Source organism: Lonchura striata, chromosome 6 (assembly GCF_046129695.1).
Source record: "Lonchura striata isolate bLonStr1 chromosome 6, bLonStr1.mat, whole genome shotgun sequence".
Classification (NCBI taxonomy): domain Eukaryota; kingdom Metazoa; phylum Chordata; class Aves; order Passeriformes; family Estrildidae; genus Lonchura; species Lonchura striata.
Genome location: NC_134608.1, coordinates 8,930,236 through 9,002,123, shown reverse-complemented (window position 1 = coordinate 9,002,123; position 71,888 = coordinate 8,930,236). Strand labels below are relative to the sequence as shown.

At 43.0% G+C, this 71,888-nt stretch overlaps 2 protein-coding genes across 2 annotated transcripts; one reads left to right on the top strand and one right to left on the bottom strand.

Moving 5' to 3' along the window:
• The first annotated feature begins 27,881 nt into the window (after positions 1 to 27,881).
• On the top strand, positions 27,882 to 35,233 carry C6H14orf180 (chromosome 6 C14orf180 homolog). The gene is made up of 4 exons (XM_077783762.1): positions 27,882 to 27,968; positions 30,249 to 30,375; positions 32,127 to 32,153; positions 34,891 to 35,233. Exons 1-4 carry the CDS (start codon positions 27,882 to 27,884, stop codon positions 35,091 to 35,093), a joined length of 444 nt encoding a protein of 147 aa, XP_077639888.1. The 3' UTR covers positions 35,094 to 35,233.
• A 3,798-nt stretch (positions 35,234 to 39,031) lies between these two features.
• On the bottom strand, positions 39,032 to 54,506 carry TMEM179 (transmembrane protein 179). Its single transcript, XM_021528918.3, has 4 exons — positions 53,976 to 54,506; positions 49,999 to 50,136; positions 48,527 to 48,605; positions 39,032 to 47,587 (listed from the first exon to the last, which is right to left on the bottom strand). Exons 1-4 carry the CDS (start codon positions 54,275 to 54,277, stop codon positions 47,408 to 47,410), a joined length of 699 nt encoding a protein of 232 aa, XP_021384593.1. The 5' UTR covers positions 54,278 to 54,506; the 3' UTR covers positions 39,032 to 47,407.
• Between the last annotated feature and the right edge of the window lie 17,382 nt (positions 54,507 to 71,888).

Genomic DNA, 71,888 nt, shown 5'->3' with positions numbered 1-71,888 from the left:
TGTGGTCACATATAGTGGTTTTCAGTTCCGAGTAATGAGTTCTTTATTTATTTAATAAACAATGGAAATATAAACAATTGTCAATGAGTCTGACTGTGAGGATGGCAGCCCTTATGATAAGCTTTATTTTTAATGAACTTCGTTCCATCTCAAACCCTAAATTTTTTTCTTCAGAATATATTTTAGGAAATACTAGTCCTTTAAAAGCCTGGAAAGACTAGGAAGCCACTGAAATCCGTAATTGAAATGCAAATGGGAAGCCCCTGGCACACCAAATCAATTTTTCTCTTAATAAGAGATGGAAATAGAATGTGACATGGAAAGGTCCTGATGCTCTGCATAAAGACAAAGCTTTCTAAGTGGTCTGGTGCAAAACAGAAATTCCTGTTTGCTGTAGTCACACTTTTAAACCATTCTATTACTGAGCGATGATGTGGCACAATTAAGAGGCTGCTGTTTGGTTACAGGAGCATTTTCTCCAAGGTGCAAATCTTCTTTAAGACCATAAAACAAGCATTTCCAAGTTGACTGCAGGGGCAGTGTCAGCTCTGTGTCTCACTGCCCTGGTTCTGCCCTGGTACTGGGATAGCTGGAGCAGAGATAACCTCCTGTGCCCAGCTCATTTCTGATGCCCAACTCGCAGGATTGTGTTTCAGTGCTTGATCCAAAGATCACAGAAGTTAATGGAAAGATTCACCTTGACTTCTGTCCATAATGAGGGTGGAGGAGAGCAGAGAGGATTGACTTTTTAGGAACTGAATGATTCATGTAATCAATAAATAGATAAAGTTAAACCATAGTCAAGCCAGGTATTGTGCTGAAGAATTTTAAAGGAAACTTAACTATCTCTACAAACCTTCTACAGATGGAGATTTTGGACCAGAAACAGAGTGTTTTTAATGTTTTATTTGCTTTTCAGAAACCATTTTCTCCTGTTTTATTTGAACTAACTTAACTGAAACTAATCAACCATAATTTCATTCAGAGCACAAGCACAAAGTTAGGTAGTGATATAGATTTTCTCGTGCCTCCAATCAGAACAAAGATAATTCAATTCCTAAAAATTAAGAAAACAATCATTACAAAAACAAAGAAATATTTTTTGATTGTGAAAGTGCTTTCTGCTGGATCAATGTAAGAATGAGGAGGATTATGAGGGTGAGAGTTCCAGCAGTAAAGATTATATATGATCAGAGCAGGGTCAGGGGAACCATTGTGATGTTAGAAACCTGTCGTGGGGTCAGCCAGCAAAGGCTTCCCAATTTCTATCCCCTGCCCCTAATTCTGCTCAGGTCAGATGTGGTGCTCATCCCCCATGTGCCCCAATGCCCCCTCTGCCTGAAGTACAAAGCCTCTTCTCTCAGCTCTCCATCAAAACTCACCTTGAGTGGCAGGAAGGAGGCAGAGCTGGGATGCACTTCTCACATCTTTATGTCTGAAATAGAATAAAAGCTCCATACAGGGCCATTTAAGACTGTGAGAGCTGGATGGTGTGTGTGACCTTGATGTACAAAATGCCATCTTCACTTTTCCATTTTCCTCCCTTAGCAGAGAATAATTACATTAGTGGGAGATTTCAATCCTAGAGCAAGCTGCTCCTCTGACACGAACAGGAATATTCTGGTGATTGATTTCAGTGGCTTTCAGATCACACTTGGGAATCCTGACCCTGGAATAATTCCACTGGGGTTACCTCAGGGTAACTTCCCATGAGAACTCTGGGGAGCTCCACAGTCTCAAAATGGGGTTGCAAGGTGTTGCAGAGGAAAATGTGACAGCATCACTGAGAGCCACACAAACACTGACATGGGTTTTCAGATTGCTATCCATACTGCTGGTGTGCTTATTTGATCCTCACCAGGACAAAGGTTAATGACTTTTGAAATGACAGGTTTGCTATTAGGAAGAAATTCTTTACTCAGGGAGTGGTGAGGCAGTAGAACAGGTTGCCCAGAGAGGCTGTGCAATCCTTTCATCCCTGGAAGTGTTCCCAGGTCACACTGGATGGGGTTTTGAACAAGCTGGTGTGGTGAAGTGTCCCTGCCCATGGTCAGAGGGGCTGGAACTGAGTGGCCCCTTCCACCCCAAGCATTCTATGACTCCATAACCAGCATAAGGTGAAATCCTGGCTGTAATCCTGAATCCAGCAAGGTGAGTCTGCTTTTATCCATGAATGATTTTGCCTTTCCTCACCACATAGACATATTTTAACTCTGTCATTTGCTTCATTCCCCATTCAGCACAGGAAAAAAGTATTTATTTATTGGTCTTGCCTCATACTGATTTGTTAATTATAAGGTTTAGCTGCTATATTATGTAAATTCATATAAATTGTGTAAAAAGGTTATGAGGAGAAAAGTAGAAAAGGAATGAAAATGCCATTGTTTCAATCCTGCTGCATTTTCAATATGGGCAGTATTTTACCTGGTAAATGACTATCTATTATGGACTGTGCTACATAAGTTTTTCTCCTCCTAGTACCCATTCAACAAATTAAATACCTTGCTGTGGGTTAAAGGCAGTGTCAGATCATGCTGTCTCTCAAGAGAAATATATAAATGGGTGGTTTTTTCACGGGAAAAAAATTATTCACATTCCCAGGCCATTAGGGAAATACCAGCAAAAGTTATATGGTGTTAAAAATATAGGAGTTGGGTTTGCAAGGCAGTGTTCAATCACTGTAGCCTTGAACAGCAGGTTAAAGTCAGGGAGGGCAGTAAATCCAGCCATGGCTCTTTAACCAGTAGAGCCAGAAGCATGGATCTTGTGCCAAAAAAAAATAATTTAAAGGGGAGGAAAGTAATTTCCAAAGCTTATTCAGAGATAAATAGGAAAAAAAACTGACTAGATGTAGAGGTTCCAGCCCTCATGAGGTTGACAGGTAGATGTAGCTCTGAACAGTCTCTGAGGATGTGAGGCAGGACCTGGCACAGTGCTGAGCACGCTGACCATCAGCCAGCACAGCATCCTGACATGGCTCTGGCCCCACACCTGCAGGACTCTGGGCAGGCAGCCCAGGGGAGGGAGGATTTGTGAAAGAGTAAATGGCTTCCATCCCCAAATCAACCCCCAAATCAATCAAGTATGTGAATTAGCAGCATCAGGAATTCTTCCTCTGTGAGTAAAACCTCTAAACTGAGAAAAAGATCATAAGGAGAAAGAGTAAAGCAAATGGAGCCCATTGGAATAGCTGACCCACACATATTCCTGAGTTCCTTTGCTGTAGGCAAAGCTTTAAGTTAGCACTTTCTCTGGGCTTTTGTGTGAGGATTTGCACCTTCCTGTCATATACACACTCAATGCACACTCAGCACAACCTGCTGAGTTTTATTTAAAAAAGACCATTAATCTTGGCTGATCTTAACTTTCAGAACAAAAGTTCACCCTTGCTCCCATTCACATTTCACTTACTCCTGCAAGAAGATGATGTACAACTTGGGGATAAATACAAGAGAGGAATAAAAGAGTATTTACCCATAAAGAGCATATGTAAAAATAAACACACAAGAAAAAGAGGTGGATATCTGCTTTTCTGTCACTGGATTTTGTATTTAACCACCTTAGAAGATGATCTTGTCCAAGTCCCCTGATCAGAGCCCAGTCAGTGACAGCAGAGTGCTCAGGGCCATCTACAGTCAGGTCTTCAAAACCTCCAAGGATGGAGACTGTGCAGCCTCTCTGTTCCAAAGTCTGACCACCCTCTTAGGAACCCAGTCCTGGAAACTACCTCCAGAATTACCACATCTGGCTCCTGCATCATGTAAGATCCCTCCCTTGTCAGCTGGTAAAAATCCTGTTTGGCTCTGTACAACTCTGGTTTTATTACCAAGCTGTTCCATTTTTCTGATGGCAAGAAATCCTCCTGTTATTTCCAAGTCAAGTGTATTTGTAGACCATTTTCTCCTGAGCCACCACTTCTGCTAGTTCCTCCCAGGTGATGATCATAATTTATCATCATAATCCTTGATCATAAAGGCCTAAAGTTTTTGTTTGTCATTAATTCAACATTTTTTTCAGGTCTCCTTTGATTCAAGTGTTCATTGGTGGTTTTCTTCAGTTTTCTTTTTTTTAATGAAATATTTCCCTTTTCCCCTGGCAGTTACACTCTGCTGGAAGTCTGAAGTATTCTGGAAGTATTCAGACTCTGCAGCAAGTCTTAATACAGGTTATAAGTATAAATGAAGGCCTTTAAAGGAAAAAAAAAAAAAAGCCTATTTATTTAGATAAACCTCATCAAAAGAAGCAAGCTCATTTCTAGTTTCATAAGCAAATACACAGAAAATAGAATTCTTTCTCAGGCAGTACTTGGAAAATCCTGCAAACCTGCAGCTGGAAGCTCACTGAACACAGACACAAAGCCAGGCTGCAGTGGCTGTCAAACACCAGCAAGGGGAGATGAGGCTGCTCCAAAGCACTTTCCTACCGCTTCCCAAGCACTGACAAGGTCAGGGTTTGTTTGCTTGCTTTCCTCTCCAAAAAGAAAGCCTCTGGTTTGCACACAGACTGATTCTTGCACAGGCATTTGACAGCAGTGTAATTGTAGCTAATAAACAGCGAGAGTTAAGTTTTGTTTCCTGTATTTCTGGGTTTCCAATTCTTTCTCTAAATGGAAAGCTCATGCTGGGAGGGTGATTGATAATGGCTCTCCAGATATCCCCAGCCCCCCATGCATGTACAGAGGAGAGCTGCTGGAAATGTTCCTAGTGCACACAGTGGGACAGTGAGTCACATAATTCAAATTTCCCCCCCAGATGATGCAGAGCCTTGGGGCAGGTGTACAGCCACACACAGCAGTGCAGGGCTGTGCCACCCTGTGCCACTGTCCTTCCAAGAAGCAGCTCCACAGGACACCCCTGGGGACAGACAGTGCCAGCCCCAGCCCCACACGTCCACAGCCCGGCCAGAGAAGAGCAGCAGGTCCATGTCCCTTCCCTCACCAGTTCAAATCCCAGTCCCTCATGCACCTGAGCATGTGAAAGAGACAAGCACAGGCCAAGAAATGCCTCGTGAAGCCTTTGTACCTTGTAATGGTTTCCTTGGGTCCAGCACCACCAAAGATGTGACCAAGCTGCGTCACCCTCTGTGCTGGGGCTGCACACTGCTGAGCAAACCAGGTGAAAAAAGACATCATCTGCTACTACTGCATCTTCTCATCATTTCTGACTGGCATGAAGGCACAGAGGTCAGAACCTCTCCCTGGTTCAGCTACTCACAATGCACACTACTCTGTGCATCCAACTCTGATGCCACAGAACAAGCACAACAGGGTTGTGACCCTTCTGTAGAGTTTATTCTGCAATAGATGATGAAGTCCTCCAGTATTTTCACTTTCACTGGTTGAATATAATATCACACAGGCCTGAATGCCTTGAGGACAGCCACACAGGATGCTGGAAACAGCACAAGTTCTTTAACATAGACCCTCAACTTTTATGCACTAATGAAAGGATCCATTTTTTGATCAATCCTTTATATCAGAGTTGCACTGCAAAAATATTGAATTCCTGGTCAGCTTCCACAATCTTCATTGTTTGATCAGCACAGATTGTGTGCATTATTACAAGACAAAAAAAATCAATCAGTCAATGCTGTATCTTTCTTCCCTTTTTCACAATGGTATCACTTCATCTCCCCCCAGTGCTTTCAGATGTCTCATACAACAGCCTGTGAGCACCTCATAATCTTTAACATGTCTTACAACAGACCAGTGAGGTGTGACAAGTTTATTATCCCCATTAGAGGACCAAGCATGAGAAAAAAAAGTTTTTTTATTCACCAAAGCCATTTAAAACCATTAAACCCTGACAGCTAATTCCCAGAGATGGCAAATAAAACACCATCAGCAAAGGGACACCAGTAGGACTTACTTTCTCAAGTGGAAGTCAGGGCTCTGAGCAATGTGTAGTTGTAAATGGACACAACTTCTCCAGGCCTCAGCATGAAGTCTCTGTGGGAGCCAACACTCAGCCCAGTGTCAGGCTCCAGGTCAGTGTCTTGCCCACCAAACCATCTTCAGAAGGCAGGATTGGCAAAATGCTCCAGTGTGGAGGAACAGGATATGGAACCTACTCTGCTTCTGCAGACACCCAGAACTGTAGCAGTACACATATTGCCACTGATCTTAACCAAAGACTGATGATCTATTTTTGTGCAGTTAACATTTTTGCTTGTTTGAAATTTTGGGGAAACTCAGGAAATTTCAGGATTGTCAGCATTTGTCACCATTATTTTAAAGAGTCTCTTCCCATTCTTCCCAGAGCCTTACATTGCCATTCTGCACTTGCCACGTTCCCTTCCCACCTTGCCACTCTTCTGAGACCATCTGGTTTTCAAAGTGGAATAATGCCCAGGCTGAGCACCAGGGGAGGGGTGCACAGGGGACAGGGAGCAGGTTCAGTGGGTCAAACCTGAAACAGGAGTCCAGCTCCTCATTCCTACAAATGAAAGGCAGCAGAGTGCCCATCTAATGGGACACCAGAGCTACCTTAACCCCTAGGCAGGAGCTGCTGTCATGGTTTGCATACAGCGGCGTGGCAGAGTAGCTGGGTGTCCATCTCAATTATTTGTCTGGCATTCATTGTAACAGTAACTGAGAAGCCTCATGATCTTTCATGTATTTGTCCATATATCAGCCAGGTTCAGATGTTTAATTATGCCCTGTTTCATGGGAAGGAGCACCAAGGATAAAAGATATTGACAGCATGTCCCCAGCAACAAATTCAACACTCAAGAAAGTTTGAATTTTCTAAATCAGACACTTACAACTATAATTTCAGGGGTGGAGGATTTTATTTACTGAAAACCTACCCAGTACTCCAGGTGGAAAATACATTAAGATTTATGCTTGGATGTAATGCCAGTAATGCGAGAAGCATGGAAATATCTTCGTTGGATAGATGTTGGAAAAGTCTCCTTTCCAGCAGGCATGTGATTACTACAGCTTGTTCTGCTACAGCCACCAAACCAGATTAAATCTATTTATACATCCTTAATCCACCTCTACCTGAAGGAAAATGGTAGCTTGCCCAGGACAGAAGTAAAATTTTCAATAAATTGGAGAATTTATTTGGGTTCCAAAATACCTGGACACCTCCTGCACCTCAGCAGAACTAGACAAACTCTTATCCATATCCAGTTGGAGATGAGAAGTCCAAAACTCTTGAATTCTTGCTGAATGAAGGCTGATTTTTCATGATTAAGTATTTACTAGATATCCCATCTAGATCACAAATCTGGCCTGAACATTTCCCTTGAAGCTAACCTTGAATGTCACAAAAATACTTAGGTCTCCTTGACCGAGTGATATTGTTTAAGGTGATAAAATGTGAGCAAAAAATTAATGGGCTGGTTGGTTACATGAATATTCCTCCCTGAAGTATTATGGTGACATTTCTTCTCTTAATGCCTCAGTGATTTTGTTGAAGTTGCTGAATATTGTCTTATGTATTAATTAGAGATTTGAGAGGGAAAAAGAAATGTTAAAAAAATAAATCAATTTCCTATCCAGGCCTTTCTGCAGCAACCTTACCTGCTGTCTGAGGACTCTACAATATGCTGAGGAAAAAAAACATTTTGCGGGAGCCTCTGGTAAAAATACAGGCAGCACTCCAGCGGGTTTCTAATAGCTCTGTGAGGAACAAAACCAGTGATAAATAGGTATAGCAAAGTTCTGGATGTATTTTCCAAGACCAGAGCCTAATAAATTCTGCACACTTAAGATACAAGCAGTTCACCAAGTCAGTGCATGTATAGAATCCAACACTAATTAACTGTGTGTGTGAACTTTGAATTGCTGAAAAAACATTTTTTGTTAATTTAATAAATCTTCATTAATGTGGCAAGTAGCAGTGACCATCGCAAGAACAATTACAAATTGACCCTTTTCTAATCCTCATAATCCTGCGCTGGAGAGATGCACCTAATTGGGCTCATTAAAAGTAAACATTGATTGCCAGGACCACTGGGATCCTTAAAGGGGCTGTGAAGTTGTGAAGAATCCCTGCATTCCTGATCTCCGGAGCAGCAAACATTGTTTGTTGCTTTTGGTCCACAAAAACTGCTGGCAGCAAGTAGTGCACAAGGCAGCAAGGAAGGGTGTGGGGCTACATTTACAGGTGAAAGGCCATAAATAGGGAACATTACCATGCTCAGGTCACTTTAACCTCAGGGTGACTGCTGAGGGATGCAGACCACAAAAAAAAAAAAAGTTGAAATAAGGGAATTAAGGACCTCTGAACTGTGATTTATTATTGTTAAGACTTTGGGTCTGTTTCACCAACATTTTATGTTTTGTAAGTCATTAGCAACTGCAAAATGAGTGTAGGAAAACATGGGCAAATCAATAGTGTATTACATAGGCATCAGTAATTACATAGCAGTGGGGAATTGGATCTTGGGACTTTTCAATTATTTTCTGTTGCAAATGATGTACAGGCACCTTTTGGGAAATCATGTTTTGGCCAAACACTACATATTTGCTCAGTGTGAGTCAGTGTTATGGAGGTAATCAAATAATATGAATCTTTCTGGACTTAAAAATTCTATTAATCTCTAAGCCTCCTTTTCTGAGTCAAAAGCAAAAAAATGTCATTGGCTTATTACACAGCCTGAACATCATCTGGCTGGAAAGCCCATGTCATTGTGAGTGCTCAGACATAGCCCTGGACATCCAATTCAATGCACACTTTTCAGTGTGTAGTTTGCCTGCTTTTAAAGTCAGTCTCCAACTCTTTCTTCCATAGAACATGTAAACTTAATTAGTCTTTCTGTATTCCAGAGCTACACAGATATATGTGCACTTTGATGACATCTAAAAAATCTACTGCACATCAGAGGCACACTGGTAATAGTTTAAAATAAGTGTTCCTAATTTGCAAAAAAAAAGGACAATACTGTGACCTAGTGTGGATGTCACAGAGCAGCATCCAATGGGAGAGAGACATTTCACACAGGTAGATAGTGATAGGACTAGGGGAGATAGTTTTAAGCTAAAAGAGGAGAGATTTAGGTTAGATGTTAGAAAGAAGTCTTTACTGTGAGGGTGGTGAGACCATGGCAGAGGTTGCCTAGAGAAGTTTTAGCTGCTCCATGCTTGGAAGTGTTCAAGGGCAAGCTGGGTGGGGCTTTGAGCAAGCTGGTCTGTGTAGAAGGTGTCTCTGCCCATGGCAGGGGTTGGAACCAGAGGGTCTTTAAAGCCCCTTACAACCCAGACTAGTCTTTGATTCTGTGATAAATTGAGTCCCACCCATTTGGCATGATCAGTGTGAGCACACACAAGCTCCAGTGTACTCTGGACCTGCTGATGTGCAGTCACTTGCTCAACAGCCAGAGTTGCATGTCCTCTCTGAGCCCTTTGCATTATCTACTGCCCTTAATTTCCTGCACCAAAAATCTCTTGGTGGCTAGGAGCCACAAGAGGTAGTCCCAGTTTGTCCCACTGCTGTTTATGCTGGTGTCACAGAGGTGCACAAAGCCCAGATGCAGAGAATTCTCTTGCAGGGATGTAGCAGCTCTGCCTCCTCCAGGACACCAGGCAAATGCTTCTGAGTAGGCTGAGGTGGAAACATGGGAGGCACTTCATGTTTCATTGGAGCTTGACTGCAGAAAGGAGTGGAAGTGTCAAAAAGGATTAGCGTGTCAGTGGTTAAAATGGTTGTGGCATGAAGGGACTGAGGGCTGCCAAAACCAAAATAACAAGAAAGTGTCTCTGAAGGCACTCCTGATGCACAGCTTTGACAGATGTGCAGCTCCTCGCTAACAACCAGCGAAGAACAGGCTGCAACAACCTCTCTGGCCTGGGACCAGGAGGAGATTTGGGATGAATCCTGTAGGCATTTTATTTAAAACCAGCTCATTTGGTCAGATCAGAGACATTTCTGCCACTGCACCATTGCAACCATTGCAAGCAAAACGAATGGGGCTGAGCATATGAACACATCTTTTGCAGTTTTAGACTTTGGCAGGACCCAGGTCTAGTGGGTATCAGTGATTCTGTGGCCTTCAGCATGAGAATCCCACATAAGACTATCCCATGGCTGGAGTGTCTGCACTCTCACTGGAATATATCTGGGCAGTCACAGACTGCAGGTTTGGACACTTTTGCTGGGAGCTCACAGAGACTCCCACCACGGGCACTTGCTAGAGGTCAGTATTCTTTGACTCCTCTAGCTGATGTAGGAGAAGAAAGGTTTTATTCAGAAGACACCCTCAATTCAATTCACCCTCTGAATTCAACCCTCACCTTCCATGCTTACATGGGAAGTACCAGAAAAAGAAATTTCCATTCTGAGCATGCAGCAGTGCTCATCTATTCCTGTTCCCTCCAGTTCACCACCCTCACAAGAATTCTACTTCCATCTAGCATCAGCTTTGACCCAGAATTACCTCTTTTCACTCCCTAGTCTAAGAGCTGGGGAGCCATGAGCTGTGTTTGATATGGGCATCTCTGTATCTCTGCTGCATGTCTGCTGCCTGCCATGCATCCTGCTCTTACTTTCCATATTTTTACCTGCCTGGCAGGCAGGCTCTGAACCACTCACCAAGAATGTGATAGCCTTGAATGCCAGCTGGGATAACTTAGACAGCAATGAGACGTGCTTTTGGGGGACTTGGAAGATGAAATAACACAAAAAAAAAAAAAAAACAAACACAAAAAGATAAATGCAGCTTGCTATTATGTAACTTCTGTTTCTGCCTGATTTTTTTTTTGGAGCTGTTTTTCCCAGCAAAAATAGAGTGAAACCACGATGTTAGATGTGCATTCGAGCCTGTGTAGTGCTTGAACTCCCTGCTGCTTCATATTTATTAATTGAGAAATTCTTGGGCAAATTGCCACTCAGGCCTCACTGTTGATAAATTCAGGAGTTGTTGGCACTCCAGCAGCATGCAAAGAAGCTGAACAGGACTGATTACAGTGTGCAGCTCTATCTGCAGAAGGTTGATTATATGGTTTGCTTCCTAATTAAATATCTAAGCATCCGTTTACTGAGGAAAGTGAAATTGAGGAATTGTCATTTATGGCAGCCGTGTGTGGAATAAGAGAGCCAGTGTGAAAATTCCTGGACCAAAAAGACACTGTATTGGCCAAGCCCTCTCCAAAAAGCAGGCTGGAGCACAAATGCGGTTTTGCATAATGAACATATCCTAAACCTTGTCACTCACAAGAGTGAGATGAAATTGGATGTGGAAGAAGCAGTAAAATCAGCTTCTGTCTCAGCTTCTGGTGTGGGCTGGGATGGAGCTGTGCTCGTGAGCAAGAGGTGCCACAGCATCATTTTCTGCTGGCACATCACAGGGATGCAGCAGAGGGACTTTCTGAAATGGTGCCTCAGGGGATAAAAATCTCAGTTCCAGATATTACTCCTGAAGGATGGCGTGCAAGAGGCTCCCTGCTCAGAGGAGGAGAGGCAAGGGGGAGGGAGGGAGGGCAAATGTCTTCAGCAATGTCTTTTCTCTTGTTCTCTCAGTACTTTGTCACTCCCCCTTGATGCTGAATCAGACATTTACAAGCATCCCCAAAAGAAATTACCAGATGGGCTCAGCAGGATATCTGGGAATGATTTCCCCCTTCACAACTACACATTAGGTCTCATCCTGATCTTTAGCATTTAGCAGCATTATTTCTAATGTGAATAATTAAAAATTAAAGTAAAATGGTGCTGTAGTTTTTTGTTGTTTTGTTTTTTTTTTTGTGGAGTAGTTGTGAAAGCTAAAGGATGTTGCCATGAGAATAAATTACTATAAATTAGCCATCAATAACTTTAAATATGATTATTAGAACACAGGAATGCCTGAAAGGGGCTTCTGAAGGATTCTGGGCACTGAGAATTGCTACACTGTGTGAAGTCTACCACATTTAGAAATTGAATTGTATGATATGATTGCCTGTAATAGGGGACTGGATTTAATGCCTACTGCATCTTTTTCTTCCCAGTCAGCATTTAGCAAGTCTCCAAATTAATTTCTTCATTGTTGATTTTAAGGACTGTCATTTTGAGACAATACAATCTCCATTAATAATTCAATATCTTCTCTGGTCAAACAATGCCAGGGAAAAAAAGGTGACTAAAATGTTTGAGGACCAGAACTAAAACAAGCTTTTACTTCTTTTTATTTCACTTGTGTGAACTCCTGTCTTGTTATTGTTGTTGCTATCTTTCAGCTCAGCTCATCCTGATGTAGTTGATGGAAAATGTGTGAGTGAACAATTAGTGGAAAGAAAGGAAAGGCTGAACAGGACCAACATCACCAATGGTGATCCCAAAAATTATTATTCTGCTTTATTATTCTATTCAAGTTCATGCTTGGATAACTTGGGCCAAATCAGCACCTTTCATTGCATTTAACAAAGCTAATTCCATTTGGAGTCAAAGCCAGGTGAGGACCTACAGAGCTTCTCAAAAATCCACATGACCTAACCTCCATTTTCCTTATAGCCCTTTGGTAGAAAAAAGGCCACCAGACAAACATTACAGTGTCTGTGGCACAGCAGATGGTATTTGCAAAAATTAAGAGAATGTTATAAGCATGAAATTATTAGGAAAAGACACAATCAATACATAGGAAATGCACAGAGTTTAGCTGCAAATTTAGAGGTGAGAAGAATATAAAGCATTTCAGAGATTAAAAGAAATCACAAAAATAAACAAATTGCATAGTACTGGACTATTAAATATTATTACTCTACCAAGAACCCAAAGTAAGTAATAGTGGAGGTTGACTATATGTGGCTTTGGAGACCAAGGTCACATAAAGTTGGCAAGTTTATGTAAAGAAAGAAAACAGATGCAATAGAGACTGAAGAGCAAGTTTCTCTAAGAATAAGTAGAGGCACAGAAGCACAAATGGTTCAGTAATTCCCAAGGAGCTGGTTGGAGCTGATTGTGCTATTTAAGCTCTGTGTCTTGTAGGTTACTAATGTGAGCAACAGTCTGCCTGCTGCATTTTAAATTACCAGCCACTGCCAGCCCATTGTTTTATGTGATTCCCCCTCTGAACAGATATATTTATTCATAAATAGCTGGCTGTTTAGTGAGTCTCCCTCTGCTTTTGGAACTCACTAAACCATATATTTCCTCAGTCAATTTGCACCAAACTATCCCTGTATGAGCTGCTGTGAGCTCCATTCAGTGAGCCAACAGTGGGTCACTATTTAGATTAGATTTTAGGAAGGAGTTCTTTACTCAGAGGACGGTGAGGCAGCTGAACAGGTTGCTCAGAGAAGCTGTGAATGCCCAAGCCCTGGAAGTGTGTAAGGCCAGGTTGGATGGGGCTTTGAACAGTCTGGAAGGTTGGTGGATAAACCACTACCTATGATGGGGAGGTAGAAATTATATAGGGTTTAAAGTCTCCTCCAACCCAAGCCTTTCTGTGACTCAATGACCTATGAAGCCTGAAATAAGGCTGTCACTTAAATTCTGTCACTAATTTTTTCTGCTGGTCACCAGACCTCTGTCAAGAGCAGAAGGGCTCCACAGAGGCATTAGAAGAAGCAGAAGGGTTAAAACTCCAGTGTGTTTATTGCATGCTGCAAAATGTTGTTACCTGAGGTTACCACAGGTCTCATTGGCTTCTTGAAAAAAAAAAAAAATTGCTTTTGGCAAAGGAACATTCTGGTGAAGGGTGAATTGCAGAGGTGACCTGGTGGCTCTCCACAGATGCCACCAGAGCTGGGCATATTGAATTAATGTTCAATACAGTATTGGACAGAACTAATGCTCTATCACAGCACAAGGGACCCACATGGTTTTGGTGTTGTAGTCAGCAGTGGTGTCAGTGAAACAGAGACTGGCACAGGGCATCTGACCCTGTCCTCCCTCTGTGCAAGGGCACCGTGCTGAGCCCAAGGACCAGGAGCAATGCCAGGGCCCCAAGAGCAAGAGGCCACCTCTCCATTGCATAACCACCAGGCAAGGGGATAAAAGTAAGAAGGAGAACCCATCCATCTTTTAATAACAAGCATTGTAGCTACTCTGAGGCCTGGAAGGTGACAAAGTCATCCTAGGAGTGATAAGACTCTGCCAGAGGATGTTTGCCATGCCATGACAGTGCATCCAAACCTAAAAACTTCATCACACACCACACTCAGCCAGGAGACAAAGTTCAGATTAAGAACTTCACAGTCTGCATTGAACAAAGCAGAGCTATCATTGGGCTGGTAAGGCTAAGGATTAATTCTTGGTTTTATTCTCTTTCACTTGTGTCCTGCATTTGAACAAGAGTTGAATGCTTGGTATGATGAAGGGCTCAGCACACAGCATACATTTCTGTGCTGAGTTATTACCTCTGGTGCCTGGAGCAAAAGTGCCCCCTGGGATGTTTGACAGGATATAATGTCTGACTTGATGATGGAAACAAAAGAAGTCCTCTCCATGGCAGATTTAGGCTCTTGAATTTACTGATAATGCACTCTCCTCCAATAAATCACAATTCTACTTCACCCACTCAGATGTCAGTTCTGTGCACTGCTGACATATGTGGAAATGCAAACCTCCCATAAAAGTAAAAGAAAATGTAAGTTATATTCTGACAAACAAAGAGAGACTTCAGAATGGGGGGAAAAGCCTTGGTTTACATTTAAAATTAACTCTCTGAGACAGAGTAAGAGAGAGATTGAAACAGAAAGAGGCGCTGGTGCAGGGCACATGCAGCTCACCTGGGTTAGTTCTGCACTGAGGCTTCAGTGTGGGGTCACTTTTCCCTTTGGTAACCCCTCCTTGCCTTTCCCCTTGCAGCCCAGAAAACTCACCACAGAGAATTCACATTCAGGGCAAGGTCACCCCAGAGAGATCTCCCCCTCCCCTGCCCCAAGCAATATGTATTAAAATGTCATTCTGGCCTTCAGGAAAAGCCATTTTCTCTGCCTTAGTGTAGGGTAGGTCTGATCCACCATTCTGGATGGAGACATCTGCATCAGAGCCAGTCCTCCCTGCTATGGAGAGAGGAAAAGGCACCTGCAGGATCAGATTCACCCACAGCTTATTTATTTTAGGATTTTTAATTAATGTGGATGAATTGCCCCTAAAAGCACATGTTTGTCTCCTGCAGTGGGGACTGGGGTGATGTTCTGGGGCACCTGCATGGCAGCAGAAACCTGAGCAGCTGAATCCTGACTTTGCAGGAGAGTGACAGAAAATGTTTCCTGCACTGGGGGAAATCCTACACAGGGTGCAAGTACCCATGCTTTTGCTCCATCCAGATGAGCAAGGATTTGCCAATTGGTTGATATGAAGGGGAGCTGAACTTTCTTTTTGCATCTTTTCCACTTTATGCTGGTAAGCATGGGAAGAGGCAGGAGAGAAAGGAGGGGGGTGCTATGCTTAAGGCATGAGAGATCATTTGGGATAAGAATTTTGGGAAATATGCAGAAGTCCTGGCCATTTCAGACAGAGCACTTGAACCCTCACAGCCTGCAGTTCCCAAGGCAGCTGAACACAGTCTGTGCCCAGCAGTGGAGCCACTGACACTGGCTCCTGCTTTGGCCCATTGCCACTCAGAGTGGAACCCAGTCCATGTGTGTTCTCAGCTACAAAAAACTCAGATATTTGACCTAATGTAGGCATTGTGGCTCCCTGTAGAAAGCTATTAGCTCCCCCCTAGGCCAGGGAAGGGGTTATCAGTTCATCTGTTTTAGAGCTCTTGGAATGGGATGAGCTTGGTGTTCTCTGGGACTGCCTGCACCCCTCCTGGCTGATTATCCCATTTGCTAAGGAGGATAAATGCCTCTAAATGAAACTCAGCAAAATACTTAGAGCACTTTGAATGCCCCCTGTAGAAAGCAAATTGAGGGCAAATCTAGCCTATCCACACACAAGATGGCAATCCTTGCTTGATGGGAAAACACTCTGCTCTTTCTTGTTATCCCACTCCTTGCAGGGAGTCTGGGAGGTGATGGGGGCTTCCCAGCTCTCAGTGAGGGGAGCCTGGAGCTGGAAGCCCAACAAACAGAACAGGCTGAAGAAAACCAGGCTGTGTTAATTTATCCTGGGGTCTCAGCTCTCCTTAAATCAGCAGCCTGTACAGCCAGCCACAGCCTGCTTGCATGTTCCTATATATCAAACAAGAATGAAATGTTGACAGAAGAGCTGAATTTCATGCACTAATTCAAGAAGCAGCCTGGTTGAAGAGATGTCAGATGTCAAACTTAATTCCTCCATCTCCCATATTTCAGTGGCAAACTGGGACACAGTCAGCTTCTCCTAACACAGGGCAGGGTGTGCAGGAGCTGGGGTGATGTGCAGGCTCAGGGTGCTGGCCAGGCACAGCTGAAATGCAAAATCCCTGACCCCTCCATGCACTGGCTTTGTATGGGGAAGGAGTGTTTGTGTGACAGATGAGAGCTGCAAAGCAGGCAGGTCAGCACTGTAGTGAGGGTCAGGGCTATTTCAATGGCTGGAGATGCTCTAATTATAGTGCTGGGAAGGCTGGAAGCTGCCAGGTTCGATATGGGAATAATGCGACAAGGAGATTGCAGAGTGAAGACACTTGTTGTTTTGTTCTTGGTTGCTTAACTCAGGGACAAAGCCTTTGAGGAAGGAAAAGCAAATTTAAGGTTATAACTCAGTCCCAGGAACATTGAACATAGATATATAATTAGACAGGAAAAAAAAAAAATCAAGGCAGCCTTGTGTTTATTGCACTGGCTCCATCTCCTGTGCTTTTGGCACTGTGTGCTTCCAGCTGAGCTCTAGCCAGTTGACTGGGTAGTTAAATATCCTTCAGCAGCATAAACAGCTGAGGAAGCCCTGCTGCTCACTCACACACAGAGCCTTTGGAGGGTGCTCAGGCAAGTACATGGCTTTATATTTATTGCACTACTCCTCTTTGCTACCTGCTCCACACTCTGCTCTGCCTCGCTGCAAAACTTCTGCAGGTCTGCTCTTCAGTGTTACAGGATTTATAGCAGCATTTCCCACAGGTTTTATGATCTGATTATGCTTAGGGTGCTTTCCCTGGATAGTTGTGAGCTGCACAGCCTGCAGAAGCCTTTGCTTGAAGTGTCTCAGAGCAGTCACCTGCCCCTGGTAGCAGGGGAATTTTAGGAGGTGGGATGAGCAGTAAGCTGGCCCCACCACTCAGCTCTGTTGTGTTTATGACAGGGTGAGTCACTTTGCAACCTGGTGCCTCTGTTTCCCATTCAGACAGATGGAAAAATCAGTACAGAGGCATAACATATTCTTGGACACTTTGGCCAATACAGCAATCAGAAATAGATGTCTCAAAATCACTCACAATGTACTTCCTGGGACTGCTGCCTGCCTGTCTGTACCAGCTTTCTGTGCCTCGCTGTTCCAAGTTTCCCATCTCAGAGATCCTCATGCCTCCACAACACACCTCCACCTCTCATGTGCTTCAGCAGCATCTCCTCCAACTATATTTTTTTACTAGCTCAGTGGAGCATATTACCTCCATTTTCTTTCTCCCCTGCTCCTGGGATTCCTCCTGTTAATTACTTCAGCTTCTGCAGCTCCCCAGCCCCTCTCCCGTGCCCACCACAGCAGCCAAGGTGCTGCCTGCTCCCCCATGGCTAGCTCAGTCAATGATTTCCCCCAGCTATTCCTGCTGAGGAGAGAGGTTGTTTATTTCCCATTTTTTCTGTAGTTATGTGAACATTCACATCATGTATGGTGCTGGGGTTTTTTTAGGTTTTTTTTTAAATTTAAAAAGTAGGAAAGAACTGGCAGACAGTATCTGGTGTAATGGCAGAGCATTGGAGCATATAGGACAAGTTTTGATCTGTTTACTCTGGTACTATTCCTCAGGCAGGGATCAATCACTTAAAATCAGAGACACTGTAAATAATTTGCAGTAAATACAGCTAAAATCAAGTACACTGATACCCTTTTATTTTATCCAAGATAAGGTTTAGTCAAATCCAAGTCAAATTTATCCCAGATGTAACTCCAGTAACAGCAGTAAACATTGGACAGAGAGGAACTCAGTTCATTTGCTTTACCTTTCCTTATTTGTGGAAACTGAAATACTGCTAATGCAAGCAAAAGTGCAAGGGAGGGTACAAGCTCACAGCAATCCCCCCTCCATGGTCACCATGGCTATTTGTGATCTGTTTCATTCTATTTAGAAATTATTAAGCATATTGACCACAGCTCCGTGTTTTGAAATCAAGAATGCAAAGAATCCATTTTTATTACTATATTAACCTTTTTTATTTAACTCAGTAATAAAACTACTCAGCTGTATGGTGAAATCTCAATTAAAATTTGCCTCTCCAGAAGCCACAGAGTCAAATGCTCCAGCAGTTATTGAAGTTGGTTTCCCTGTAAAAGCTGTGCTGTTATCAGATTCTGTTATTCAGTACACATATCCCTGCTTTGCAGCAAGCATCGTTTCAGGAGGTGCTCTGAAAGCTTTCGGGCTCTCCCAATGATTGCTTCTCTTTTCTTTCACAGCAATTACAGGCTCTTCATTTAATTTCAATGGAAACTTTAGTGTTTTAGACCTTGCCCATGTAGCTGAATGCTCATCTCTGGATCTTATTTCCAGTGCTCAGGAGGACCGGTTTTGATGACCTAGTCTGATTACAGCATCTTTGACAGCTTTAAAGGAATTTGCCCTGGGGAAGAAGACAGCTGCTGCCCTGATGAGGGATTTTTCTGAGCAGGCCTCCCAAGCCAGACATGTCAGAGTGAGATGCTGCCTACATTTTTCATCATGACCAACAGGTATGTTTGAAAGAGGTTGTGTGTTTTAGGCTGCACAGGCCAGTGTGGAGAGAGCCTCTGTCGTTAAACTGCTTAACCTGTTCCTGTCAAAACACTGCAACTTCTTGGCTTCTTTTCCCCTTTTGTTCTATATTCAGCCTCTCTAAAAACTGTGGGCAAGGTCTCTGTGCTGGTGTAAAGTGGCATTGCTCCTTCTGCTCATGCAGACTGCAAGGTAGGAACAGCCTCGTAGCCAGTGTCTGCAGCCCTTGTACAGCTCTGCTCTTAAACAAGGCTGATGGAATTAAGCACATATTTATGAACAATAGTAGCCCTTATTAGGAGCAGCAACAATATAACTCATCAGACTTTTTAGAATTGAATCAGTATAAAAGCAATATGGTCATCTATTTTCCTAGAGCTCATTTATTCATAAATGTTGAAAAGAAGATTATCAACATTTCAAATCCCAAACAACCCATTTTACCTCCAGAAAGGAGGTCTGATCTGCTTAACATGGTATGGATCAGGAAAGTTCCATGTTCCCTTCCTAATGACATACTAAAACCTGGGAATTAAACTCTGTTTTGCTCGGATAAATGACCTAGAATGAATGGATCATGATTCAGATGAGTAAGTTCTACAATAAAAGTTTTTGACAAGTATCTGAACGTACAAAATTCTTTATCTTCATTCTGGAGCAGCTACTTTATTTTTGGGGAGCAAATAAGTAAAGATTTCAGATAGAAAGGCCAGAACTACCACTGCATGAGCTGGGGTAGTGCCAAGATTTAAGAGAAATCATCCCCAAGGCATCTTCAGCCTTGGTTTTGTAAAAGAGATAAGTAGATAGCTTGGAGTTCTGTGACATGTTTGCTACATGGATCACTAACTTCTCTCCAGTGCCAGCCCAGTTCTACCACATGCTGCCCCAAAATCAAACAATCAGACTCTGAACTGACAAGTAAAGGTGACAGCTACCAATGCCACCTGCTCTAAATTCTCCAAATTCCCTTTTTCCTCCTCTGTATTTTTATTTATATTTCATATTCCCAGGGGAAAACAAACAAACAAATAAACAAACAAAAAAACTAGGAGAAAAAAAAAAAAGGAAGGAGTGCAATTTTACTGCCTTGTCATTTGATTTGTATTTGGTAAAGGCAAAGGAGCAGAGGGTGTCCTTTCTGAAATGACAATGGAGAGAACAAAAGAGAGCAAACACAACAGCTTTGATTAACCTGGCACTAAATCTCTGGCACTGATACTGGCTCACACTGGATCCTCCTGAAAGACATGACAGAGCAGTGGCTCCTGAGCATCCCTTGCTAATAACCTTTTGATTTGGGCTGTCAAATCTGCCATTTAAGAAGTTCACACTATTTCCCAGTTCTGGCATTATCTACATAGCAAGTAACAAACCTTGCCAAAAGCAGGAGTGTCAGGAAAATACGTTTCAGATCTACAGAGTAGATGTCCTGCCCCATCTCAAAGGCAGGAGAGAACTTCTGTGAAGGAGGAGTGGTGGTGTCACTTTTCCATCATCTTCACTTTAGAATTGCAAACTTCACTTTAGAGTATGCTCCAGAAAGAACTTAATATTTTCCCAAATTTCCAAACACAGGAATAAATGCTAACTATAGGAACACTCCAGTCTCAAAACTTCTTCCAGAAACACTTGCTGGAGTGGGTATAATGCACGAAAGAGAGAATGCAAGACACTGCACCAGCTCAGTGTACCCAAAAGTCTTTGTCAGGGAACAGCCATGTAGTCAGAATCACATAATAGACCAAGAGCTCAGCTTCCATGCTTCTCCCTTCAGACACTATTATTTCAGCATCTCCACAGCTGTCCCACGAAGTTTCATTCCTTGCCTTTGCATTTCTCTGCCTTTAAAAGAAAAGGCAAAGTAATTGTTTCATTGAGGAGACTGATTGAAAGGCTCATACATTTAAGATTATGAAAAATATACTAATGCAAATGCTCCACATGAGGAAAAAAAATTATTTTTGAGGCAGAGATGATTCTGACCAACCTGTTAATTTAAGCCGAGAGGTTTTCTGGTCCTGGACCAAATTTCTGATAAGGACAAAGGAGAGAATGGGGGAGAAAGTGAGACAGCTGAGCTGTTAGAAGGCAGCTAATAAGAGGCTGCATGTTAGGGGCATTGCACTTGAAGGTTCTGATTCAAACCTGCCAGGGGTCAAAGCCAGACCCTGTTTTCCCACTCTACTCTCAAAGCACATCCTGCCCTCAGCTCCCCCACTGTAAGACACAAATTGTCTTGGTGTGAGCAGGATCTTAGAATCTCTTGCAGGAATGCCAAAGGATGCTCTGCTTTGGGATGAAAGCACAACTTAAATATTCAGCTTGCCTCTGCAAAACATAACTGGCTTTCAACCTGACTTATCTGTATAGCCTGATGCCAACAAGTGTACTTTGATGTTCTGCCTGAATTTTCCCTTGCTTATTTTCTTTGCCTCAGCTTAAACTGAGATGAAATTGAATATAAACTCCAGAAGCTCTCAGCCAGTTTTGAAAATTGTACCAATTACTTTTTGTTAAACCTATTTGTTTTTCTCTGAAATCACTAGTCTCCAGGGCTTGGAGAGGTGGAGGAGAGAGACTTACATACTAATTAGAAAAACAAATATCATCATTAATAGACTTAACATTAATGTAAAGCAGCTGCCGATGACAGAGGGATTTGCCACTTTATTTTTATAATCTTTATCATCCAATATCATCAACCAATTGCTTTCCAATTCATGGGGTTTTTTTACTCATTTGGACTCTTTTTACACTTCAATCTGCTCTTTTCTCCATTTTTCTGTTCTTGTTTCATGTCATTAATCTAATCTAATCCTCTACCAAGGTGACACCACAAATGGAGCTCAAGTGCATTTTCATCAGTGCCCTCAAATCATGTTATGTGTCTTGGTGCTTTGTGATTCCTTTGGCTCCTTCCCATTCCTGTCAGCCCTGCTTGTTGCCCCTCTCAGGGCCAGTTTGGCATTAATGGCTGCCAGGTTTCTAAAATCCTTTTTAGGTGCGAGACAGTGGCTCACAGAAGTCAATTGGAGGCTTTTGATATCTCGGGATTAAGACAAAACCACTAATCCCCTTTTGAGGCTGTATCCTGCAGTCATCCTAGCTGGATTTCTCTGCAGGTCAAAGCTCACCAAGGAATGTGGGCAGAAAGCCCCAGTGAACACAGCATCAGGCACAGGGTGATTACTGCTAAAATTGAACTCCTGAAGATAATTCCACTTTCCCTATTTCTAAGGGGTTTTCTCTGCGTGCCTTTTTTATGCCAGCTCAGATGTCCTCCTGCTGGCAGTGGGCTTCTCCTAATTCACCTCATGGCTGCTGGCAACCCTGCCAGCAACAGCAGCCCAAATGCTTTGGGCAGAAGTTACAGTTCCACTAGTTTTTGTTCCTAAAATACGATGAGTGTGTAACAAAAGTTGATTTAGAATGACCTCACTCATTCCAGCCCTGTTCATCTCCCACATCCCACATCAACAAAACTGACTGATTTGGAATCAGTGATCCAACAGCAGAAATTAGCATTTGGTTCCTTGGTAACTCTTATTCGATCAATACATGTTTTACATTTTAGGCCCCAGTGACAGGATGATCAGAACAAATTAGAAAATCTCAGGTGGAATAAACCTAATGGCTGTGGGACATTTCTAAAATAAAAATGCCTGTTGAATCACAAATAATATCTTGGCTGCAATCTCAGGAGTCTAATTATGAAATGGATGTGGAATCAGTCTGTAATTATTTAGAAAGTTCATTTCAGCAGCCAGGAATTCTCTCTATGTTTACTATATATCATCACAAGTCCTCTGTGGTTATTTGTAGCATCTACTCAGAAAGACACATGAATAAAAGAGGCAATTTTAAGAAATGGAGACTTTTATAAGTCAATGAACTCATGGCAGGAATAAATTAAGACCAAATTCCTCTACAGAGTTAAATCACTTCCAGTCAGTCCAAATAGAGCTCTGCCCTGCAGCAGGGATGTTCTCACCATAATGCAAAACCCTGCAAGTCTTCTGCTCACTGCTTCTACCTTTGCCTTAGGAAAGAGCCCAGTTCAAAACCAGGAAAAGCCTGTGCACAGTGTGGATTTTAAACTGGTGCCACAGCTCCAGGAACACGATCATCACTTTGAAGGACTTGCTGCATGGTCCTCCTGTACTCAGCACTGGTGAGGCTGTACCTTGAATCCTGCTTTCAGTTTTAGGTCACTCACGACAAGAAAGATATTGATGTGCTGGAACAGGTCCAGAGAAGGGTAGTGGAGCTGAGGAAGGGTCTGGAGCACAAGATTGTGAGAAGCAGCTGAGGAAGCAGCTCCAGTTTTGACTGGAGAAAATTAGACTTAGGGGAAACCATCTCGCTCCCTAAAACTACCTGGAAAAAGATTGTAGATGGGAGGTGTTGGCCTCTTCTCCCAATTAACAAGAAATAGAACAAGAGGAAAAGGCCTCAGATTGCACCAGGGGAGGTTTAGATTGGATATAAGGAAAAACTTCTTCACCAAAAGGGTTGTCAGGCACTGGAACAGACTGCCCAGGGAAGCCATCACAATCCCTGGAGGTATTTAAAAGACATTTAGATGTGGCACTTGGGGATATGGTTTAGTGGTGGCCTTGGCACTGTTGGGTTAACAGCTGGATTCACTGACCTTAAATATCTTTTCCAACCAAAACCATTCTGACATACTACATCTGCAAAGGGGGCCATGACTCTGCCTTCAGAAGTGAGTTCTGCTGTGATGGAGCAGATGGCCACGTGCAGTACCACCACCCCAGCCCAGTTTTTACAAAGGTTAGCAATCCAGGTCCTGGTGCATGGCCCAGGTCTGCCCACCTCACCAAAGGGGTACTGAGAAATCTGTGTGACCATGAAAACTTCCAGCACAGGGTAGGAATAACTGAAGGGCAACAAAATCCTGTGGGTCTTTCATGGAGCAGCACAGGCACGGTTGATGCTGCACTTTGCACTGACCACAACTGCATTTTCTTGGGGAAAAGCACCCCTGGATACACAGCTCTCTGGCCACCACAGGAACTAACAGGTAAACAGGAAGGAAATCTGATTGCTTTCATCCTGGCTGGCTACACACACCAAGTGTTGCCAGATCATCTTCCCATTCAGTGCTCTGTTTCCATTATGCTTTGCTGTTGCTCTTTTGTTTTACCAACTCCACGAAAAAGCCACATTTTAGATTGACCACCAGACAACAGATTAATCATGATCCTTCTGGATGTGGAATGGAAACATGAAGTCCAAAGAGCTGATTTCTGTCTTGAGTCAGGGATTTACACAGTGCTTTCTTTACTGCAAGGTTGAGGAGAAGAAATGGTGCTGTATGACATCTCATGGGTGTCCCATAAGTTCCAGCAGTAAATCTGTTTCTCCAGAGGCAGAAAAAGGAAGGAGGCAACAGCCAATTATACTCTGTGGTGCAATTTGCTGTTTTATTTCCTGATGTACTCCCTGACTAGTGGAAAATCACTCTTGGCAAACACAAAACTTACCCTGCTTCCAAAAGGTGCATCTCTAAATTATTAATCAAGAGCACACAGAACCGTGAAAGGTGGAATACTGAACAAAGGCTCAATTGACACTCTGGAAGTTGAGGAAGATATGGAAGACTCCCCTCTAATTTATTTATTCCTTTTCTGTTCTGTTATCCTGATATGCTGCTTCCAGTTACCACTGCACCCCACACTGTATGGTATTACGTGATTTTGTTTTCAGATTGTTGGAGATAAAGTTACTTCATTATTAATATATATGCACTGTGCATATCCATAAATATTGAATATAGACGTGTGTGTGTGTGTGTGTAAACCTACTGGAAGTGTTAATAGTTAAGATAAACGAAGTCCATTATTGCAATGAGTGACTATTTCTATGACCCTATTTGCAATAAAAGCAGATTCAATGATATGAGAAAATTGCTAGGTTTCAAAATAATTGAACCAGGCCAGACGAATCCCCACAAAGGCATCATTTACAAAGTACTTTGCTTGTCTAAAATATTTATTCCCACAAAAGGAAATGGAAAAAGAGTTCATATGGTTACACAGCTATCCTCAGAGTGTAAAATTGTTTTATCATGTTATGTTTATTTCCTAGACATCTTCCACTGAGGTATTGCAGAAAAAATACTGGCTGTGCAGTTAATTCCTTTGTGTGGACTGCTCATATTTATTCTCTGGGAAGTCAATCACGTTTTGTTTAGGCATGTTTTGTTTTTCTGCTGAGCAAACACTTAAGCAACCCTTTTCTTGTAAAATCTTATTTGCATATACAATGTGCACCATTCAATGTCAGTGCTACACAGAGAATTGAAATGTTTTTGCTTTCTCTCCTATGTACATGGAAACGAGTGGATTTCTTGCTAAAAATGTTGGTGTTGCTCTTTAAGACTGTATTATATTGTTCGTGTTTAAGGGCCACATCAGTAGTTATAAATAATTTTAGTTTGCCTTTTATTGAAAGCCTGGATAGATTTTTACTATTAAATGTTCACAGCAAAATTATTCCAAGCAATCTACAGACAAAGAATTACTCCCAGCAATTATCCACTGAATAAATCTGAATAATGAATACATTGACAAAAGTCACTATCTATTTGTGAACAATTAGCTGAAAGAAATAGAGGTGACACTCACAAGCTAAATAATTCATTTATGAATTATTTGTCCAGCTTTGTTTCTGACATACTTTGCATGAAATTAGATCAAAGCTTAGATGAAAAATTACTTTAAAAAGAAGGGCAATATTAAAGGAAATTCTTACAGCTTTTAATGTAGAAATCATCCCACTCTTATTTATTACCAGTGATTTCAGAGGCTAGAGAAGTTATTTTCCTGGATTCTTTTACTTTAAGCATTGGGCTGTATTTTATTCCTAACATATATCCAATTTTAGGCTGTTAAACTACAATCAAAAGCACTTAGTATGAATGGAACTCCCTGTCATGAGATTTGAACTCCTGACATCTTTATCCACTGAAACTTGAGTGCCCAGGTAACTACTAATTATTCAAGCATTTACAACCATTACTATCAATATAATTAGCACATCTTGAGATAAAAGTGAGACTGCCACTATGAAATTATCATCCCTGGCATTTAGGTAGCAATCTTTCATGAAAACATTTATAAGCTGCCCAATTATTTTTCAATCAAATGAATAAAAAAAGAATTGTTTACATTTAAGGTGAATCTAGAACTGAAAAGAAATGGTTTCTGGCATGAAAAATTATAACTGTCTTCTCCATATATCCATTTCTTGAATAGAACAAACCCCATCAACTTCTGCATTGGTAGTTTTTTGTTGTTTTTTTTCTTCTTTTTTTTTTTTTTGTTTTTTTTTTTAATTACAAAAATATCTTTGACCAAATACTTCAAAAACTGTAACATTTTCCTTTGAACAAAGCCAGGTTCAGTGAAAAAGACATGAACAAGGTTTTTCATCAGATCTAAAAGTGCATTGCCCCACTCTGCAAGAATAAGAAGCTCCACAATACCTTCTTATGTGCCTTGCTGGGTGACACTAATAAAAATAAATGAGACCATTCCCATGGACAAAGTCAAAGCTAGATGAGGACCAGAGACTGAGTTCCTTAATCCCAAACTTCATCAGTTTTGCTGGCCAAAGCGGCCAGGTAAATTCCTTTTATATGAATTAATAGTAAGTGGTTATCACAACAGGAGGAAGGAAGAGCCAGAGAAGCCAGGGACCATGGTCTGACAGGTTTTGTCACCTTTCTGTCTAGGATCTACTATGAACAAAATTTTAAAGACTGTCTTTTCCCCCACCAAAACCACCCTAGATTTCCTGAAATAACCCCTGTGGAACACTTGCAGGACACAGCAGAGAGGGGATTTTGGAAGCATTTCACAAGGCCTGCAGCAGTGAGCTGGTTTCAGCATGAGGAAAAGCCCTCCATCACCCCAATGCACAGGAAAGAGAAGGTAAGGTAACTCTTTTCAGGGGGCTTTCAGGTCTGGTGCATTCAGTGGAGAGCCCTAGACCAGCAAAATCTGTTCCTGTCCACGTGGATGCTGATGGGCAGCTCTAAGGTCAGGCTAGAGGACAATACAGAGGCTGGGCTGCACAGAAGCCTCCTCTGTTGCTTTGGTCCAGTTCTCTGGGGGAGGATCCCAACCTTCACCATCTACTCACCCATTCCCCACATCCCTGAAAGGAAGTGAATAAGTAGTGAAGCCCAAAGAGCCACAGAGCAGCTGTGCCCTCTGGTTCCCAGTGCCTGTATGAGCATCTTGCCACCCTCTCTGCACTGCAGAACAAGGGCCAGCCTGAACATGACATGGAAATATCCATCCAGCCACCTGCAATAAAACCAAACCATGTAAACAGCTACAGGAAAACAAAAACAAAAAAACAACCGAACAAACAGAAAAACAACAACAAAAAAAAAAGCTTGTGCTTGCAGGGGCATCAAACCAGTATATTTCAGCAATCATGTCAGGTATTTCCAACTGGAAATTGTATATTTGATGGTGCCCAGCCTTCAGCATTTGACAAGGGCCTGTTAAAGTCTCTTGAACAGTAAATAACCTCTCTTTTTATCAATAATCTTATTAGAATATGAGTAGAAATGTCAAGTGTTTAAATCCCACTTTATTGCTATAATAATAGATTTAATTTGTAAAACATATAAAGTGAGGCCATAACTGTTCTGGAGGGAGATATTTGTCATCCCACTATATTTATATAATTTGCTGATGACTTTACCCACATATTTTGAATGGAAGAAGCATTAAAAGCCATCCCACTTGCAAGATTTTTGTGACTGGGAATGGATTCCGGAATGGAAACCAACATGATCACAGAAACGCAGCAATCGCTGTTAAAAATCCACCCCCAGCTTCACATTCACGCAGAACAAATACGTAGGTGTTTATCTGTGACTTGCTCCATTCAGGCTCCCTTCTGCTGCCAGAACAGCCCTGCTTCCAGCTGCACAGCCAGTATTATCACTGGGTGCTATTTTTGGCTCCTGAGTACATCTCATCCTTCCCACAGCAGCCCTGGTACGAAGGGCACAAACTCTTCTTTCCACTCCTCGTCCTCCGCTGCCGGCTCCGTCCCCGCTGCTCGGGGGTCTCCGGACGCTTTTCCCTGGTGCTTCTCATTTTCTGGGCAAGAGGTTTTCCATCCAAAGCTTCATGTGGGAGGCTTCATGTTGGCATCCAGAGTACATGTCCCAAATATGTCCAGCCTCACTTTCTGATCCTAGTGCCAAAGAGCTGCAGGTAAGTAATCTTCTCATGGGTGATGAAGTCCCTGCGTCCAGTGCCTGGAGCTTGTTACAAATGGGTTGTTTTTAGGGTCATACAATTTCCCAGCTATCACTTTGGTAGGTTTCCAGCTTTGTCACAGTATGTTAACACCAGATTTCTGTCTGAGGGGACAGTGCTTTGTTCGTTCTGACACTGTGGAGCTTTGATTTCTGTAAGTTAATAAACTCTAGTGAATATCATGAAATCACTTCCTTTTTAAGGTCTTCCTTGGCTGGGTGTTATCCAACCGGGCAGTTCAATGTTTTTCTCTTCTGATGTGTTGTCCCTGCTAAGTGTTTGGAAAAGCTCATATGGGGCAACAGCTGCACGTGGAGTTATAAATCTCTTCAAAGATAAGGTTCAGTTTCCTTGGTTGTGCCACAGGAGAAGCCCTTATAGCTATAACCACCCCCGGCCTGAGCTAGGCTGTGTCTCCCTAAACCTGTTTCATTTTACACAGAATAATCAAATATTCATTATGTGAGTAAGTGTGTGTGTGGCTGTTGCAGAGGGATTGGGGTGTTCACCTGGTAGATGAGAGACCCTGCTCCCAGTGACCGCTCCAATGAATATTTAAGTATTACATATTAAGTATTCATTGGAGCAAGGATAGGAGCAGACTTCTGCCACCCCCAAGGGAGTGCCCAAACACGAGGCTGTAAAGTCATTCTTTCTTTCTTTCTTTAGCTCAATGAATATTTAATTATTCAAGGCCAAACAAGACAGCTCCAGTGGCAGAGACTGAGATTCCCTGCTCCTGTGTGTGCACCATAACCCTGACGATGAGAGCATGTATATAAGATGCAATTTTGTATTTCTTTGGATTCAGAAAGAAGTGAAATCTAGGTTTTCCCTAACCTGAATGGGGCTTCCAGCTTCTTAGCTGCTGAATGAAAAACTCAGAGCTCCAACACACACTGTCCCCAGTATGAACACAGGTGATATGATCCCAGGATCAGAGAAAGCATCCTTATCAGTGCTGAGATTGGTTTTATGAATCTCTCAGGAGAAGGGATCAAAGCTGAAGACATTCCTCACCCCACAGCAGTTCCTGCTGGCTATGTTATATGTCTTATGAGGTTATCCAGAATGTGATGTATAAGAAAACCTATTTATCCCCCTTGCTCTGGGGTCTGACACCCCCACATTGCAGTCAATGGAACCTAATCCTGTTTCTGCAGTCCAAGGAGTGGGTGTGTGAAATGTTGAGCATGGGGAAAGCATCCAACTAGAAAAGTCAAGGCAATGGCATTTGGGTCCAAAAAAGGACAAAATTAGATAATTGAGGCATAGAAAGATTAAAGCAAGGAGAAGAATTGAAGTAAGGAGAATGCAATCACTGAGTGGGGGAACAGCAAACAAGGCGGGGTGGGGGAAGGGAGCAGAGAGAAATCCAGAAGAAATAATAACCTTTATCTAGCAGTGGAACAGAGGGGAGAGATGGAAAAATCTAGAGAAGGTTATTTCAGTCAGAAATAAAATGTTAAGAATCTCTACCTCTCACTTTGACAAGCAGAAAAATTACCATCTGCTCTCTACTGCCAGAGGACAGTGGGTGTCTGAATCAAGGTTCTTTGGATTACTTTGGGCAGCTGGCTGTGGGAGCATTCCCATGCAGAACAGTGAGTTATTACTGTTATTGCAGCTCTGTTTCTTGTCATTTCAAAGAATCCACAGCATTATGATCCTGTTGTCAAAGACTAAATGTGGTTTCCAAGCAAAAACCAGAGCAACAGCATAATTGTCATATTGAAATGTAAATAAATTACCTTTTTGTACCCATCAGGAGTGTCCAAGCCCAAGTCAGCTGTACAGTCCCAGTTTTTTAAACAGTAACGCTGCATTCTGAATGGAACTGCTTAGCTCAGAACATTTCAAAGGTGCTCCAAATGATATGGTTCATATATTTCATATCACATTTATGTTCTTCCAAGAACAGCCCAAGGCTGTTGAGCAGCCACCTTCAGCAAATATTTGTTACAATTTAGAGAAATCCTTTCTGAACATTTTGCTGTCCATTGCCCTACCTATCCTTTTCCCTGAGAATGCACATTTAGAGTACTGCAGATCTGTGGCAATGTAGGAATATGCCTTTTGTTTGGCTGTAAATATTGCAGTGGTCTGGCTGTGCCCAAGCAGACGTGCTACATGTCGTGTCCTTCGAGGGACACATCCACCAAAGATCAATAGTTCACACAGATACTTCACCCTGTTGGAATGGTCATGTGTTTTGTGTTTTGATCAACTCTTTAGACAGATGACAGCAGCTATCCTCCTTCCATACTGAGGAAAAGGCCACCTGTGGACCAAGCTGTGGGGGAAAAGAGGAGAGCAGAGAGAAGGGTTCGATTTCGTGAGCCAGAAGAAGTCATTGAACATGGTACGCCCAAGTTATCAGGAATTTTGGCATGGCCTTTCTAGCTTTTAACATCCACTCTGTCTGTACAGATCAGCTTCCCCCTCTGATAATTTGTGATTTTCAGCTCAGCACAGGGCAGAGGGTGGATGATTTTTGCTCTGTGCTCTGCAGAGCTGCATCTGGTCCATTTGCCTGCCTGCCCTGGGATGGACAAGCTCCTGCCTCACCCTCAGCTGCTGTCCCAGTGACTCCTGAGTCAGCCCCCACAGGGGTCATTGTACACCACGGGTCTGGCTGGGCCCCAGGGCTTCCCCAGAGCAATGTTTCCACTCAGACCACATTTAAACACAATTATGTCACTGTGGGTAACTAAGATGCCACAGAGTACAACAGCAGGGGTCTGAGCCTAGCAGCCAGGATGTAATAACTTCTGCCAACAGAGACACCCAGTGACTGACACAGCTAACAAAACCTCTGGTCTTTTCATTCATGAGCCAAAATATTGCAAGTAGGTCAACTGGGAGTTGACCTTCAGCAGAGATCTGGCACAAGGATCCAGCTTGCACTTCTGTGTGTGCTGTATGCCATACCAAATAATAACTGGTGTTACCTACTGACTTTCCCAAACCCATCCAACCAAGAAAATTGTATTTATTGGTAGGGAACTAAAATTATATGGGTTTGATATGTCAGTTGGTCAGAACACAGGTGGCAGAATGGTAAAATTTCTATGTCAGCCACCTGTTTGGATGCTACAGCTTCTGAAAATAAGGCTTGGCATCTGCTGTGTCTATAAACAGAACTCTCATTTGTTTGGCAATACATTGTTTGGGATGCCTCCTGATGCATGAAGGGGAAGCTGTTTCTTGATAAGCTTGTTGACATGGCCTGGGCTTTCCCACCAAAACTGAACTCCTGGAAAGACTCAGTGAGTCAGACTTAAATTCCTCAAAGCTCATCTGACTGCTCTAGAGCAGGATTCTGATGGGCACAAATAACTCCCTCAGCTCTCTGCCAGAGTCCATGCCCCACACCAGCACTGGAAATCCTGCAGTCAGTCCAGCCCAGGAGACCAGGCTGGTCTCCCACTGGCTCTGACTTCTGCAAAGCCATGCTGGAACTCCTGCAGGGAGCTGCAAGCATGGAGAAGGCTCTGACTCTTTTTCATGGAGACATCAGGAACATTCCAACCCATAACTGGTATTCTGTGTTGCAAACAGTCTGTGATTTAGATTATTTGCTGTTTGTCCACACATTACTCACATTAGGGCTGGTAAAATAAAGGTTTCTGGCACCACCGTATTTTTTCCATATCCAATCAAGGACTTTTCATCCTGGTTTTTGTCTGGGCCCTGGCTGCCATGCAGACTCATTTCCAGGATATTTTTGAAATGAAAGTTAGTCTGACAGTGCTTTCTTAACTTTCATTCTTTCAGCCTGCTGGTCCAAATCCTTTCCTTTCTATGAATTATGTGGAATAGGGAGGGGTTCCAGCACAGCTGTTTCCTGACTTTCCTGCAGCAGCAGCAATCCTTCCTCTGAATTCTCACACACAATAATTTTTCCTCACTTTCCTGAAGTGCACCTGCATCTGCATGTTTGCATGGATTGAGTAGGTCCTCATCCAGAGCCAAAAGTGGTGTAAGAGGTTGCCCAGCATCTCCAAGGTGACAGGCAGTTTCATAGACACTGCTTGGTTCTGGTTTTTCTTGTTCACCTGCTGCCAAGAGACCTTTCCAAGCAAGTAAGAACATTTTCATTTTGTTTTCTAGTAATTTCCTGCTGTGACTACGTAGTGGGTAAGTAGAATTTTTCACATTATAACTGTAAGCCATCCATAGCATTAACCTGAGTTTGTTTTTGCAGCTGGGGGGATGCACTGTGCAAATATACCCTCCATATACACAGCAGTTTGTGTTGTCAGTGGTTGTTGCTTTTTCTTCTCAGCATAAGCAGCACAAGGTGCTGATGAGGTCTGGTGCAATTTTAAACAAGACATCTAGTAAGACTAATAGTGGAAACAAAAATTAAATCCCTGAAGCTATTTTTAATTTAAATATAATGAATATATTTTATGGCATTAGAATAGGTACAGGTTTCTCACTAAGATATGCAAAGAAAGCACCCCAAGCTAAACAATAGTTCTCCCTGCTGAGTTTTGTATGAGGGGAAGAGACAATTCATTTATATGCTGACAGCAGGGTAGAAATAATAAAAATAATCAGTTTTTTCTGTTTTTTGTTTGAGGCCTGGCAACCCCACAGACCCCCAAGGAAATGAGTGTATCTAGATATTCTGATGATGTGATAATTTCAGGGGCAACCTGCAGCCCCTGCTGTAGGCAGTGCAGTGAAGGGGAGAGGGGTACCTACACACATGTGTATATAGACACACAGAGCTGTAGTTTTGGGAGGCCAAAAAGCCTCTCAGGCAGATGTCCCCATATCCCTCAGCTATTGCTCTTGTCCAGAAAGAGGGGCTGTAATCTCATGACAATGGAACAATCATATATGGTTGTTACTGGGCTAGAAACAGGATACTACAGCCAGAAAAGGGTTCAGTGGAAAAGCAAAGGTCAAATATTCTTCAGGGCATGGTGGAAATGTGTTCACAAGGCAGGAACTGAGACAAAATCTCCTGTACTCAGGTCCAGTGCTTTTCTCAGATGAGTTGCCATAAGACTGAGCACAGGTCTGTTCTCTTCCAGCAAGCAATTTAACTAACAAATTTAAGCATTAAACTTCTAATTGTAATCTAGAGAAGCAAATTTGATTTTCAACTTCTAAATGCAATGATGGGCTGAAGCTGTTGTGAGCACAGCTCATCACAATTTTGCAGGTGGAATTACCCTTCTGTGTTATTTTTTTCTGTTTATGGATAGAACATATTTCATAACTGAGAGGATATAAGGAAAGTACATTTTTACATTTGAGTTCACCCAGAAATTTCACATGGAAAGTAGCTTTCTAAAAGTTGGAACAGCTTACAAGGACTTCATGTAAAAGGGTTGATGTGAAAAGCTGCTCAGCTTCCACAGGAAGGTTTCCCTGCTCCCATGAGTGCTCATCAGCCAAGCCTCACGTTGGAAAAGGCAGGTGGGGCACCCAGCCAGAGCTGTAGCCCATGGTGTGGGAAATCTCACAAGGGAAACACCAACTCCCAACTCACAGATCTCTGCAAAACCAGAAAGTGGTGAGCAATTCCCTGGCTAAACACCTTCATATCAACCCTTCATTGAATAATGCCAAATAAACAAATGTATAAAATCTGAAGTCTGCACATGGAGAATTTGAAAACAGAAAGAAGGGCTAAATTCAAATGAATAAATTACTTGCTGCAAATAATTCACTCAGATCTATTATGGGACATTGATTTGGTTTCTGGTTAGCTATAAAATGACTGCCTATTAACATTTTACCTTTTCCCCATACACTTTTTGATACATTATTATGTGTTTCTGGCTTGGTTTTATGACTTTTACCTTCCTCTCTGTACATCTGTATGACAGTTTAATTGACTGGTGTGTATTCCAGGGCTCGGAGTAGAAGCTAATTTAAATATGTTACAGCTAATGTTGGCCCTTTACCCATAATAATACACTCCACATTTTTATCTCCTTATTGATTATGTGCATATGGCAGGAAAATAGCTGCACACTATGGGTTTTATTCAGGCATGAATTTGGCTTTATACTGCATGTTTAATACTCTAAGTGCTTTGTGAAATAGTGCCGGCTGTGTAATGGCCACGCAGCCAGACAGAGCAGCCAGGTCTGAATAAAACTGCATCCCCAAGGCCAGGGATGGATACACACAGGCAAGGGCTGGGACACAGGGCTGCAAGCTGAATGCAGCCCTCTGATTTCCACACCTGTGCTGTGCCCCACCTGCGGCACTTTAAACGTGCTGGAAAAAGATTTTGAAGGCAAGAAAAATCTTTACAGTATCCTCTTGCTGATGAGCAAGTGCAGAGGATGTTCTGGTGTAATTAGCACACATAGCACCCTGAGAGTGGTTCAGATTGCCAGAGCTCTCTGAACATGTCTCTTTGTTAATGGAGCCATGTTTGGGTTCTTCCCATAATTAGCAGGAGTCCCAAACAAGCTGACTTACCAGAAATCTACAGCTTCTCTCTTTTATGGAGCATTTGTGAACATTAAATAATTAGACCGAGTAGCTTCATATTCTCCTAGTATTCAACTTAACATTTAGGGTAAAGGTATAAAAAATAATTGCTGTAGGGGAAGTTGAGATCATGCATTAGCTATGCTAATCCTGTTCTTATTGTATATAATTAAACTCTTTCAATTCTCCATTAGATGATATCTTTTATACTCACCACCTTCCATCAGGAGATGTGACTCACTATCATTTAACTGATCCCTACAGAAGTGCTCACCATCAGAGCCCTCTGTACCCTGCTGCTGCCACAAAACTGGGACAAAGGCATCAGCAGGGGATCAAATTTGGGAATTATTTAAGATGGCACTAAAATAATGCTGCTTTCTTTTTTTTTTTTCTTCTCATCACTGTTCAGCAGATGACAGGACATCATCTGGATTACCTGTGCTCCTGTGGCTCTTGTTTTGTGTAGTGCTGATCCTTGCTGTGAGTCTCTACTACACCAGCATGAAGCAAGATGTCACAGTCCTAGAGGAATTTCAATCCCAACTTGTCATCTTCTTTCTTCATATAAGACATGTCGCTCAGAGGTGCTGGACTTGGTTTCTGAGGCAGTAGCACTGTCCTCCAGCCTGACACTGCTAAAAAACATCAGTGCAAAGCTCCCAGCCTACTGCAGCCACAGGCAAGGAATACATGAGCATCCACCTCAAAGAGCAAGAAAATCACCCCTGCTGTGCACCATCCAGCAAACACTTGTTCTCCTTTTTCCTTCTTTGCTGTTTTTCTTTGTCTCACATCAGTGAACATTCATACTAACGCCTTGAGGTCCCAAGCTCACTCTTCATCACCCTGAACAGCAAACAAGTATCTAGATTTTGTCACCCAGAATTAACAAGCTGCTGATATGAGGAGGAAAAGGAGAGAGAGAAATGCATTGATCTGTGCAGGCAGCAGCAAACTTGGAAGAAAAGTCTTGTGAGTCTCAGGTCAAGGCTTTTGATACCAAACCATCTTTCTCCTCAAGTCTCCTAAGAATTACTCTGCAAAGGTTAAAATAAAGCTGAGCTATTGCACAGACACTGCTCTGGTGGCCAAATGCTTGGCAAGCTGCTGTACACCTGAAATGATTATTAGTAAAATCCCAGCAAATGGCTTTCTTATTTCCTTTCGCACATTTCTTTCATCCATGGGCAAAAGCTGGTTCTTAATGCTTCACTTGACTCCCAGGTGTGGAAAAGAACATGGAAACTCATTTAAACAGAAAATAGTTTATTTGCCTAACATAATAAATAGCATCATTGAAAGCCAGGTTAATCATCAAAACAGTAGTTTAATCATCTGGGTTTGATTCAGTCCATAAACCCCACAGGCTGACATGCAAGATTTATGACAGTGATTGTATTCAGACAGAGGCTATGCCTGAGAATTCAAGGCCTTATATCATGATAATATGGACTGCTTAGGAAGGTGTTGGATGCATAGTTCCTTTATCATTGCCCCACCATACTATGCATTTCTCTGAAAGGAATCCTTTTAATGGAGATCATGTGAAACGATGCTCTGGGTTTCTGAGAGGAGAACAAATGACTGCAAGTTCATGAGCTTCAAAGAATCAGCACAACCAGCTTTTTAGATTTTAGATTCTGCTCAGCTAGCACCTAAAGTGTGCTTGGGATTATTTTGTATGGTAAGATTGACATCAGAACCTGTAAGTAAAAGAAAAAGGGGGAAAAAAGAGGGGGAAAAACACTGCAGAGAAGATTAAGAGATGTCTGCAAGACCTTGGTTTATATTCCCCCTGTCATTGCAACCATCAAAAAGAAAAAAATGGTGCTTTATTTCTAATTGTTTTTTTAAAAAGAGGGTCATACATCTGCCCCAGCAACCTTCTCCCAAGCAGCCCAAGAACTTAAACCAGGAGAGGATAAACAGGAACACAATGTGCAATCTTCTCTCAGGAGGAGGAAGCGGCTTGACTGAAAACAAGTTAGAAAAATTGCAGCCCAAGACAGAAAGAAGTGCCTTCAGTGGCTCCTCTTCTGCCTGTCCTGAGCTGTGAAAGCCTCAGGCAGGCACTGGGCAGGAGCTGGCCTGGGAAGCAGCAGGAGCAGGGCTGGGCTCAGGGGCTGTGTGCAGATCACTCAGGAACCCCAGCTCAGAGGGTGGCTCCAGCACTGCTTCCCTCCCTTCTCCCCTGCCTCAGCCCTGCTCTTTAGGTAATAAAGAAGAATGGTTTTAAATCTGTGTGCTGATGAATCTCTGGGGAAAAGGTTTAGATTGGTACCTGCTTGAGGCAATGGGGTAATTTTGATTTCTGTTTGCGTATTACAAATGTTCGTGATTATTTTAATGTCCAGGTTGAGACTCTTTGGCAAATCAGTGGTGTTTCTTTTTGGTCTCTGGGCTGATTCCTCTTAGGACTGTGAGGGAAATGTGGAGGTGGTGTGAAGACCAGACATGCTCAGCCTCCTGCACAGCTCCCAGGGGATGGACAGAGGACCACCTTCACACTGAGCCTGCTATAAAAGGAAAATGTCCACATTCCTCTTCTTGGGGCACAATTTATTGGTGTGAGTGAGAACTGCTATCACATCTGGGCTGTTAAGGATATTTAGCAGAGGAACAGCTATTTTTGGCCTTTGTGTTGGCTGTGTTTGGGAGTGTTTTGGGCATGGGAAAAGGCAGCACTCGAGTTATCTTGAGACCACTGCTGAGGTCTCACCATGGCTTTACAAGGTCTCCTGGGTCAGAATTGTTTACTGTGGTCAGTCAGATACTTGGCAGGCAGCAGAAAGGCAAATCAAAATTGCCTCCAAGCCAGAAGATTTGAAATAAATAAAAGCTAAAACCTATTTCTGGCAGAGCAGTGGCAGCTTGTAACTGAAGCTAAGAAAGCCATTGCATGTGAGAGTGAATGAAGTGGGTGAATAACATGACTGGGAATAGGAGAAAAAATTCCAGCTCCTGGGCCTGCATTTCTTTGCTGCTGCACAATTTCACTGTGGACTTACTTCTTTTATTTCCTTCTCACACTGAACTGCTTTTTCCATTCATCCATACTGCTTAAACACCCACAACCACTTTTCCCTCTCTGCCCCTTCATTTTTTAGCCATCACAGCTTTATCTTCACCACCATGAGCTGGATGTGATTTCTCCTTATTCTCGTTCAACAGTGTTTCTCCTGGGTGTGACACCTTTATGAGTTTGGATCTCTAAAGTTACATTAAATCATCTGTGTTGGGTAATAATCCCCTTGCTGGCCATGCTGGGCAATATTTGCCTTCAGTACAACTCCTGAGAATTTCCCAAGAGGGGTACAAAGGAGAGAGAGAATACATAATTTATTGCACAAAGTGGAGATGCTCACCTGAATTCACACTGGAGGCCACTTGGTGAATTGCTTCAGAAGCCAAAAGTGCTGCAGCCAACCAGCTCTGGGCAATTGCATAATGAAGCTTGGAAATGGCTGTGTTTTAGATATAAAGGTCTGAAAGAGGGAGGGATGCAGGACAGGACCCGGGTACAGTTTTTGAAGCAGCCAGTGGGTAGGAGCATCCCAGGAGCAGTGTCTGGGGTGGCAGGAGGCAAAGGGGAGAGCAGCAGCTCTGTGCATGACAATGGACTAATGGCAGCCCCTAAGGGTAGAAGTGCTGCTTAAATTCCCTGATGCAGTGAGTATGTAACCAACACACAGCAGAAATAAGCAGACCACAACAGAAGGGTAAGTGTTGTTTTGACAGTGTTCAGCACATTCCTGCAGTGTGAACGGATGGAGGGCAGCTGCCAACACCCTCTTCAGGCACATGGACAGCACCTGATAGCAGCAGCAGGAGTGTCCATACCCATATGATTAGAGGAGATAGAAAAAGACATAGAGAGATGACACTGGATGGTTTTGCATTAACCTTTTGATGCACTCAGCATTAGCACCAGTGAAAGGCAGTTCCAAAGATTGGCTCAAGTCCCCTTCCTTCCCTTCATGTCTCCAACCCTGATAGTCTGAAAATGAGCCCATAGCAGCAATTGTAATTGTCATTTCTGCCTTTTGCCACTTAGAAGCAAGCAGAAGAGCTGGAAGCTTGTGACTATAAAAAGGGTATTACCAGCTGCCCCCAAGGAATAACTCAGGAACCTAGACGATAATAGTGTTTCTTATTAATTCTTTGCTCCAAGATAGCTGTTGAGAACCTTTATGCTCATTTCTGAAGAGAAATACTGATGCTACACGAAGAAAATGAACCAGCTGGCATTTAGAAAAATGGCCTGTCCATGCAGCCTGTGGTGTCACCCTACATTTGGTAACAAACCAGCTGCGTGTGGACACAGGGCCATTTTCTCCTTGTCCCCAGTGGCATTAGGGTGAACTGCTGGAAGAGGATACCAAAAGGATCAGGCAGCTGAGGATGGCTGGGCATACCTTTAACTACACCAGCTGTGGCATGGGGAAGCTGGGGAATGAGAACAAAGACTCTACCACTGACTTTGAGAACATTTTTTTTTACCTTATATTGTAACAATTTAAACTCACCTTCAAAGAACAGGCACAGAAACATTGATTTTCAAATAATTTATTTTTATATTTCACCAAATCATAAAAAGCCGATGCACTGTTCAGCAAAAAGCATCAATATATAAAACACATTAACTCGTTATCAGTAATGCTGGAGTGTACCACATACACTGAACCCAGTCCAGCTCCTACTAAAGCCACAGGAAACTCAGTGACTGCACTAGCAAAAGGATTGGATTCAGCATTTTTCTTTGCTGAGTGTTTACAAAGGGCTGTATTAAAATGCTAGTAAAAAGCTTCTCTTTAAGACTGTATCAAAACAATAATAAACCTCACTCCCTTTCTGGTTTTGTCAAACACATGCAATTAAAGCAGTCATTACACTACAAAAGACCATACAAATAAACAGATAATATTCAAAACAGGCCAGGCTCTACCCTCAGCTTGTGTGGACCAGCGTGGCTGCTCACAGGATAATCTATGTACACTGGTGAGGGATCTGCTCCTCAACTGCTGTCAGTGGTTAAACAAATTATGAAAAAGTGTTCTGTTTTTTCCCCAAATACCTGCTGTAGGAACCTCTTAAGCAGCATTAAAAAAAAAAAAAAAAAAAAAGAAAGAAAAGAGTAGATAATCTAGACTCTTATAAAGCTTTTCCCAGGTGGCTGTAAGAGACAGTATGAATGAATACATACATCAGAAGACACATATTTCAGAGAGCCTGAAATGCTTTCAGGCTCTGCACTGACTCACAAGCAAGAAAGATCTGCTTCAGATCTTTGCAGGTGGTACCACACAAAACCACTAAACCTTTTAAACTATGAGTGCTAATGAGCTACTCTCATAAATGCCAACTCTACAGAGATTTGGGAACAGTCTTTCCTTCCCCAGGCAAGTCAAGAGCTGCCCTGGACAAAGGGTATCTGGATCTGCTCTCCTCCAAATCTGGGGGCAATGTCAGCACCTTTACACCACATTCCTGCACAGCTGGCACTGGTGGCTCTCTCCAGAAGCCATCTTTAGATCAGCACATGTTTCAAGAGGATGCTCTGCAATTTGTGAGGCCACATGAGCAGGCCAAGCAGAGGCTGAAATTGGTGTCAATGCCACTCCCTCATATCACAGCCCAAAAGCTGAAATCCCTCAGGGGAAATGCACCGACTCCTCATGACCTATTTCTGTTCAGACTGATGCCACTGTCCTGCACACCTCAGCTGTCCTCGTCTCTGTTAGGAAGGGATGTGAGAAATAAGACCCAATCAGCTTGATAGCAATAAAATCCTCTCTGAAGTCTGCAGGAATGTTTTCGAAGATTAAAGGATGCAGAGGGAGGAAACTTCAGTGGAACTGTTGGGGTGTTTTGTTATTTTTGTTTTGTTTATAAACATTCAAAAACCTCTCTGGAGTGTACTTCAGACCACAATATATTGATTTCTCAGTAGTGTAGCCTGGGCTATTTTAATTAGAGTGTATTTGACCAGAATTGCTCTGATACCAGCAGCCTGTACTGGCTGTGGGCCCCAGCAGAGTGGTCCCCCCACGGAAGGGTTCTGTTGAGTACAGAGCTTCTCAGCACCACTGAGCACAGGGACTGCCTGCTGCTCTCAAAGAATGTGGCTCAACAAAGAGGCTGCCAGCAGCTTATGAAGTGAAATGCTGGACCCTGTTTCAACAACCACAATTAAAATGCTGCAGCAGCCTAGAAAGTGAAATGGATTAGCTGATGCAGCCCTGATCCCGTGTGTTCCAGGAAGATGTGCTGTGCTTCAGACACAGACTGCTGGACTTCACATTGTTAATTGGGAGAAATAATTCTCTCTGCTGCAGGAGAGACGGAGTGAAGAGTTCTGGACTGTGTAATGTGAGATACCATGACAGTTTTCAGTTTTTTATGGTTTAACATAGCACTCATTTAACTCCACCAGGCTCCTGGAGAGACTGGTGGCACCAGCCTTGGAAACCTCCCAGAGCAACAGATCACCCAAATCAGGCCTGGTTTATGTAAAGGGAAGGGTTCAGTGGCACAATCCAGAGAGGCTGAATGAGAACAGGGAAAATCCTTGACTGCTTTCCTTAATTTCTTGACAACATTTTCCACAGAGACTGCAATTTTTCTCACATTCATTAATACACTTCAGAGTCTGTATCCACAGTGGAGTCAAATTTGCCCAGTTCTAGGGGGAAACAAGGAGAAAATAAGGAGGAGATGAAGAGTAGTTTAGTCTCAGGACAGTTTACTCACTTGTGTGGGAAATCATCCAAGATAACAACAGTACTTACAAATCACCATTTTCACCTCCTGGCAGGTTGGCTCAACCCTCACTTTACAACACAATTGAGTGGCAAGGGGGAACAAAACCTTCTCACATTGGGTTTCTACCACATACAAAAAATTCCAGCTATTTCAGTGAGCAGGTCTTGCTTCCAAGTAGTTTATCTCCTTGCTAAACACCAGAGCCAGCATGCTAAATAATTGTTATTTAGGAATTTCAAGCCGAGTAGAAGAGCTCCAGCAGGACGATTCAAGGGGGACCGAGGATGACCTTTCATGTCTAATGCATTACATTGCTGTCTTTTCATTTTGGTGAGAAAAAAAATAAATTAAAAAATCCCAAACCAAAATTATATCATTATTTGACCAATGCAAAGTTCTATTCACACAGCACTTCTCAGGTACTTATGCCCGTTTTTTAGCAATGAGGATTTTATAGCAAGTTAAGCATTAAATCCTTTAGCTGTATATGGAAATAGGATTAAGACTCTCACATGGATTCAGGTTTTTTTGTCTACTGTGTGCAATAACAGTTCAAGAAGTTAAAATAGCTGTGAGAGGTAAAGATCTTTAAGCACATGGGTGAATACATTCACATTAATCTGTGTTTACAACAGCAGTTCATTTACACTCTTTGGCATGGACAAAAAAAAAACTAAAGAGAAAGCATGGCTTTGCTAATACTCTTCCCAACAACAGGATGGAAAAACATTATTCATAAAGTGCCTGCACTGAAATAAAGCAGTACTTGATATATCTTAAATAAATTCTGTTCTAACCTTCTCTTTGCTCAGAAACAAATGATAGTTTTTCTGAGAGAGTGCAGTTCTCTTCTACATCAAGAGAGCATCAAAGTGCTCTTTTCTATGCAGTTCTCAACATCATGCATCACTGAGTTGAATTTTGTAATTTTTTAAAAATCCATTAAAAATAAACAAAAATTTAGGTGCATATATGTGAGTACTGAAGTAAACTCAGGATAGTTTTCTTCCTTATGGAGGACAAAAATAGAAATGTACTTCAAGGCACTAGTGCCATTAACAGAAATAGTTTTTAACCAGTTTCTGTGCTTATGAAGTTACATGAGCATTTTGTCACTGCAGGTAAAGCCTTCCTCTCTTACCAGATTCCCTAAGCAGAAGAAAAGGATATTTGTGGTCTCCAAAGCAAACTTTCCGAGAGATAAAAATGGGCTGTTTCCACCCGCAAAGGAAGTGGTCTGAGGCACAGATTTAGGATCTGGACACAGCCAGGATGCTCATTTGCTCACGGATACTTGGGCCATTGATAAAGAAAGAAACCCCAAAGTTTTGTCATAATCCAGATTGGTTTTCCACAAAATACTGTCAGTCTTTCCAGTATAAATTGCTGTCTGGATTTTTGCTTAAGTTATAATTTAAATGCTAAAAGTGATTTTACATGCAATATAAGAGAGAAGGCTTTGGAAAAGGGAGATGACAAAACCCACGTCCACCCAATAGCAGGTTTGTGTGCAACATGACTGTGAAGTGTGAGCTCCACTTCCTTGCACCTCTGCTTCCATCCTGAACACTACCTAGGTTAAATCAGCAGTGTTCCATACTGGGGAGTGAAGGCCTTGAAGGGAAATCTGACTCTGTTCCTAACTGGATTCATTTAGGGCAGCAGCAGGACAGTATTCAGATAAAAGGGAGGAATTAAAACACCTGCAAACCCACATGAGAAACTCATCTCAGCCTTTGGCAGGTTATGCATTGGCCAGTGCTTTCCTACTCTGCCCACATCAATTCCACCTCTGGGAATCATAACTGGGTATCATAATTGTCATTGCACAGGTCCCAGTGCTAAGTAAAAGCTAGTGTAGAAATTTAAAGCATTCTAACAACTACTTCAGCTGAAGCTGATTGTTTAGAGAAGAGCCTATATCCACATCACAGAAGAGCAGTGGAACTGGCATTTATTTGTGTGCATTGTACATACACAGAGAATGTTTTCATGACAAGGTCTGTACATTCAATCATCAATCACTGGTTATTATAACACCTCCTTTTTTAAGGGACCATAGAATAACTGCTATAGTACAAATGTGTCCTTAAGGTATTGCAGTTAATCATCATGCTCTTATTTTTGTGATTCTCCCTGAAATTTCCTAGTTGAAAGATGCCTTATGAGTTAGTGGTATAAGATGATTTGAGCATGAATGCACTCATAAGGAAATTCTGTTCCAAAAGATGGCTGCAATTGTTTCTCCATTATAAAAAATAATAATAAATGTCACCCTGTTATTTTGAGAGATTTAAAGTTCTTCTGAAAGTTTTCTATGCCTTCTGGTGTTTACATATTTCTACTGGAACTTTCTCTCACTGTTCATATGAACAGTGATTGTTTTACATTCTTCTTTGTGGGTGGAGAGAATTGATGGACTGTTGGGTTTGGCCAGTGTGGTTGGAGAGGTGACAATTTCATCCTCCAATCCACTGTCACTTTTGAAATTGTATATATTGCAGAATCAAAATATAAAGTCTCTCTTTTGGTTCTTTTCTTCCTTCTTTTGCATCTCGTGTCCATGTGTGAGCTATTTCGTGTTGTAGTGTGACAAATAAATATTGATCTAAAAGCTCAGATGACACTTGTGAGATTAGATTCTTCTAGCTCAATGAGGACTGCTGGTTGGGCATTGGTGGGGAATCCAGCCACAGATGGTAGCCAGAGAATATATTTGGTACAACAGAATAATGGTGTGGCAACAGCCCAGTGCCTTGGAAAGGCCACAAAGCTTTCTCCCCTTGCACCATGTGACAATAAATAAATAAATAAATAAATAAATAAATACAAGTATAAGTACCACACAGTGTTCTAGTTCTTTGAATACAACTCTTGCTAGAGTGTTCCCAGACATTGCCTTTGGACATGGCAAATTAAAGGTACTGAAATGTCACAGAAATGCAAAATTTGACTCAGCCCCATGATGTGCTGGTTGGCAATGGATGACTAAAATTAGACATCAGAAATGTACAAAATAGAGAAGTGCATGAGAGAGAGCACAGGTAGGTATTTATGTGTGCATAAATTATACCACAATTCTAACACATTTCCAGCTTGGCATCACCAGCTTGGCCTGAGTGCCTAAGCTTTAGGAAAAGAGGTTGCAGAAAACCTAGTGCAAATAAACACCAAGTGTGTCCAAAACCTGGGAGTTGCAGGATACCCTCCCTCCCCATGGGTCAGCCAGAGAGCTGCTCACTCCATGCTCTGCCTTCTGACTCACACAGGGGCTTCCACCAAAAACAGCTTTGCTTTTAAGCATCACTGATGCTTGCAAGGGATTACCAGCCTCACCCCACCTGGCCAAGGCAGGGAAGCTGTGAAAAGCAGATTGACATGGGAAAGCTGTGAAAAACACTCCCATTCACATGGGACTCACAAAAGAGCTTCAACCTTTTATCATTTTGCATAGCAACTCCAAACCCAGGACTAGTGTTTGCTGCTTCTCATGGAAGTGGAAAGGAGGAAAAAGACCTTGAGACAGGAGAGGTAGAAGAGAGCATGAGCTCCAGAGAGCCTCGCCCAGAAGCAGCATCCTCTCTTTCAGAACCAGAGACAAAGCTTGGGCTCTGGTACCTACCTCAGAGCAAGAACCACAAGCAGACACTTGTTATCTGCTGCCTCAGGGCTCTCCAAACCCTCAGGCAACACCAGGAACAGTGGTCCCAACCCACATGTCACTTCAGCCTCAGCCTGACTTGGCATATACATAAAATATATTATACAAAGCAGCATCACGGTTCCACACAAGGAGTAAGGCATGCACTGAAGTAATTTGTGGGAAGAGACATCACTGCTGACTGAAAGTGAGACTGCCTTTTACAACTGGAGAAACTGGGGAAATAGGCTAACTTATAAGACCCAAACTCTTTTTCACGGTATAAAGAAGGTCATTCCCTGGCAATGGACTCAGGTACTAGAAAGAGTATATCTCCTACTAGAGACAGAGTAATTTAGGTTGAAAAAGACCTCTAGGATCATCCAGTCAAACCATTAACCTGGCACTGCAAAGGCCACCACTAAACCTTGTCCCTCAGTGCCATATCTACCTTTCTTTTAAATACACCCAGGGATGGTGATTCCACCACTTCCCTGGGCAGCCTGTTCCAGTACTTGACAACCCTTTCAGTGAAGAGACTTTTCTTAATATCCAAACTATTAGACCAAAAGAATTTTTAAAAAGGCACTCTGACAGTCCTGATTTCTGAATTTTAAGTTGGCATTAATTAACTTGATCTCTGATTCCCTCTCCAGGCGTACTCCTCAGATGTCAACTTCCAACTACAAAAAAAAAGCCACTGGTGCAAAGCTGTCAAATGAATTGAATTCTCTTGTGGGCAGAAATCATGCTGAAGAACAAGGCCTCTCTACAGAGAAGTGTGGCCAGCTGGAGTTATAATCAATGTTCACATGGCTGGCTTACTGCTTAGGGCCCATGGAGGGCTTTTTCTCTAAACCTATGAGAACATTTTGGCAGTTAAATACAATGTCAGATTTTATGCCTTAAAATGCTTAATAATTGAGGGATTTTTCATGACATCAAATTCTGTTTCAATGAAATGCTTAAACTGGTATTTAACTAAGCATCAGAGAGTCCCTAGAAGACAACAGTAAATCTGCATTGTTGTGCTAACCCCAGGCTTGAGCTCTGATGTGGTAGAAGGCTGCTGTCCTCTCTCCCCTCATTCTGATTTACCAGGTCATATAATCCTGTGTGGTTTGCACTTCTGTTGCAATAAATTCAGTCTCAACTCAAACACAGGTACCAAAGCCAGAGTCAGCATATTCCCAAAAAATCTTCAGTCCAAACTTAGTTGTTTGCCTAAGTTTTCTGCTGATTTGAGGTCTTCTGTGCAATGTGTACCTAGGGATAAATGCTTAATCCTAGTACAGCTTTACTACTCTGCCATGCAAATCCCACACACCTCTGAGTGACTCTTCTTAATTATCAGAGCTACCTCTAATCTCAACAATCCACCTCATTTGTTGAAGCACTGGCCAAGCAATACTGAAAGCAACAACACAGTCACCAGTGAGCTTTGTGTAAATAGCAATTATTCTTCCTTTTCACAGCAAAATTCACCTGCCCTGGAACTCCTGCCCATGAGTGGAGAGAATGGACACATTCAGCACTGCACTACCTATAAAATAGCTCAGCTGTTTTAACTCCTGCCTGTGCTTATATATAGAACCGACAATGCAAATGCTTAAAGTAATTTTTCATATCCTATATGAAATAAATATCACAAATAAATTCTAATATTCAAAACAGAATAGTATACAATGTTAGGGACCAAGTTACATTTATAAATGCACAAGCATTAATACTATCTATTCAGCTTAATTTATTAGTATGCAAGCTTCAGCAATTTCTAGCTACACTTCACTTTAGGAGACATAATAAATGCTGGTTATGCCAAAATCTAAGAAGAAACAAAACCACAAATGTTCTCCATCATCCTTCCATATTATACACAGTATTTGGCAGGTGCTATAATAATACACGGGTTTCATGGAACTCATTAACACTGTCCAATATTAAATATCAAGTCTGGAACACAGGTCTCTATGTTTTGAATAAAATCAGAGCAGGAGCAATGTGTTCACCAGCACTGCATCCATACACAGCAAAAGCAGAGACAGTGACAGCCTGCACCCAAACCAGAGCTGCAGCTTCCCAGAATAGACAGAACAGGGGCAGCTTCATTGGCAAAAGGGAGGAGAAGGACTGAAAGCAGCTCCAGTTACAACTATTTTGAAGAATAGTTTGAAGAAATAGCCTGGATGTTGTAGCCTGGGCTTGCCAGCTCAGTTCTCAGAAATGGCCCCTGTGGCAAAAGCCAGCGATGGCACATGGGAGCTCTGCTGACAAGGGCAGGTTACAAATTTTGCCTGCACAGGACAGAAAGTTTGCTGTGCCACAGGCACATAGGGCAGTTCATTCTCTTTATCCTAATATCAGTATTTCTGCCAGCAATTTCTCATGGGGGAAGTGAGTGATTCACAATTGCATTTCATTTCAGGAAAAGAAAAGGTCTCACACACTCAATACCCTGACTCAGCTTCAGCTCACATTACTGAATAATAAAATCTAGATCCAGCCCTGGAAATTTGCTTACACTTTAGATCATGCCACTTTTGTCATCTTGCAAAGAGGATCGTGAAGGGGATCTTCCTAGCAGCAGCTCCTTCTCATGGATCAGGCTATCTAGCAGATCCTCCTGTCTGTAGTTGTGATAGACCTTCAGGAAAGCCAGAATGGTAATTGCCAGCCAAGTCAGCCAGGCAGCCCAGAGACCAAACTGGAGAAGAAAAGAAATCATAAAGAGGTCAGGACAGTATTGTAAAAACAAAGTCAGCTGTCCAGGTGGTTATGCAAACCTCCTCTGGACCAAAACCCACACAGTCACGCCAAGCTAAATCCAGGGAGGGCTTGGTTCTTCATATAAAGGAGTCACTTTTATGGCATATTTCTTTCCTAAATGCAGTTATGCCTGAGCTGGGCATCTAGATACCAAAGTTGGCAACAAAGACAAAAACTTTGCTTGCGCCCAAGAGGCACAAGCCTTCAAGGAGTGTTCCAGGCAGGCTAATGCCTCTTTCCATGTGGAACAAGCATAAGCCTTTGTAAGGCTGCAGCCATGCAGGGATGGACCTCTCATCCCTGCAAAATTAGTATGTGCTCATGTCCCAGTGTTCACTGACTCTGATCATTGACTTAGAGCTAGAATGTTCAATGGAACGATCTGACAGCCTTAGAGGTCTAATTCTCATGGACTCATCAGAAAACAGCCCTATCTGAATTAATTAATCTTTGATTCTTTTCAATGGTCTGATATTTACATACCTTGACTGATCTCAGTCAAAGTCAAGGAAGGCAAAACTAGAAACCCCACAACGTGGTGCAGGTCAGAAACTATTTTGAACAGTAATTAACAGATCCAGGACACTGGAGTGCTGCAACTTTTGCAGATCTCATCCTTTGGATGAACAATGAGTTTTCTATCATGATTAACAAGATCACTGGTAAGGTGAGGCTTTGACATATCTGTATTCGAAACTGTCTATTTTGAATTTAAAAGGCAAATGTGCCCATCACTATCATTCTGATTCAGCACTTACTGAAGTCAGTGGAAACATTCCCATTGATTTCTGAGAATGGTAGTTCAGCTCCAACAATCCCAAGTCAATAAGCAAATGGCAAATTAACTGTAATAGAACCATGACTTAGTCTGACCTACCTGCGCAATAGCAAATTGGTCATAGAAAGCAGAGTTTTCCAAGTTCAGCTCAAGATCTATATCCTGCAATTCTTCACAGCTACCCGAAAAGGCATTTGGAAAGGGAAAAACAAAAGAAGAAAATTTAAGAGATTCTAGGTAAACCAAATATAAAATGAAACAACATATTAAATGTATTTTGAACAGTCACAATGGCATATTCTGTCAAGGGATAATTAAGTTATTGCAATCATCAGGTTGTCTTAAACCCCTCTTTCCCAACGCCCCCTCACCTCCCACAGATTTGCCCCTGGCATCACCCCAGGTTGGCTGTTTCACCCCTCAATGAAACAAAGTGTATATCCTCTGTTACCTTTTGACTTCATCAGGAAAAGCCTCAGAAGATGGAATTGTGTTTTTGTTTCAGATGCTCCAGCAAGGACATGGTACTCTGATGATAAGATAGGGGCTGCCTACAGATTTTACAAATAACTTGGACCATTATTGGTGTGAAAAATATCCCAGGATTTTGAGGTTGTCATTCTACATCTTGGTTGATTTCTGCAGCCTCTTCTCTCTCCTTTTCAGTGCTGTCGGTCATCTCGGGTTCTTACCCGAATATTCGATTAGATGCTTTTTGTAATTGAATTTTTAACCGAATATTCGAGTAATTCGATTAATCGTTGCAGCCCTAAACAGAACATTCACTATGGCATTTTACAACATATGACAATGTGCAACATAAATGTATGCTTTAAGTAGTACATTTATTCAGTATCATATGACATAAAATGTCACATTTTCCTCTTTTCATCATTATTTGTTTGACAGGAGCAAGTCTTCCTCGACTTATCATGTTTCCTATAAGGAGCATAAGCATCATGGGACACAGTGGCACATTTTAGGAGCTGTAAATTTTGTGGCTGTAACAAAGCATCAGCCATCTGTACTTTGCATTTACAAAGTGCTTTCCATTCTGTGGCTCTCAGGGCATCCACAGCATCACTACAAGGCAAGGAACTCTACGCCAAATGTTTTGCCTGATGATGAGTTGTGGCACAGGCAGGATAAGTGACTTGCCAGGTGCCACACAGTGGCTTGAAGGCAGAACCAGGACTGCAAGCCAGGAGCCCTGGCCCCCAGACCCCTGCCCTGCTCACAAAGCCGCACCCCCGCCATTCTTAGAAAATCCCTAAATCTAGCATTCCTTTGGAAATAAAAAATTTTAACATAATGAATTTCTTTTCATGTGATCATGACCACAAAATACAATAGAAACACACTTTTCTTTGTGGGCTTCTAAATAAAGAAACAAAAAGAAGTTTGATTTACTTTGTTTTCTTACACATGAAAAAAACTCTGGATTTTCATATTACAGATGCCTTTTCCCTCTTTCTCACATTGTGTGTAATAGCTACACTTTGTAACACCACAGTTCAAGTGTGCCTATATGAAAAAAATAAAAGGAATAAAATGTATTCTTCAATACTAACCTATTTGGCATGCTTCCTTTTTCAGTAATTGCATCACACCACATGTTAAATCCTACACTCACTATAGTGCTGGCAATAAATGTGATGAACACCACAAAGGCGCTGATCAGCAGATTCAGGAAGGCGTAAAAGAAAGAGCTGTAATAAAAGGGAAGAAAAATGTAACTCATAAACAGCTGAAACACAACATCAGCAGTCTCTGTAAGCAGCACAGAGTAGGTACAAAGATACCAGTTTCCATTTAAAACACATCTTTAATTAAGAACACCTAATACATTGAAATACTATGGACTTGATTTTGAGTCACTGGACCTTCACTTCCAAATGCTTTTGATTTTGATTTCTTTTTTAACCATATGAAGATGTGACTTTATATAATGTGTGGTGATTGTTCATACACAATGTGGCTTTCATTAGCTGTAATGATGAAAATCACCATTGTTAAAATAAATGTTATTAGCTCAAATTATGTAGTAACTGCAGCTAAAATTATTTCATGACTTAAGTGATAATTGGAACAAAAATTGCTTAGAAGAGGAAAACTAAAAATAAAAAACACGGAACTGATAGCTATAATCATTATAAGCAATGTAACACAAGGCCGTGCCATCACAGGACACGAATCTCAGTTTTATGGGCAATTTGCAGAGCAGGCCAGCTTCTCCCGGGATTTCTCTGGCTTTGGTGTCAGTATGCTATGTCTGCCAGCTGAATATCAATTTACCTCAACCCCATTAAATCTGCCCCACCAGGGCCTGCCCTCAGCACGGGCAGTGTTTGGAGTGGGATGGGTGGGATGCTTAGGCATTTCCCATAAGGCCATGGAATCGCTCACTCATTTTCACTCTTTAACTCCTCACCTGAATTCTAGCTGTGAAAAGTTTCTAATCCCAGTCATCTGGCAAAGCCCTTCTCTACTTGAAACTGCTCTAAGTGGCTGTTTAGAATAGGACACCTTGGAATGTCACATTATGTGAAAACTGGACATCTGCTCCAGGTTGGAGAAAGACTGGCAGCTCCAGGAGGCAGGTCATCCTATCCAGAGTGTGTGGTAAAGATGAATATGACAAATTTCTCACCAGTGCCACTCATTGTGCTGGTGATAGAATGAATCTACTCACCCCAGAGAAAGAAAAAAAACCCTCACTCACTTATTTTCCCTGGTTTCTCATTAAATGAAAAGCCAAGAGGTTCTTTAAATAAGTGTTTGAGTCCTGGAAGGTTCTGGGCTGGACAATCCTAGTTTCTACAGATTATACATGATACATTTTTGATCTCAGGAGAACTTTTTTAAAATGAGATGAGGAAGCAGTTATCAGCAGAGTTAGGCTGTTTTCTCCTGGGTTGATGTGGCTTTAGAGAGACTGTCTAGGTTCTCTCCAAACTGACAGTTGTCCCACCCCAAGACTGATGGAAAAAGTGAAATAAACCACCTTCAAGAAGTGCCCCTATAGAGTGTAATGAGTGCTGGATGCCAGGACACCTGACCTCTGGATGAGCAATAAGCTGAATCCTGCTCTGGGTTAGCTGGGCTTGGTGAAGTAGATCAGCTCACCTCTGATTTGGGGTGAGCTGGGGTAACCCATACAGTGAGAGCTCCTATGAGATACCAGATTTTTGCATGTTCTTCACCCTGATTTTACACCTAGACTGGATTTCATCCCAAATGTTGCCAAAGTCAGATACTGTGCACCTTAGCATGGTGTGCTGGCCTGAGAGGCAGAAAAGACCTGAGCTGTTCACAGAATAAAACAGACCTGGAACCAGAATTAGTAACAGCTCCAGAAAAGGAGCAGTTGCCAGGACTTTTCAGTGGGCCATCACAGCCCAGGATCTCCAGTTCTCCCTCTATTTTGTACCCTGGAGCAAGAGAGGTTCCATGGTCCAGGATCTGGCCTTCCATTGACAAAGCAGGGCTCAGCTTTGCACTTGATTTGCCTCTGGCAAGAGAAACCACCACTGATGCCAGGGCATCCTGACAGAAAACTGCTTCTTTGGCTCTCTAGATCACCTGATTTTTCCTCCTCAGATAAGACCTTCAAGCTATGCATTGCAGATTGAGTGAATGCCCTTTAGCAATGAATGTTTACTCTTAAAGTTTCTTTGCAATCCTAGCAATGAAGTACCTGAGTTATACTTCTACCCTTCAGCTGAGCTGAAGAGCCCCAGGCTGCTGAGGCAAGGGGTGCTGAGACCCTTTTAAGGTATTTTTAGCAATCGTATGTATCTGTCAGCAATCATTCAAATCATTGTACATGAAAGATGCAGAGGGTGATAACTAACCCTGACTGCCTCAGCTGGCTCAGCCTGGAGCTGGTCCAGTAGCAGTGACCCTCCTCAACAGGATCATCATTTCTGACATTCCTAAACTACCTCTAATCAGAACAGAAAATTATCATGTGTAGTGCGGAGCTCACAATTATCTCTCCATCCAAACAGAAATGCTTTTGCACCCATTTGAACTGTTAACAAATGGCTGTCTAAAATCAGGACAGCGTGAGCTCTGCCTGCTTTTCATACGGTGGCTGATGTGGAACAGGACAGACCTTACCAAGAAACTGCTGTTCCCAAGCATCTTGGCATGTTGTGGTTATCTCATCATCTCAACTTGCTCCATCTTTGCTCCCATCACCCCACAGCCTTCTGCCTTTCTTTCCTGGAGCAACTATGAGCAGTGTCATACAACTCCCAAAGGGCCTGAAGGAGCTCCAAAGGGACACTTTTCAGTAGCCTGCCCAACAGTTTTGAAGTTAACAGCCACTTTTGAAAGCAGGCCTAACATCTAATCCAAATGTCACCATTACAGGGTTTTTGTTGATGATTTCTTCTAAAAATTAGCTAGCTGTGACCTGCAAAGCATTAAGATTCAGCTAACCCTCTACAGATACTGGATCACCCAAGGAAGTTGGACTCAAAGATATTGAGAAGGATGTGGTTGTATTTAGTGCAAGGTACACACTTTTAATATGGAATAAGTTTCTGGTCCACATTTATTACAGCATATTTGAGTATTAGGCAGGTTGAAAGTGGTTGGAAAGAGCCAAAAGAAAACACTGCTACCCAATCTCCAGGGTTACCAAGACCAAGATGTAACAGCCCCTTACTCAAGAAACCTCTAGTCCAAATAGACCTGGACAGGAGTGATCAACCCTTGGCATGGTTTCTAAACCATGGGAAAAATATCTTCCTAGTTTAGACAGGCACCAGTGCATTGTCCAGCCCCAGCCCTGCAGCACCTGGGTTACCTGCACCAGGCTCTCTGTCCTCTCAGGCCACCAGAGAGGCAAGCACAGAACATCACAGTGCTCCTGAGCTGCTGCCTGGCCACCAAGCCTCTCACTACACCTGCTGGGGTGGGATGCTGTGGAATCCTTCCCCACGCTGCCCCAGGATGCCCCTTGGGCTGTCTGAGCACAGGAGCCAGCAGTCAGTGCTGCCCTGAGCTGCTGCAGGAGCACTCAGCGTCGCTCTCATGTCGTAACCAAGCAATAGCTGCTGTCTGCAATAGCTGCCATGTACACAGCAAATCCAGCACAAAAAATAGAGGGGGGTCACCAACCTTCTGGCCCCCCACACACAACCATGTTGTTTCAAGGTTTTTCACACACCCAGTGCACACCTGGGGAGGGCCTTCTTTGGCACGGATGTGCAGTGGGACCATGGTCAACAGGCACCTGGGAGCCCCAGCCTCCAGCATCACCCCAGAGCCCCCAAATCCTTCCATGGCCACTGCAGCCACGCTGCACCAAGTCTGCCAAAGGGCAGTGGGTGCACGGCAGAGGGTCTGACCCCCCACCCCACAGGAGCATCCTCCGGAGAGGGCCCTGGAAGAGCTGGGGGAGTGCCTGCAGGGCGTGCAGCCAGACACGGGCCATACACCCCCTGTCCCCAAACCCCTCTGGGGAGCCCGATGACCTGGGTGGTGCAAAGCCCACCCAGCCCGTGGAAGGGATGGGCTGATCCCCAGGGATACTTACTCCTCGTGCCCTTTGCAGAGGAAGAAGAGGGTCCTCCAGGCCTGCACTGTGGCCAGCAGCAGGGAGAGGAGCCCGGTGAAGATGCTAAAGCGGCAAGCGGCCTCAGGCCCCCACTCCTGCACCGTGAAGCGCTGCCGCTCCACCGTCAGGTTGGCGTTGAGCCACATGCCCTCGGTGAAGAGCAGGCAGCGGCCGTGGAAGTCGTTGCCATTCTCGGAGAGTGGCACCACCACGATGAAGCTGAAGAGAAAGGCCAGGAAATAGCAGATGCACTGAGCGAAGAGGAAATTGCTGAGCGCCATGTCCGCGGCTCTGCGCAGGCAGAGGGAGGGAGGGAAGGAGGGAGGGGCGGAGAGAGGGATGCGGGAGGGACGGGGGGATGCGGGAGGAGGGATGTAGAAGAGAGGGATGCAGGAGTGGGAGACGCAAGGGAGCGATGGGAGGATGGAGGGATGGAGGGAGGAAGGGAGGCTGCAGCAGTAGGCGGTGGGGAGGGAAGGAGGGAGGGAGGATGCGCAGTGCAATGCAATGCAATGCAGTGCGGTCCGATGCCTCCTCTGGACAAGGATTTTCCCTCTCCCGCAGCCCGAGCTGCCCCTGGGAATGGCTTCAGGGCTTGTAGGGGAAGAGGGGAGAGGAGAGGGGAAGAGCTGTTGTGGGGTATCCCTCTTGGGGAAAATCTGGCTGCCACTACGCCCTGGCGCCCAGGGAGTTAAATCAATATCCAACAGGGCTGGGGACTGCCGGTGGGGAATGCCCCTGATGACACAGAACACCGATGTCACCCCTGTTGACTGCCATCACACACACACACACAAATACCCAAAACCAGCAGACTGGCTTCACCCTACCTGCTGGATGCCAGGAAATTTTAGCCCCAGTTTTTAAAAATCTGGCCACAGCCTCAGACGGTGGCAATAATAGACAGGGTGCACAGACACCCCGGCACACACAGACCCAGTGGTTCTGTTCTAGCCCAGGTGGTCACCCCCCTACCAAGGTATTGCAAGAGGAGCAAAGGCTCACCACAAGTGGAATAACTTTTCCTGAGCCCTGGTGGCGTTTAGGGGCTGCCTGGGGTTGGGATCAGCTCCCTTATCCCTGTCTGGGAGGTGGAGCAGGGCTGAAAGGAAATAGCCTTAAGCAGGTTCCTGCTGGAAATCAAGCTGAGAACAGACCAGCACAGCAATGGGACACACGTAGCAGGAACAGATGGCATTTTATTCCCGGGGGTGAGCAGCTCCCTGCCCCACACCATGCTTGGGAAGATACCAGAGCATCCCCTCTGCAAGGCCAGGAAGCCAGAAAGCAAAAGGCATCAAAAAGGGGGATGTGAGTTGTGCTCAGACCACTGTGGCACAAAAATCCAAATTAAACTGACCTCAAGCTATAGTTTCCCCAAAATCCAAATTTCTTTTTTTCCATCTCAGCACAATTCCTCTGTCCAGTATGAGACACCACAATTAATGTCCAGTTCCAGGTAAAGTAAATTCCTAATCTAATTTCCTAGCCACATCCAGTTTGAGATCAGCTGCAGGTCCCAAATCACTTTTTAATCCCAGGGCTGTTTACACTCATTTTATCACTGTGCCACTTCCCAGGCAGTGTTTAGAGAAGCAGATGAGGGACAGAGACCCCAAACACAGTGCACATGGGAATTCAGGTTGGTGTTTCCATTGGGCAACCAAACAATTATTTCTGTGTGCTGGTAAGAGTTAGAGATACAGTCCTGAGGAGGGCACTGGGGGGATTCTCAGAGAAGACATTCATTCACAGCTTCATTACAAATAATTTGTAATGCATCTTAAAATCTCACTCTATCTGTGCAGGGGAAATATTTTTTCAATACAAACTTTTGTCAGTATAAATGGAACATGTCGGGCCAGTTTTCTGATCCTTACCCAGCTCTGATCATCAAAAATTGTATTTCAGTTTTGTAAGATGAGTTATAGAGCACTGACTGACCCCATGGGGATAGATGTGTGCTCCTAACGAAAAATATTTGGCTGATATTTCAGTCTATTGGTAAGGAGAAAAGTTTATTGCTCTTAACCTTGCTTCCAATAAGTGCTTGGTTCCCAAAGGGTTTTATCCTTTACCTGTAAAGAAATCAGACCTGGATTGAGGTGGAAAACTCTTTTCTTTGAAATGAGACACATCAGATTTGCCAGATAATGTTTTCTGAACTTTACCTGGGAGTTCAGCACCAACATAAAAGGCCAATTATTGGTTACCCTGGAGCCCACAGAAGGTGCCAGCAGATGCCCAGGGCGCTTGGCCTCGGGCAAGCCCAGAGCTCAGATCTTGCCAGCAGCAGCCACAGGGCTCTGCTGCACCAGGGTGACTGTGGGGGTCACTTGTAGAGCAGCTAAAGTTGTCTTTGCTGATGAACTAACTCAAGCAAGCATTTATTGGAGAGCTTCAGAAAACACAGCCAGGCATTTGCAAATGTGAGCAGACATGTAAAACAGCTGCACTTAGCAGCTGACAGCTACTGGAGCACAGGGTTTGCTCTTAAGCAGTGAGCACACACTGGAGTGAGCAAAGGGATGGAAATAAAACCTGTCAGCCATCACTTTGGCAGCTGCCTGGATTTCTCATACTCTTCTCTCATGTAAATCCTAAAAAAAAATCCTGCTAGGCTGGAATTGGTTCAGAAACATAGAGCTATTTCAGTGGAGTAAATTTGATAGGCTTGCTTTTCTCAACGTGGTGAAGCAACAAGGGGGAAAGGCAATGTGAATGATGATTCACTCCTTCTCTTATCACAGGGAATGGAGGACATTAGATATACAGGCCAGGCAGAAACTCTGAAACACAGGAAAAGATGCACATTTTTCTCACTTCACATAATTGTTCTGCAGCAATCACAATTGTTCTCTGACATCAAGGGACACTGAGGAGTGCTGGGGCCAAAAGATATTAGATAAATTAATGGTAAAAAGAGTTCCATAAGGACCTGAGAAATGCAGAGCTGGGGGAGTAACCTTCAGTTCAGGAAGGTTACTCTATCCTCTATTCTTCCCTAAACAAGCACCTGCTCCTGGCAGGCCTTGAGGTGGGATCCCCAGGGAGATCACCCTCTGGTCTGACCCCCTTTGGCCATTTCAGGTTCTCATTACAGCAGCTGCCAGCACCAGCCTGGTGCCTCAGCTTCCCCATCCGAGTGGGGAGAGCTGGCTCCCCAAAGCATCCCCCATGCCTTGGCTCCTGTCAATGTCCTTAGGAGGGACTTGCCCCAGAGCAGACACATAGAGGAAGCCAGTGGGGCAGTTCTTGCTGCAGGGCACTCAGACAAGAGATGGACGTGTGAAGAGAGGAAGCTGCACATTGCCCCAGCTCTGGGGGTGGTGCCACCACAAGAAGAACAGTTTCAGGTGTGTTCCTCCTGCAGCCCCCCCTTGACCACATCATCCCCTGTCACCACTGTACAGAGAGGTCTCACTGCTCCAGGGCACCCACCCAGGCCTGCTGCATAGGAATTGAACCCCCAGGAGCACCAGCTTCTGACACGGGGCTGAGAATGACTTGCTCAGCATCAGGGAGAGTGAAGTTCAAAGTTTGTAAATTTTATTTCTCTAGGAAAAAAAGAAAAGCCACAAAAATAAAACACAATGCACGGCCAACTGCCATGGCACCTCAGTGATAAGCAGAAAACCAACCAAGGATAAATCAAGATTAGATATACCATATTTGCCTGCATTCCCTTTAGCCCCATATCTCCTTCTAGCTGCCTGGCTAATCCTCTGTAGATCAAGTAACATGGATGAGTTGGGCTGATGTGGAATGACTGATGGGGATGATGTTTTTGGCTGTGCTGCCCCACGCTCCCTCTCAAGTCATTAATTATGCCATCTGACATGAGCAGTGCTCTCAAGTTGATATTTGTGGGGTAAGTGATGAATTTCCTCTCCTCCTGATAGCTCATTAGGACATGCTTTATTATGAGAAAACTTGCTGAGGAATTAATTATTCAGACAAAAACATTTTTGAGAGCAGTTTTATTTGTTTTTATATTTACTCTACCTTGGTTATATCATTTCTGTGATCCAAGAAAAACAGCAGCAGCATGTCTAGAAGGTGGCTACCACCTTGCTACCAGTAATGCACTGCTTATTTCTGGAGAGAAGCACAGAGCTGCAGCAGTACCTCTGCAGAAGGATGCCCAGGGAGCAATATGTCTGTATTCTGGGCAGTCCAAATGGCTGCTTTTGAGCCAGCCCTTCAGTCACTCAAAGGCAACTTCTGCCTGATTTACTTTAGCTCAAGTATCTCAGCCCATTTTACCAAATGGTTTAGCAAATGCAGTTTGCCCCAGGCTTTTCAGCCTATTTTATTCAGACTCTATTCTGTTTTTTTCAGGCTCGCTGGTCTGTTTTATTATTATATTAATCTGTTGTTGTTGTAATTATTATTGTTATTCCAAAAGTCTTGACCTATGGTATTTGTCCTCTGAAAGGAATGGAAAAGACCCAGGACTGTCACTTATCATCTTATGATTGTTGATGTAAACAACACTTTTAGGGAGAGGTTTCTCATGGTAATCACTGTATTTAAGAAAGTCTCTGCCACTAGTTCAGAAGGATTATAGACAAAGTACCAAACTGTCAGCCCCCTGTCACATCTGCATTTCTTCACAGCTACCACTGTGTCATGAATCTCCCAGGGCATCTCATTTGGGAACATGCTGACATTTTGCCTTTTATTTTCTTATAAGTATGTCCCTTCTGCTAGGAAAGCTGTCTGGTCTGTGAGGAGGTTATGAGCAGAGAGGGTGCCATGCTGACAGATGTTAATGGAGCAGTTATCAGGAAACAGCTGAATATCATGGATGTGTCCAGATAGAATAACCTCTCTATTTTGATAGCCAAGGAAAAACAAACATATTCACATTCTGAACTGAACAAGCATAGGCTGTGGCTAAGACATAAATTTAAAAAAAAATAATTAAATCTCTGAGTGACTTGTGCCTGTCAGACTCCACAGCACCCTAGAGCCTGTGAGAGCTGTCAGGAACGTGGCCCCAGAAGGGCACAGGAGTTGGTCCACTGCCTCTGCTGTCCTGTCTTGAGGATGATAGAGGTACTGGCAAGGGTAGGACAAACTCTTGTAAGGTTCTGATCCCAGGTGAAGAGTGCATCAGAAAAACAGGCTTCAGGAGTGAATGTGAATTTTCTTCTGGCCCCAAGGAGATGTTAGAAAAGCATGGGAGAGTTGGTGACTGTTTAGATGACAGAAGAGAGATCAGCAAATTAAGACCCCACAGTGTCCAAGCAATAAAACCCAGCCTGAGGGTAAATATAACTCTGCCCCACTTCAGATTAAATGGGGTTATTACATATGACAATAACATCTTACATCTGCAGCTTAACCTGTGACTGCCAAGGACTACGATATCACCATAACCACAAGTCCAGCAGTCACTGAGGTCTTGTGTATCTGAGTGTGGGAACTCAAAATGTCCCTGAGACATTTTTGGAGGTTCTGGGTCCAGGTCAGAAGCATTTGAGACCCTGGCAAGCAGCTGGAAACAGCTGTGACTTTGGATTTGAGCCATGGAATGATTTACCAACCTTGAAGGAAGAACAAGAAGTCACAAAATTTAGATATTATAGTAGAAGTAGTTACAAAGTAGAGGGAAGAATTTTTGAGTGCTGTACAGGGGGGTACAAGTTTTGTACATGGGGGTCAGAGGTTTTAAGATGGAGGGATTTGGGGCTGCCCTGTCCTCCCTCTTTCTTCTTCCTGACCTCCATGTTCTTGGTGATGTTGGCATTCACAGATTGGTTTAGAGTAGAAAAGCACCATTTAATATAGGTAATAGGCATTGGGGGAAAACTGTAAACATGTAACACGTAATGTACCATATAAAAGACAGCAGCAACCCTGGGTGGGGGGAGAGGAGAAGCAGTCGGGAGTCAGAGAGGATGTCAGGGTGTGTGTGTGCCTCTGCCTGAGCTGCCTGAGAAGAAAATCTTTTTGATAACTTGGAATAAACAACCATGAGACTGAACAACAGAGACTGCTGAGCCTTTCTTTGGAAGCACGGGTTGGAGGAGAAATTTTTCCACCACACGGAGCCAACCCCAGCCCAGGGTGAGCTCTGGCATCTGAGCAGCCTGTGTCTGCTTAAAACTCTTCAGAGCTTGTGCCTTCTGCACCTGCAGGCGTTCACACCCAAAAGCCCCTTGTGTGCTGCATCCAGGTTTGTTCCAGGGTTCTGCTCTGTTTGAGCTGCTCTTTGCTACCTGTGCAATCCCTGGAAGGCACAAATTCCCTGCTGAAGGGCTGTGCTGTGCCTCTTGCCAGTGTCCCTGCCTGCTCTGCTCGTGAGAGGCGCTGGGCAGAATGGACAGTCGAGGCTGTGCCTCTTGGGCTGGCCCTGATCCCCTCTCACACCCCTGAAAGAAAAGTGTGTCTAACCAGGGTAACTCTCACAGCATGCAGAAGTCTAGGAGCAATTTTCAGAAAGATCTCCTGAGGCCTTTATTTGTGATGGAAACTTTGCAGAAGGGAAGCTGGCCACAGAGTCTGGTGAAGGGGATGCTCAGCACCTTGCAACACTGCTGCTCCAGCTCTGAAACTGTTGAAAATTATGTTCTAGCTTTTGGGTTTTTTCTTGAGGATAACTGAAACAATTCCCAGCCCTAATATGACTTAGAAAAGGAACTTCAGCCTTTGCTGATTTGGTTTGCTTTATAAACCCATTTTTGTGTGCAACAACTAATTTGTACCCTAAGACTGAGTAATTTCCTTAGTAAATTTTCAATGTCGATAATTAAGGATCTGTCACAAATACAGCAGAAAAGAAGAAAAAAAAACCTTTCTAAATCACATCATGGTTTGAAATCACCTATTGTGATTAGGTTTAGTGTTCAGGGGGAAACATATCATGAAGTATCTCTGCTGTTCATTCTAATAAAATGCAGGTTGAATCACATTTTAGCGGGGCGGGGGGGGGGGGGGGGAATAGCATCTCAAACCCTTATCCAAGCAACTGGATGCTATGAATCAGAATACCTCAATTAGTTCCATCACTGCTGCACAACTTTATACCAGAGGAGGTTCTGACCCACCTGATTTCACCAGCTCCTGTTCCACTCACAGGGGCACGTACTGAGAGCAGTTAATGGGGAGCATGCCAATTAATAACATGGAGTTGCTTTATGTGTGACATATTGCACCATGCACTGATTTTTAATCTGCTCATAGTAGCATTTGTCATGCAGGGTGAAAGTCTGCTGTGAGAAATAGCCTCTTCATTTTCCCTGACAACTATGAACACTGAGCCAGTCCTCAGTGCTCACGCCGCAGGCAACTGCTCCTGCCAAAAGGAAATGCAGAGACTGAGGAGAGAGACGTTTTGCAAAATTAAACTCTGCCTCAAAAGTGAATAAATCAGGGCAGAAGCACATCCTTAATTCCTGGAGACAGGAGGAACTTCATGGTGACTTGTTTACTTCTGATGAGGCAGCAAGAAAAAACCCAAAACATTAAGATGTGGCTTTGCTACTGGTTGTTGATGGGACAATGCAGCTGTAATGGGGAAAAAATACATTTAAACTGATTCTGGAGCCAAGGGTAAAGTACAAGGGTCTTATGGCTTCTTTATCACACAATCATGTCACAGCCCACAGTCAGTATCCTAAAGACTGTCAACTTCAGTCCCACCACCAAAATGGACATTGGGCAGGTAGCTGTGGAAGCTGAGGCCCAGCCCCAGTAAAGCACAAGGTACAAAGACTTAATGGAAAATCAGATGAGTGAGATTCTCAAACAGCTCTGTGTTGTATTGTGGCTTCACTGGGCACGTTGCTCATATGTGAGATAGAGGCAGATGTTCCTCAGCTTAGCTTCTCAGCTGAAGGTGCTGCTACCAACCTAAAAACAGCCAGCAGGAGGTCTGACCTGGTGCATCATCTCTCAAGGTTACTGAGAAAAAAGGGGAAATATTAAAAAAAAAAAAAAAAAGGCAGCAAATCACCATATTCCTGGCTTGGTGCAGTTTGCAACTCAGCAGATGAAATCACATAATCCAGGTGGTTTTGCAGAGATCAGTTTCCATCTTTCAGCCTAAGCCCCAAGTACCTGGCAGCTACCTGCACAGGCTGGCCACAGCTGTTCCTGCTCATGGATGCTGCACATGGATCTGGTTTTGTCACTGGATAGAAAATTGTAAAAATCTACTTGTTTTGCAAACAATAAACCCATGGGCTCTCTGAAGGTCAGAGGACTCCTCAATTTCTTATGTCATCCCTGCTTTGTTATCATTAGCCTCTCTTGTAGTGTCACAAGGCATTTGCAAAAGGTGGTCCCACTGAGGCTCTAGAAACATTAAAGGTTCAGGTATTTAGTCTCCTTCTCATTATGGTGTTTTTTGTCCATAATGTACAAAATGATGTGGTGGACTTTTAGTTTAAAGGTCTGTACAGGGAGGAAAGCACCCACTGCTTGGGTAAATCCTGAGCACCCCAGCAGTTACTGCATGGCTGGGACACAGCTGCATTAGGGGTTAATATTGCCAAAGGCCTCACAGGTTCTGTAGGATGCAAGAAATAAAAATAAGAAAAAGAAGAAGAAGAAGAAGGAGAAGAAAAATAGAAAAAAAAAAAACAGAAAAAGAAGAAAAGAATGGTTAAATAAAATTAGAGTAAACCAATGATGAGTAACTCAGAGATTCACAGGAGATCTCAGAGTTAACTACTTTGTAGGTTCAAACAGAGGTCCCGCCTTACGTGAGGGGCACATGCAATTTACACTGATCAAAGCAGAGCTTTGAACACCTGACACAGGAGATGAAATATAAATATGTGATTTGTGAAATAAAAAGACAACACCAACAATAATGAGACCTCAAAATAGACCTGAATGTCACACTCCTGGGTGCAACCATAATGATTCCTTCTCTTGTGACAGAGATGAAAAGGCAAGATCATTATTGTAACAATTACTTTAATAACCACGTAAAACTGGGATTTAGTGGGGGCTTTGCTGTTTGTTGTCATATTTGCTATTCATTTTCCTTGTGATTGTTCAAAGATTGATAAATAATGCCTTTTATTAAAATGCACAGCATGAGGAAGGTTTTCAAAGGTGACCTGTGATGTTGGGATGTTTCACTTGCATTGCCTCTGAAGAGCAACAGGCAGAATTTTGAGCATTTGACTGCCTGAACTCACAACTAGGGCTAATTTAGAAAATATTTCCATTTGAGGGTTTCCTGCTGGGACCTGCTATCCAGGACAGGTTGCAGAGCAGAGGCAGCCTGTGTCCAGCCTGCTTGGCAGGGAGATTCTTGAACATCTGCATTGTCTGCTGCTGTGCCCTAATGCTTACCCTTGCAGAATGGGCACTGAACAACCTCCAAAACAAGGCCTTCTAGGAAACTCAGACTGAGAACAGAAAAATGCAATGTTCCAAATATCAGCAATCTTCACCCAAATGATTTCTCTCCTTCAAAAGCTGCCAAGCACAGTGCAACCCAGCTTTGTGGGAACTCCAATCCCTACCTCTCCCCAAATGTGTATGTCATAGGAGAAGTGACAAAACAGTGAAGGAAACGAAGCAAACAGAGCAATTGTTAGTGACAGAGCTGCAGGAGGTCTAAATAAATCCCTTAACATACATTTCTCCTGCTGCAAAGGCCAGAAATGTCCATTAACAACAGCTGGCTGAACTCACTGGGCTGCTCTTTTCCTGTCTAACTCCCAATTTTTGTTGTTTATAAAAATTCTCTGTATTTGCTGTAAGTATGAAATTTGTCTCTTAATTAAAAAGTTTCTTAATTCTTAAGAAAATGCTATATAAATGTGAAATATTTTTATTAAAATGTAATGGAGAATTGAGTGTGATGTCAACACTAGGAAATGGACTGTATTATTTCCATACTGCAATATGCAAATATACTCATTGTTACTGCAGATTAGGAGACTGAATTTGCTAATGCCTTTTAATAATGCTTATTATATTTCTCTGACAAAAATACCCATTAAAATACCACTTAAAAACCATGAAGATTGCAGGCATCTGAAATTAATTCTGATTTTTTTTCTAGAAAGCAAGTTTTAAAAATTCAAATATGCATTTTTCTGTTTTTACAAATAGCCCACTGAATCAATATTTCAGAAAAGTGAATCAATATTTCAGACCACTGTGATGTAAAATAAAAAAAAACTGGTCTATTAAAATCTTTTTATTAGCGTGTCAATTGCAGTGCACAAAATTTGCACATATGGGTAAAGAAATTGTTTCCTCAAAATGTGCAAATTGCTACTTCACTGAATGTAAATGAAGTGCTAATTGCTCTTTGCAAACAATATTCATGCAAATCATGCCCTACTATTACTTTGCAGAGTGGAGTTTACATTTACATTTGATTCATTTTTTTCCTCCACCCATTTGACAGGCCCTGGACAACAGGACTTGGGATATTACTCGCTGTTTTTTCAAGATATTTTATGGAGACATGAATGGGTGAAGAATGGGAAAGGACCTGCAGGCAGTAATATATCATGACCTAAAAGAGCAGAGGATCTAAATCTGTTCTGTTATTCTGGTTCATCATTCGCTAAGTAAAGTATTTGCAATAATTTATATAAAATTTTCCTTTTATTCTGCTTGCCTTTTGACCTATGATGCATTTGGAAATTCTCCACAAAAGTAATTTAAATAAAAATGTCTGCTGTCTAAAATTGGAAATAAAGCAGCTGATGCCATCAGATTAAATATTGAATTCAAAGAGATATGTTTGATCATGGGGGGGTTATTGATGTTAACTTGGTTTTAATAGCCTGTTTCTTTCTCTTTTTCCCCCCTCTTAATATAGCTCATTAAGTTGTAGAAGTCAACACACCTTGTCTATAATTTCCCAGTCATAAGCAAAAAAAGCCTTGAGTCAGTTGAAGAACATCTGTTTTGTAATATTCATGAACACCAACTGAAAATTTTCACTTTGAAACCTTAAAAATACCCTATACCCTTATTAATATTGTATTTCCTGAGGTGAATTTCTCCTACATTTGATATTATTAGTTTTCCCACCACCTTCACAGGATCACAGAACAGTTTAGGTTGGGAAAAATCTCTAAATTCATGAGGTCCAACCATTAACCCAGCACTGCCAAACCTCTCCTTGGGTTCAGATTAGCCTTTCATAGTTTAGTTATCTAAAATTTATCCTCTGCTCTAAAGTCCTCCAATGATTTTAACAATGTTTAATGGTTTGGTTTCTCACACATACCCAGTTACTTCTTCCTCTCAGGAGAGATGGGAAACAGGAAACTTCTTTTTTAGAGAGCTTTCCATGATGGGTTATTTGAATTTCCCTTGAATGCTGCATCTCTGTTGCTGGTGGAGTGAGGCTGTGGAATAGAGATATTTTCTGAGTCACATAAAACCTCTTCCCCAGCCTTAGAGATTGCTTCTCTGTTTCCAGAGCTGTGCAGTCCTCAGGTGCATTCCAGGGAAGTTCTCAAACATCCCTCAAATTTAGCCCTAATCAGCAACTGGAATTTCTTAGGGCTCGGGCACGTAACTAAATTCTTCTGGCTCAGTGAGTTGCCTCAGCAAGCTGCAGCAGCCACATCTGCCCAAACCCTTGAAATGCTTTATTTCAAATTTCCTCGAGCTAATATGTTTTATACCAAACACATCTCCCTCCTTTTTCCTGGTGTCCTCATTACCCATGCTGAATGCAAACCTGCACCTGGGACCCCAGGTAGGGGCTCACCTCTTAAGCACTGCCTTGACTTCAGTTTTTCCCTGATAAAACATTCTGCCTTCAGTGAGTCAGGCTGTTTGTGATCATATTTTTAATTACTCCAGGGAACATATGCTAATACTCATTCATCTTCAGTCTGAGGAACGCTGTAAGAGTCAGGAGCCATATGGCTCCCATCTAGAGAGAAGGAAAAGGTGTGTCAAATTCCTCACTCCATTAGCTCCCAACAAGATTCAATTTACATCCAAGGCTGGGCACAGCTTTGGTGCCAGCAAGACGAGGGCTGGAACATGCAGCCAGCACAGCATGGGCATCCCTGTGAGGTTCTCCAAGCATGGTCAGAGCCACAGGGCACTGCAAGCCCTCCCTGCCTCCTCCAGGGCAGAAAGCACAACCTGGATGTCCACAGGACATTTAACTTTTAATAAGTTATTAAATTTGAGCAAGTCATGTCTCAAATGTTCATGAACTGCTTGAGCAGTCTGTGTAATGGGGTGTCTCAGACTGTTTTCTGTGGGGGTGTCCTTTTGGGGCCAGGAAAGTGATGTGATGTTTCCTCTGCTCCTTGGGCTTAAAACACAATATTTTGGAAGAGCAACTTTGGCACTTGTCGGCCCAGGTGCACTGAAATGCAAAATTTTTCCCTAAAGACAAAATCATCACTTTCTCAGCCGGTGAACAACACTGACATTAATATTACACCCAGTAACAGTGAGGCAACAGCACATGTAATCACATCCCCATCCCTGTCATTTTGAAATTCTCTTGCACTTGGTTTTCTTTTGCTGTTGAGGAAGACAAAATACAAGGAGCAATCTGGGTCCAGCCCTTCTCCAGGCACCCAGTTCAGAAGTGCTGACAGGATTCCAGCTGGGAGCTGATCACTGGCAAATAAAGAGGTTGTAGAGGTGTCACCAAGGGCATGCTTTGATCTTTAAGTTTTTATTACTGGTGAGGACATTTGAGAAGACAAGGATGTAGTTTGCTCTCAGAACTGAGATTGAATTTCTAGTGTTGGCACTTAGAGAGGAATAAACCCAAACAAATCCTCGGGAACACAGAGCATCTCATCTGGCAATCAGAGGGATACAAAGGCATAATGCTATTTTTAAATCAGATTTTCCAAGAACAACTGCTGTTTAAAATACATGTATAAATAGCAATCCCTAAAGCCTGGCAATGGTAGTCTCCTCCTGAACCAACAGCTTCCAAATAGTTTGTAGAAGGCATCAGATTCCCTGATACCTCTCACACTGATGCAAAAAGAATCTCACACACACATTCACAGGCAAAGCAGCTATTTGGGATTTGTGCCTCACCACTGAGAACCAGCTCTGACCCGCAGTGCCCAAGTGTGAGGGAAATACAGGTCTCTCAAACACATTAATATTTTATTTATCCCATGACAAGGCTCCCTGAAGCATGAGGGATGCTTCCAGCTCCCCTCCCAGTGCTGGCTGTCAGTGTCCCAGCACATGCCAGCTCTCAGCACCATCACCCCTCTGCTGCCAGGATGGAGGCAGGAAAGTCTGAAGAGATGGCAAGCATAAAACAGGCCCAGCTGAGTGGATATTTGCTGACACTTTGCAATTAGGATTCTCTAATTCAGTCTCTGCTCTCTGGGAGCCACGTGGATGAGGATGCTCTCGCTGCATGAATTCTCATCTGCTCCCCACAGAGCACCAGGAAAGCAGCTTCAAACCAAAGCAGCCTCACTTTCCTTCTTGGTTTGCTAAAGTCATTCAGGATTTCAGGTTGTGGATGCTTTTCTTTGAAGGAAATCAAGAGAAGGACCTAAAGAAGCAATGTTCCAGTGATCATTGTGAGGGAGGTGTTGGGTGCCCAGCCAGCAGAGGGATTCCCTGCTCCATGGGAGGGTCTGTGCTGCCTCTGAGGAGGGAAGAATGGGATGCCTGAAAGCTGAGAGCATTGCGTGGGAAGGTGTTCGACTGAATGAAAACACCTTTCCATGCACTTCATTGCTCTTGTGTCAATTCCTTACCACTGGGAAAAGAATTACCTGGCATGGGAAACACCTCCCACCTCCCCAGTGGTGTTTTTCTAAATGGACACAGTGAGTTCTGCAGAGACTGCTCCCATTGCCTTTCTTTCCCCTGCCATGCTGCAATTTTACTGCCTCGTTTGACTTTCCACCAGAAATTAATGAAAATGTGATGCTGGTAGCGCTGCTTTGCTGATGTGACCCAGGGTCTTCAATCTAGTGACAACTTCTCCAGTGTAGTTTATAATTTAGAGGCCAACCCTGTCAAAACCCAGCACAAAACATTTCCAAGATATTACGTAATTAATATAATTTATTCAAATGACACATTAGACCACAGGGTTTTGTTTATTCCAGTAAAGTCTGCCTCTTTTCTCCATTTCCATTTGTAAGCTGAAATCCTGGAGATGTTTTAAAACAAATATATAACCTACTCATCACTGCTGGCAAACATCCACCAAAATCCAAATTTAGTCTTGGAACACGCATACAAATGACCCATTCCCAAAGGATGGTGTAGATTTAATTAGCCCAAATATTTAGTATTTTACAGGACAGAATTTTCCAAAAGCCACTGTCTATCTTTTAACCTTTTAATTTCCAGGCCATGTTCATAGGCTAGAAGCCATTTGCCTAAGCTCAGAAACTTTGACTTTCCCCCAGTGCATCCAGTGAGGACTGGTCAGGGTCCCACACAATTCCTTTAGGGCACAGTTTGTTCTTCTCTTCCAAGCACTTCCAGGAGAGATTCACCATGACTGAAAAGGGCCAAAGCCTCAGTAAAATATCTTCTCCTATCAGAACAACTCCACCACAAGGCTGCCTCCCAGCATCCCAAACGTGTTCTCAACCAAACTGTTCAGAAGTCACTTTTTCTCTTCCTTAGAAGGGAAAATGGAACAAGAGAAAAATATATAAGTTACAAGGACTGTCAGTGGCTAAGGGGCAACTTGTTGAGATGTGCAATAGAAAATGTGTCTCATAAAATCATATTGGCCATAGAGAGAAGCTATAAAACCATACTAGACTTCCCCTAGCATCCTGCACCACTGTTTTAATTTTCCCCATAATAGTACATGGCTGCACTTCAGCCCCATATACAAAGCATTTAAAATAATTTCGTGATGATTTCTGCTGGCTGAGGTTTGTGTTTTATAAGTTTTTAATCTCTGCAATCAACTGTTTGTGTTGACTTTACTCAAACCACAAGGATGTATTAAATTTAAAATATTCCCAGTTGAAACCTATGAGGATTTTTTTTCTTTTATATAAGGTAATCCAGGCAGGTTTCAGTCTATTTAGTTGGTTTTCAAATCTCCTTTTTTTTTCATATAAATCTTCCTTACTCTATAGGGTGCAGGGCACAAATATAAAACCTTTCATGCAGAGTAAGACAGCCTGGAGGGTTGTTTCTAACCCAGATACCCCAGCAGTGTGGCAGCAGGGAGACACAGGAGGAGAAGAGATATGAACAAGAGGATGGCACTTCCAGAATCCCTCCCACCTTCCCCATTTTCAGTGAAAACTTCAGGGTATTTGGTTAGCCACTGTTTTCCCATTTTCAGTGAAAACTTCAGGGTATTTGGTTAGCCACTGTTTCAGAACAGAAATGTCATGAATGAAAGAAAACACTCTTTTCCAACCTGCTCTAATAAGCAGCCATGGGGTAACTGCCTTTGCTAGTCAGGGACTGAGATCCTAAAGCATCTTCCTGTACTCCTGGCAAAAAAAAAAATACAATTTTGCTGTCATTGTTCCTGCAGCAGAGTTCACAAGAAAAATGCTCAGCAAGCTTCCTCAGTGTGAGTTGGATTTTGTACTTTTTATGATGCTATCTTCATTTCAAATAAAAAACATTTTAGCTGAAAACATGGAGCTGTTCTCTGTGTCTAGAAAACATAATGCTACAGCACTTTCTTTGACTCTAAATGTACACCTATAAATACCTTTACCAGGCACTCAGCACAGGCTATTGTTTCTCCCACAGCAACAGAAACTGCCTCAGATTTGAGCCTTGGAAGCCAGGGAAATGCGAAGTGGATACAGAAAAGGGGCATATTTCTTTCCAGCTGACATCTCAAGGTTATTTCTGAAGTAAATAACGTGTTGCTAAAGAGATTTTTTTTTCTATTTTCTGATAATAAAGTTGCAGCATGCTGGATTTGACTGCTTCTCATTACAGCAGAGCTGAACAGGTCAGAGGGTGGGCAGGTTCAATTTGTTGCTTTGCTGTGTGATGCCAGAGAGCTCCTTCCTGCTCTGCTGAGAGTTCAGCCTTCAACCCCCCCCAGTGCAGCCCCACGGGCCAGCTTTGGGGAGAGGCAGATGGATTCTCCAAATATCTCCTCATTTCCATGGGTTAGAAAAGTTGGAAAAGAGGACTGAAGATCTGTCAGAATCTGTGGTATTGGTGATTCTGAGAATGTAGAAAGTCTCTGTCTCTCTGCCCCCCTGCCAAAGCAGAAGCCATAATTGGTCTGTGCTGGTTTCCAGGTTGTTTATTCTGTTTATCTCTAACATGTTCTGCTGCCCTGCCCAGCTCTGTCCTGCAGGGCAGCGTGTGGGGCTCTGCCCTCAGTGGGATGTTACAAACATTAAATACCAGAAACTCCCTGGGCTGGATTTACAATAATGTGCCAATATCTGTCACCTATGTTGGACAGTGTGTCCCCAGCCTGAACCAACAGAAAAATGCCAACACCACAGTGAGACATGGAGGGCATGAAGAAGGAGAAAAAGGACAAGACACACCCAATTTCCTCCATCTTGTCCCCTTTGGACCCCTAATCTAGAATCCTAAAATTTTACTTTTGCACCCGTGCCACACTTAATTATTACTCATATCAAACACTCAGAGCTTGTAATTCATCCTGTAAGATTGAAAACTCTTTTTCATAGAGAGAGATCACAGACAGTGTCTCTGGGGGCTCTGTCCAGGGGGGTTCCTGACCCCTGCCAGGGTCCCAGACCTGCCAGGGCAGCCAGAGGGATGCCCTGCATTCCCACAAATATCAAAATGTGTAGGAGCCTCTAGGAGCCTTTACAGCTGTAAAGGATGAAGAGAAGCACTCAGAGTCAGTGTGATCTCTGCTGCAACAGGACAGCTGGGACAGACTCTTCAAGCATAGCTGAGAGCAGCTGAAGACCCCAGGGCAGCACCTGACTGACTGACATCCATCATTTACTGATGTCCAGAGCCACAGAATGATTTTTCTTATGCACCTTACAGGCTTTTCCTGTAAAAGGAGGAATATATAACCCTTATATAATAAGGGTAGTGGTGTTGTATCTCCCCCTTCACAGCAGAGAGTGCCAGGAAGGAACTAAAGGTGAATATTTTTCTCTGAGATCAGTCAGTAGAGGCACAGAGTGACAAGAGAGCATTGCACATGCAGAAAGGCCTCTTGTGAAGGAATTTGTATTGCCATTTTTCTCCTTTTCTGCAGATTTTGTAGTTACTAACGAAAAAGAAAATTAAAATTAACCTGATTTATTGACTTTTCCATCTAGGTCTGAGTCCTAGCCCTTCAAGTGGGTAAGCAATAATTCAAAAGCACAGATGGGCTGCTTCAGTGCTTCACTGACTTGGGAAGGGGGGACCCCGCAGTGTCCACCCCATGACTCCTTTCCTCCCATCCTCCTGCTCCAGGGAGGATCTCTTGCTGATCTCCCACAGCCAGCAGAAAATCAAGCTGGTTAATTTATAGATATACATCAATATTTGGGGGTTTCAAGATGAGTGGATTGAGTAGGCTCTGAGTCTGCCAGCAGCAACAACAGCAACAACAGCAGCAAGCCAGTTCAACCCACACAGAAAAGGTTCTCCCTTTCTGTAAACCAAAACCCTCAGGCTGGTTTACAGAGACAGGAGTGGAAGGTGAGGAAAACAGGTCCACAAGGATTTAAACCACTGGCTAAAAGTGGATTCCCCCCTCTTGGCAGGCAGCTCCCTCTTCCACCACACACCAACATCCTGGCCCTGTGAAGAGGCAGAATTGCCCTCTTCTGGGAAGGCAATGAGATTTTCTGTGCAATGCAGGGCTGATGTCTCATCTGGGAGTTGCCATCTGGGGGAAGGGGGCCATAGAAGAGTGCAGCCATGAGGCCACCAGCCCTGCCCCAGCCCTGGCCACAGTCACCAAGACAGGCTTCTGACATCTGGGCTCCCTCCCTGCCCCAGTCCTGAGCCCCA

Excerpts from the sequence above, each read along its gene's own strand:
- TMEM179 (XM_021528918.3), bottom strand. The coding sequence starts at position 54,277 with ATGGCGCTCAGCAATTTCCTCTTCGCTCAGTGCATCTGCTATTTCCTG. Across the intron at positions 50,137-53,975 it reads CTCTGCAAAGGGCACGAGGA|CTCTTTCTTTTACGCCTTCC; the intron begins GTAAGTATCCCT and ends CTTTTATTACAG. Across the intron at positions 48,606-49,998 it reads AAAGGAAGCATGCCAAATAG|CTGTGAAGAATTGCAGGATA; the intron begins GTTAGTATTGAA and ends CTTTTCGGGTAG.
- C6H14orf180 (XM_077783762.1), top strand. The coding sequence starts at position 27,882 with ATGTGGGAGGCTTCATGTTGGCATCCAGAGTACATGTCCCAAATATGT. Across the intron at positions 27,969-30,248 it reads CTAGTGCCAAAGAGCTGCAG|ACAGATGACAGCAGCTATCC; the intron begins GTAAGTAATCTT and ends TCAACTCTTTAG. Across the intron at positions 30,376-32,126 it reads AGAAGAAGTCATTGAACATG|TAATTTCCTGCTGTGACTAC; the intron begins GTACGCCCAAGT and ends TTTGTTTTCTAG.